Consider the following 58,959-nt stretch of genomic DNA (forward strand, 5'->3'; position numbering starts at 1 on the left):
CTTCTCTTCTCTTCTCTTCTCTTCTCTTCTCTTCTCTTCTCTTCTCTCTTCTCTTTTTCTCACTGCTTATTCTTCTCTGCCCTGAGAAGTGTGCTGTGCTCCCTACCTTTTGCTTCTTGTTCTTTACTCAGCTTTCATTGCATAAAAGGATGTTTCTTCCAACCCTTTAGCAACTTAGTTCCTTTAGAACTTATGGTGAGGAATTTGTCAATGGCTTTTTGGAAGTCCAAATGTATTATGTCTCCTGGGTCCTTATGGAGTCTCCCTCACCGAAGATACTCAAGAACCATCTGGATGCAATTCTGTACAATGTGCTCTAGGATGACCCTACTTGAGCAGGGAGGTTGGACCAGATGGCCCACTGTGGTCCTTTCCAACCTTACCCATTCTGTGATTTTGTGATTCCCTCTCCCATGCTTATTAAGACCCTCGCAGAAACCAGCACAGCAGTGATACAGGATTTCCCTTTACAGAAGCCATACAGACTCTTTCTCACCAAACTGTTATTCCCATACTCATCAGCCTTACTCTTTATTATAGACACCTATCTCTTACTTTGTTTGGAATTCAGACTCATCAGTTATTTTTTCTAGTGTAGGTGTTACACTAGCAATCCAACAGTGCTCAGGTGCACAGACATTAATGACAGACTGGTTATTCAGCTTGGCCAGCAGTTCACAGTTTCATATTTGAATTCCTTCAGGACTTTAAGACAAATGTCATGCAGTCTTAGTGACTTATTAACATTCAAAGTATCTGTCTGGTCTTACTTTCAGCTAAGCTGTTGCCTCTGACCAATCTGCAAATATGGCATCAGGAGTGAAAATCTCTACAGCAAACATAGCAGTCCTCTGCTGGAAGGTAGAGTAAGCAACTGTATGCCTGCCTGCATCTAACTGTATGTATGTGTTCCAGGTAGACATAGAAGAAAGGAGCTTTAAAGCTGTCTTAACTCCCTGGGATAAACATTTAAAGTCTGATGTCTTGGCAAATTCACATCCTGAGCTGATTTATTTTGTCACTTTCCCAGGAGCATGGCTGCTGGTATGTCTGTTGCTACATCTGCAAGGTGATATTATTGAGGGGAAGAGATAAGAAATCAAGACTGATCTGGAAGAACATGATACATGGAACCTGGACACAAGTGACACTAGGGGGTGATAATAAACTAAGGAAAAGTGCATTAATTGTATAGATTTATTTAGCTGCTTTGGAATTCAGTTCCATAGAAGTGATCTGTTACATCTAAGACCTTCAAGATTTCATTTTTCTGAACTTGGAAGCTTCCAGACCCTGAGCTTCAGCTTTCCTTGCCACTGTGGTCCAACGATCAATCTTCTCCACAGAAAAAAGGAGAGTAATGGCTAACTTAAGGAAGACCCTCATTCCTGCTAGCCTGGGCTCGCATTCTTACTATCCTGCCCTGTAAGAGCTGTAGGATCTGTTTACTGCTGTGAGCTCTGGAGATTTTTCAGTATGCCCAGCCCATCCAGGGAACTGCTGTCTGAGGGATGATCTGCAGACACGACAAAAGCTACAGGATACCCAGCTGTACTTCATCCCTAGGGGAGCTCAGATACATTTTAAGTCTTCCAAAGAGATTTTATGAGCCTTAGAGATCACATAAAAACAGACTTCATTCATGGGAGACTGAGAGTCCTCCCTCATCAGAGAGGTGGAGAGCGCCACTGTGGAGATATAACGTGTGGAGACGTTAGCAAGGATTGTTCTAGAGATTAAAGGATCCTGTCCAAAAAAAGAAGTTTTGACCTTGAGTCCTATCTTGTTCATTTGTAACTCTATCAATCCACAGCAACCATCAGTCCACCAACTACAACAGAATTGCTTCAACTTGCAGCATCTTTTGGTGTATGTGTATTCCAAATGAGATACCATCTAAGGAGTCTTTCTGCTGTATCTTTTGCAACCGGACTTGCCATTCTCGTATTGGCCTTTTTAGCCACCAACGCGCTTGCAAGAAACGTGGGTAGAGCCCTTCCTAAATCTTCGTTCGCGAAGCCTAGCCATGATTCCAAATGAGAGAAGTTCAGAATTGTTCCATAAAAATTATGTGTAGTATGAAAAGAAGCTTGATCTAGGAGGAGGGGGGGGAAAAAAACAAAAAAACCCAAACAAACAAAACCAAAACCAAACCAAACCAAAACAAACAAAAAAACACAACCAAGCAATAAAACACAAAACCAAATAATAAGACTTTGAATACACTGTTCATTTTTTAAAGGATTTTATTTTCTGGACAATTCTAAAGACATTTTTTCAAAATTTGAAGCGGTGGGGCAGGGAGGGGAGCAGGGCAGTATCCTCAGACTTTCTAAAACCACAGATGCCAGTAATTTCTGGAGGAACACAGAGCACCCAAAGTGACTGTGTATCATTACCCAACCACCTAGTTTCCTGAGACACTGCTGCTCTCTACCATTGTGGGCATTTAGGTCAGTACCAGCTCACTTTTGCTGAAAAACCTGACACCACGGATGAGCTAGCTGAGATCACAGGCTTGCACTACAGGAAGTCGATCTTCCTATGTGTACATATCTATATAATTTCACTTAAGTCATCACTATCAGCATCAGTGTTCTGCTCAGATGGAATTCAAAGTGTTTTTCTGTACAGCCCCTAACCCAGACTTGTGACCATGGCCAGTTGTCAGTGATAAACCAGGACGTTAAGTGGATCATTTTTTCCACTAGGAAAGATGCAGATCAAAGCCTCTTCCATAATGGCCGTGTAAACTCTTTAAAAACTAACTATTTCTTGGGATCCCTGCACTATACTCTGCTCTTCTTTCAGAGGAGGTAATGGCCGGGGTATTTGTGATCATCTGGCTGGAGCATGAGTGAGGTGCCTGTGTAATGTTGTCCAGTGGCTCTCTGCCACAGCTTGGAAAGCTGAATGCTCTCCAGCTAATGCATAATTTTATTTCAGTGATCTCATGTTTAAAGCATCATTTCCTCAGTCTTAGGCTCTCCCATGGGGTCAGTAAATTCCACATTCAAAGAAGATTTTAATTCCTTGGTGAGTGACAAGCTGGAATGTCAATTTGAGCTCTAATCCCTCTCTTGAGTGGTGAATGAAGCATCTTGTCATTAGTACATCAGACAGATGCTATCAGAGATATCATGGGAATAGCAAACACCAGCAATCTGAGCCAGCTGGAAAGCAATAAAGCTTGGGATGATACCCTTTTCAACCCATTGGCCTGCAAGGGTCTGCTGAGCCTTCCCCACTTCCCTCCTACTAGTATAGCATGAACCAGTACAAACATCTTTCTTTTCCTTTCTCTTCCAGATCTTTTCCTGCCTTCAGACCCACCATTCCCCAATTTCAATCGGGGAAAGAAATAATATTTAAGATTTGTTCCACTTTATTCATTCCTGGTTTACATCCTTCTGCTTTGAATTGCTTTCCCACTCCTTGACTTTCCACCAAAGCGTCCTGATATGTTTCTCTTCAGCACCCTTTGCATTTACCACTTGGTATCAACTCAGCAGAATAAGTACATTTGGGGAGGCAGTGAAACCAGGGCTCAGCAAGGGAAGGAGGTGGGTGAGAAAAATCCCAGATGGCCATTTCTCCTCAAGAAATTTTGTCTTACTGAGGATTAACTTCCATCATCTCATCAATTTTGCTGACTGCTTCCCGCTGTTATCTTGGGTTGAGCAATTTCTGGGAATTTAATGTTGTACTTTGGCATGCAATCTACAAATCACCCAGCAACAGCCATGAAACAACAGAAGGCCACCTGTCTCTTACAGTGCCATTGCTCACAGTGTGATGGAGAAAGGCTTAGTGACAGCAAGAAATGTGTGTCTCCTCAAATCTCTTGGGCACCTGGAAATAGAAATGTCCCCTGCCTTGCCTCCAGTGCTGACTCACTGCCTCTCCGTTGAAGCAGGCCTCCCTTTATGTCTCTCCACAGAGGGGTTCTACCTCCACTTAGTGTTGCTGACGTTTTGCTCCTCTTCAACTGAGGCACTCCTGCTAACCTTGTCTGGTGTTCAGCCAGGGCTGATTCCTGGCCCATTAAGTCAGGGAGATGGAGCAGAGGCGTGGGACACCTGTGACTTTCAGGAAACACTATCACTGCTAGGGTCTATTCCCACCCAAACACCCCATGTCTGCATGCCCTGCCTTACTATCTCTCCCTTTCACTTTTCTATATTCTTTTCTATATCACCTTTCACTTGCCTATGTGTTGTTTCAGCTCACTGTCCTCACAGAGAAGCTAGACTTATTCAACAGATCCCTGGCAAGAAAAGAAAATCTGAACAGTAGGATGAACATGGACTACTGAAGGTGGTCTTCAAAGGTCAGTCCCAGGTCTCCTTCTCATTGAGGTTCTTGAATGTTCTGCTTTTCCCACAGCTCACTGATTTTCAGCAACCAACATCACACTTTGCTCTCTTCTGTGCCCATCTCCCACATCTTTCCTTTCATAGCTGTGTTCTCCCTCTTCATTCCACCAGGTAACTCTTCACTCTTCGCCTGCTCCAGTTTTATCACACTCTTTGTGCTTCCTTCTTCTCTGTCCTACCAGAAAGACCCTAAAATTGTGCCATCTCTTCCTATTCAGTAGTCTCTGCAGCTCTGCCTGTAGTCACTTGCCATAGGTAGCTGCTTGCAGACATTTAATCTGCAAAAAGTGAGAAATGTGTGAGAGTAAGTTGTTATGCAGACAGATAATTAGGTCTGTGTCTCAGCAGTATTTTGCAGAGGTAAAAAAGACAGGACTATGTGCACTCTCTAGCCCTGTTGGCAGTCACTGAAAAACAAGCCTAGTCCTACTGGGAAACCCTTTGGCTATGAATAATGATTTCCAGATGACATAACTTGCTAAGATTGTTTGAGCAAAGCACCCTGCTGACAAGGCTGTGCAGCTTTAGCTTGGCTCAGGCTGCAAGCAGAATAAGTTCATGGTTGCTTGCAACAGCCTTGACACAGTCAGACACAACAGTGTTACTTGCAGTTACACAACAAAGAGACATCAGCAAAGGGTGGGCTGTAAATGAGCAGCAACAAATAATGTTGCTGCAGAGAGCTGTTACTTCCATTTTTCTGGCTTAGAGGGATTTTAATGGTGTGATTTTACAGTTACATTAGCAAAGAAGATTCTACCATTTCCCTTATTTAATTTTTTCTTACAGTATTTGTTATATTCCACTTTAAAGTGAGAACATTCTTCTGGTTATAACATCTGAAAATACAGGTGTGATATACATCCTGTATACATCAGGAACACACCTGAGCAGGAGGCAAGCTCTACTTTACTTTATCCTGTAGAGCCAGAATTTGATTTCACCTGTAGCAGATAACAGACATGAGTGAGCCTGTCTCTTTAATTTTCACCCAGGGTATCTCTGTGTCTCAGAAGGAAAAATTCTGAGTAAAGTTGGAGGTAAACTAGCTGGGTGAGGAAAACAGGGAAAAGTGGGGACAATAACAAGCTCTCATTCTATTCAAGCCATCTAATGGGATCAGCTTACCTTGCACCACTAACCTACTCTGAGCTGCTAGCTGCTGTCCTACTGACAGGGAGAGTTTTCACAGCTCACTGCTCTCCAAAGCAACATCACAGAGCACTACAAACTACAGTCTTTGCAAATATATACAACATGAAAACTATCCCTTCCCCCTGCATGTCTTTCTCCTTGCAAAAACCCACGCCTAAAAATTACCTTCAACTTTTTACTCAGAGAAGTCAGAGGAAGAAATAATGCTTTCTCTTTACTGAAGGACATGGGTTTTTTACATGTGGTTAGCCACCCATCTAAAGTATCTTAGCAACTTTCTTAATTTTCTAAAGATTCTGGAAAAAAAAGAAAGAACTTTAAAGAAATCTTCAACAACCTGTAAGCTCAACACCTGGAAGTAGAACTGAAGAACAGTTTATTAGTGCAGTTGGAATAATTTGCGATCCCCTTAGCAAATAACATTATCATAGCTTTGCTGACATTCTTGGCAAACTGTCAGCCCAGATGCAAAATTTCCACACCAGCTCTTCAGATAACAGTGGCAGGAAGGGAAGGGAAGGAAAAAAAGTGTATTGCCACAGGTGCCACCATCTGCTCCACGGTCTGAAAGGGAAACTTTGTTTTAGAACTTTATTAGCCCATTCACTTTCTGAAATTCAGCATTCTGTTACTCACTAAGCGTTGAAGTACTTCAGTGCCAAACGTAAGAAACCAGAAAATGAGTAAAATGTGCTAGAGGCTTCTGAAGCCATAAAGAGGAGGTAGGCACCAAACTCCCATCACCCTTCCCGTGTGAGCTCTGCACCAAAGCAGTCTTCATGGATCTACCTTTATTTTTTCTTATATTAAATTAAATGAAACAGATTGTTTTGTGTCTCTGTGACAAAATGAGCTACTTGAAATATGGCCCTCTAGGTACATCTTTCTAGGGTCTAAGCTACCACTCATGGCCTGAGGTGACACACCTTGAAATGTCATAAGTTAAAGGTATGGAGCCCAGTCTGGTTAAAACCTAGATATATAGACAGCTACAATCCTAAGTCACAAACTTAGTATGCCTGTGAATGTGCCAAAATAAGTTATAACAAGGCATTTAGATGAGTTGAGGCTGAATATATGGGTGTAGTCACCTCTATCACATCTTCCATCAATTCCCCAAATTCCATCAAGTTCAACTTCTGGTCAGGCTTCTAGCCCTGAAGCCTCGCTAATTCAGCACAGCAACCATTTAGCTCCTTCCCTAGGGCCTACTCTGAAGAAAGAAAATTAAAAAAAACCTCAAAGACCTAGCAGCAGAGTTTCTTGGAGATAGAAGTTGCAGCTGAGGAAGGAGAACTGCTCTCCACACTAGTACAGCTGGTGCTGTGCAGAGGGACACATTTTTAAAGCAAGTGCACAGTCTTTTATAATCTACCATAAAGCATAGATGCCCTCCTGCCTGCAGGCCAGAAGATAGTAGGCAGTTTTTCATACTCACTGAGCGCATGTTATTTTACAGGAATATTGGCACTGCTATGTATGCATGTGCTCTGTGGGTGGGTGGATGGTGGGAGGGCTTTTCTTTGTCCTTGCTGACTATAGTGTACACAATGAAAGACTGTTCCTGTTCAGAATCGAGGAGTCAAAAAAGCTGAGAAAAATTATTAAGCTAAACCAGTGACTATCTAGTTTAGACACCACAGTAGAAAAAAAGCCAATAATAAATGTTAACTTGACAGAGAGGAATACAGAAAAAGGATCAGAGTTGAAGAGGCATTTTATGGATTAAAAATTGTTGCCATAAAAATTAAACTGTAATCCATAAAAGAGGTCCCACTTAGCATGTAAAAAAGAGTAAGCAAATTAAGAACTAGAAGTTAAGTTGGTGTAATATTAAACCAATTAAAGATATCAGATGTTACCAAAATTCTTATGCCATTGAGCAGAAACCAAAACGTGGTGCCAAGCAATAGAACAAGAGTCAATGGGCAGAAACAGATGCACCTGGGAAGGTGGGGCAGTCACAGGGGAAATCCACCTACTGTTCCAGGGAGAAACTTGTCAACATTGCTCACTCTCCCTTCAGTCGTATATGCTCTTGTTCTTCAAGACTCTAACCTCCACCATGTTCTGTTGTTCTATTTCCAGAGCCTGAGATTTTCTTCTGGTACACCTCCTTCTCTTTAGTCCATACAATCTTCTTCACTCAGGCATCAAGGATTCCTTGCATGCAGGTCACAAGCCTTCCTAAGTATAACGCTTTCTCAGCGACCAAAATCCAACCCAGTCTGCAAAAGGTGGCATTAGGGTTCTTCCAGATTCTCCCTTCCATTTTGTCCACATACCACATGATTGCCCCAAATAGGGTCTCAGCTTTCCATATCCCCAGAGTTACCCTCAGCCCATGCCCTCCTACTCCTCTGCATGCTGGTTGCCCCAAATTTCCTTAGCCTCCTGTATCCTCTGACAACCCATGCGCAAGCAATTAAGGCTTTCTATGCGCTGACCAGCCAGTCAACAACCTAAATAATACAGGGAACTGATGAATCCATGCCATACTATTTTGCTCAGTGCAGTGCGTCTGTCTTCTCTGTGATGCTCAGATTTTCTAAAAATGTAGAATTAAACAGCACTGAGCATTTCACTGTTTTTTCAAATTAAGTTGATATTGGTCAAAGGGCTTTTAAAGTTAATAGGAAGAAACTGACAAGACAGCACAACATCCAGGGGAACAAAAGCATCTGTGTGGACACCCCTAATCAGGTCTTACATATGCCTACTATGTCCACTCTGGTGCTTCTCTGCAGCTGATTTACTTCATATCAAGGCTGCCAGGTTCAGTAGAACCCAACATTACAAACCTGGTTTTGGAGTGTCTAGCCTGCACACCTCTGTGTCAGTGCTCTCTAAACACAAAGGATAATCTCAAATCCAAGTTTTGAGAATGTGTGTGTGTGTGGTTTTTTAGCAAAGTAAATGTTAGCACTTGCAAAATTCTGAATTTTCTGTCTTAGATGCTATATTTCACAGAATTACAAAATCACAGAATAAGTAAGGTTGGAATGGATGGTGGTGGGTAATCTGATCCAACCTACCTCAAGGTGTGCTCAAGGAGGGTCATCCTAGAGCACACAGCACAGGATTGCGTCCAGACAGTTCTTGAATATCGCCAGTGGGGGAGACTCCACAGCCTCTCTGGGCAACCTGTTCTATGCATCAGTTTCTGCCCATTGCTTCTTGTCCTATTGCTTGGCACCACAGAGAAGAGCCTGGTTCCATCCTCTGGGCACCCTCTCTTCAGATATTTATAGACATTGATAAGGTCCCCTCTCAGTCATGTCCTCTCAAGCCTGAAAAGGCCCAGCTCCTCAGCCTTTCCTCATAACAGAGATCTCCCACTCCTTAATCATCTTTGTTGCCTTTCCCTGGACCTGCTTCAGGAGCTCCATGTCTCTCTTGTACTGAGGAGCCCAGAACTGGACATAGCACTCCAGATGCGGCGTCACTTGGGATGCAGTGGAGCAGGATCACCTCCCTCAACCTGCTGGCAATGTTCTTCCCAATGCATCCCAATTGTTTTTTCTACAAAACCAAATATATAATGAAATGCAATACCTGTCACACAGGAAGTGATTCTGAATTCTCCAAGGAAATGAATTTTGACAAAATATTCCTGAGTTTCAGTCTTCTCTTGTCTCAGTAGCAATTTGGCAAAGCTTAACCCTATTCCCTGATACATCTGTTTGTTCACATAAAAAACTAAGCTGGAAAGGTTTGCCAGCCAAGATACTACCTTATGAGAAACCAAGGCTCTTTTATTTGAAATCTCTGTGAGACGATAGTTGTAGAGAGTTCAATTTCATCATCTTTCTCTGTTCTCATAGCAACCCTGATAAATTTGGCATGAATCCACAGCTGGGAGCTGAATTTACGCTTTACAGATTTTCTGAACCACATACCCACAGTGCTTTCTTCTGGAAAGATTTGTGCCTTGTTATCTTTCCATTCCCCCAGAGCTGCACAGGCACACACAGATGTACCTGCACCAGTGAATGGAGGTGTCTGCAGTTCTCCCGTGTGAAACTGCTTCTCTACTAAAGGCCGAGTAAAGAACCGTGTCAGGACTGGCAGGAAGCATGGAAGTCACTGTCTGATCCTTCCCTCTGTCTATAGGTCACTGGGAATCTGCACAGATCCAGCACAAGGGCAGGATCAGGGAGGGCATCATGAAACTTCTCACCTCCCATGTGGAGGGACTATTTCTACTAGCATGACCCATAGCAAAATGCCCTGCAGACCTGAAGAGGCTTTCTCTGAACTGGCTGGACCCACTAAGAACAGGCTCATCTCTCCTGAAATCAATCAGCCAGAAGATTGGCGGAAACACTATAGAAACACTATGTGCAGTGCCCAAACCAGAGAACAGCACTAGTCACTGACCAAGGGCATGACCCAAGGAGCAAGGGAAGATTTTGCACTTTTACCTCAGAGGTCTGCATGAAATCTTTTTAAATGATAGGTTTTCTTCAATATCAGCTGAGTGTGGTGTAGAAAGAGCTATTTTCTCATGGGAGATACATGGTGCATTGCAGGAGCAAGCAGAAGGAGTGATGTGAAGAAGGGGTTCAAGATGGAGGGATGGCTGAAGCACTGCTGGGGATTTGAGACCTGAGGTGGGACCCACCTGGTGGGAAGCTCCAAAGCAGATACACTGCGGAGTATAGACACACAGGCAGATGCAGCCCCATCACAGACTACTTATGGCTGGCCTGGCATGTGTCCTCAGCTATGAAGGAGCCAGAGGGAATGTGTCTTCATGAGAGAGCTGCTAGGCATGGCTGGCAGCAGCAACTGCAAAAAGAAAAATATTATGGGGCAGTGGAAACAATTAAGAGGCTGTACCTTGAAGTGCAACATTCTGTGAAAGCTGAGGGCTCCCTGGGCTCCCATCTATTTCACTGACGGGAAATTGAGCCATGTTCAATACAATATTTTAGCCACATCTACTCCCTCAGCATCACAGATGCAGGCAAGACCTCACCACATGATTATTGGGAATCACACTGGAAAGGTCCAAAGGAGCTGAAACACAGGAATGTTCCCCTAGGCAGTGGGGATGGGCTGTGCCTTATCAATCCAGATACACACCTAAATCACAATTGAGAGAAACCTGATGATACAGGAAGGATTTATGTAGGTGAAGAGGTTATTTTGCCATCCAGGTTGGTTTAGATTCAACTCTGAATGAGGTTCAGAAGGTAGGGTAGCTGCCCAAAACCATGAGAGATGACAGGATTTGCATTAAACTGATCATGAAATGATGTGATGCACCTTCCTGAAAAAAAGGAAGGAGCAGCATCAGAAATTCAGCTGGTGCTGAGGCTCCTGATAAAAATATTGTGAGGGAGAAAGGAGTGAAGGGAGAAAGGAGTAGAGGACAGAAGTGAGGTGAAAGAGATGTTATTAAATGTCAGGCAGTCTTAATGTGGAGGAAGGGCAAAGAACATAGCAAGAGGCCATTGCAGCTGCATCTAGATGTCCATAGGTGTTTTAGAATCAAACAGGAAGCATACAAAGGGGGGAAACACAGGCATACATCTGAGGATGAGAGAAAAGAAACCCTGTAGAAAGGCTAATGGAGCAAAGTAGCTTACTGCTATCAAGTGACACAGAACTAGTAACTGTAAAAGTATTTATAAATGCATCAAAAAATGAAAGAAGAGCAAAAGAAAGGTGCTGGTTATTAGGACGAAGGAGAACTAATACCAAAAAGCCTGGTAAAGACTGAAGTGTCCAGAGCTGTTTGGTTCAAACTCTATAATAGTTAACTATATTCTGCATGAAATTAATTTCATAGTGGAAACAGAAGGACAGGTGTATGGGGGGAAGAAAAATTAAAATAGAATAACTAGATGTGGGCAGGTTTGAAATTTACCTTGGGGAGTTTAAGCACCTCTGTGATCCATGAGGTCTCTGTCTGCACAGGCAGACGTGATGCCCCCAGGGAATGGAGGAGGATCAACACAGAGGCCAGTTTTTCCATGTGTGCTGGTTTTGGCTGAGATATAGTTAATTTTCTTTACAGTGGCTAGTATGGAACTATGTTTTGGATTTCTGTTGAACACAGAGATATTAATATAGAGATATTTTTGTTATTGCTGAGCAGTTCTTGCACAGTATCAAGGCCTTTTTTGCTACTTATACTGCCACACTGGTGAGAGGGCTGGGAAAATGGAAAACTGGGAGGAGATACAGCCAGGTCAGGTGACCCCAACTGACCAGAATGATATTCCATATCATATGACATCATGCTCAGCATATAAAGAGGGGGGAAGAAGGAAGAAGGACGGATATTCCGATTTACGATATTTTTCTTCCCAAGTAACAATTACACATGATGGAGCACTGTTTTCCTGGAGGTGGCTAACACCTGTCTGCCCATGGAAAGCAGTAAATTCCTTGTTTTGCTTTGCTTGTGGTTTTTGCTTTATCTGTTAAACTGTCTCAACCCACAAGTATTCTCACTTTTACCCTTTCAATTCTCTTCCCCATCCCACTGGTGGGTGAGTGAGCGAGCAGCTGCATGGGGCTTAGTTGCTGGCTTGGGTTAAACCACAATACAGTGGAAAGAAGGCACTGGTAGTACTTTTAGGCTACTCATAATGCCTGAAAGATATGAGAACAGATTATTCAGAAGTCAGTTGACAGCCATGGAGTAGATAATAACAAGGTGGCAGCCAACAAGAAACTCCTGCCCAAGGAGAAGGAGGGTTCTGAAGAGTTGTGAACTCTCCCCCTACTAGACCAGTCTGGAAGTGGAAGGAGGTTGGAAGTCTTCACTCATATCTTCTTCCTATGCTCTGTGTATGTGTGATAGTAGTCTCCTGTTCCTTCTTTGTTCTTCTTTTTCTTCTGAATTTTCCTGCTCTTCTCAATCTCTTTGTGTCCTATTCTCCTTCTTCTCTGGTCCTTCATATTCTTCTAGTCTCTTCACTTCAGTCATGGTTCCTAACTTTTTGCAGCTCCCTTTCAGTTCACATACATTTCTTCCCATTGTCCTTCCCCTTCCTTTTTCTAGCTTGCTTTTTATGAATTCTGAAAAGGATATCTTGTTTCCAAGAAAACGTCCCAGCCTTCCAACACAGACTATATTTACCTAAAAGTTGAAAATCCTGGAGCTGAAAATGTCACAGCTAAACAACATTAAGGACAGCTTTAAGGAGAGAATTTCTCAAGCATGGGCAGACATTCAATGAATTTTAATCATGCTGACATTGATATAAAAAAAAGAAACTTTCAGATGCCATAAAATATGCCACATGAGATTCTAATGATTTTAAGGTATACAAGATTAATTTTCAATATATTTTTTACATTTATAGCTTTCAGGATTTGAAAAGCCATTTCTAAGCCTCTACTTAGAAGGTAAGTGCAAATAAGTAGTATTACTGAAGAAGAGTTTTATAAAAAGCTTTTATGTTTGTAAGAACATTTTAAGCAATATAGTCTGTATTATGTCCTGATTTTCTAGAAGAATTGATTTTGTTTATGGGCATTAATTTAAGCTAAAGATATTTATTCAGCCAGTTGATCATATCCTTTCTTCCTTCCTCAATATAAGGTTTATCTTGAGGATTGATATCTTCTCTTTTGCGATGCACAAACCCATGCGTCTGTCCAGGGTAAATTTTAACTTCATAATCAACTTTACAGTTTTGTTTAAGCTTCTGCTCCAGTGAGGTGACCTGTAACACAGAATGTTCCATTTTGACTGAGTACAAAGTTAACACGTTCTATCCTTACAGTCCTCAAATTGTCCTGTTTTTTTTTACTTTTCTGGAAGATAGACACGGTGTGTCCTTGACACTGTTTCCTATTCCAGTATTTTTGTACCTAAATGCATTTCTGTTTCTACACTTGCTTTGTTGAACTAAGCTCTTTCCTCCAGTAAAATTACAGCATATGACTGTATAAAATGTAAAAAAAGTATATATGTTGCTGTAATAATACCTGTAAAGGTAAAAACACATATTGTTGAGCTCATGAGAAAGTTAGCATGTAGTAATCACTGTACAAGTTATTATTGATAGGCCTCACACAAAAAAAAGAAAACTGGGGCAACAGTTTGAATTAATTTAAAATTGAGGGAGGAGAGGCATAGGTACAAAATCAGTAGTTCAAAGCAGCTGGCACTTTTCATAGGAAAATTAAAGCCAGCACCACTAACATCACTCAAAAAAGCATGTGTTCCTCTTTGATCCCCTTGGTAGATAATCATCTTTCTCCAGTCATTCTCCACCTACGCTCCAGAGAAAGGCTGTTGACAGAGTATCAGAAAGGAGAAGCTCTGCAAGACAGTGGGGAAAGGAAAAATCTAGTCACAGGATTTTTTAATTCTCCTGCAACCAGTGATTCTACTGATACAGGCAGGAACTTTCTGCTGATTTTAGGGACCATCAGTATCACTAAAGAGGGTCTGCTATCTTAAACTTGACAGAAGTCTTCCTTTGGATTCTTGCTCTTTTCCTAAGAACTGATGACAATCATCCATATTTTCGAACAGAAACAGAAAACGTGTTTAGTGACACTTTAAAACTTTTTGATTTGAGGATAAATAATATAAATTTGTGTAGATGTACTGTAAGAGTTAGTGAAAGGGGAAGAAAAGTGCAAATTAGGTTTCTACTTTCTCTTCATTAAATACCAAGTTACAAAACAAGCATGAAAGGCATAAAAAAGACAAATATCTGTGATGGGAAACTCACCTGCTCCAATGGGATGACGTCATCTTTTTCACCAAAAATGAAGAAGGTAGGATGCAGCAAATTAGATTTGTCATCAAAACGACTGATCACTCCTAGAGAAGAAAGAGAAGCATATACGATGAGTCATCCTACTTAAAGTGGCTAAAACACTACCAAATCTGTACAGTAAAACTACAAGACATTTTGATCAGTTACAGTTGCTCAATTTGTAATGGAATTAAACACACTTTGTTTAAAAATCCCTTTTGTTGGGGAATGTTTAGGACGTTATTCAAGATAAAAACATCAGTTCTGTGTGAAAAATCAGGGACGAATTGTTACACTTGCCCCATTTTTGTGGTTTTCTTTGGGCAACTGCTTCTGACCACTATCAGAGACAGGGTTCTGTGAAAGATGGACACTTAGGAGCTGCTCACCTCTAGCCCGGGAAGGCCATTTTTAAGATAATTGTAAATATTCAGCATTCCAGATACGTGGTTAGGACTTCAGTGTACATATCCTGATATGAATTCATAACAAATTGACACTGTATTTTTGACTGTTCAAATATATTTGAATTTAAGTAAAGTAAAACTAGGCAGCTACCACCCTGGCTACTTTTTCATTCCTGAGATTATTACAATAGAAAGGTAAAAAATTAACAAGTAGCATTGTTGAATTGACTCAACTGATCAGCAAATCTGTGTAGCAAAATAGTCCCCATAAGCTTTCTGGAAAAATACCTTCAACTTTCTTTCACCTCTAATTAATATAAATTGCTCTGGGTTATGTGGAAGTACAGAGGTTTATAATAGAAATATCAAAGGTAACATAAATGTATTGAGAACTAAAGTGTGAGAGTGCAAGGGTTAAAACAAGGGTTCCTATTTGTAACAAGGCACCACTACCTAAAAGATTTAAAAGATGTACCCAGAAACTCTTTTTTCATTGCCAGCCAAGAGGAACCTCAGCCACAGTGAGGCCTTAGCATTTGGTGTCTCTTGTACGCTATATTGCACAGAAGGGATCCTGGTCATACCACTCAAATACATAGATCTTGCTGGTTATGATTAGGTGCAAAAATATTAGTGTGCTAAATCAATTTGCTTAAGGGTTTTGTATAACAAAATCACTTTCTTCCATCCACTAGATGTCACACTGAATTTTGTTACAGTAATAGCCCTACAGAACTAGTTCCTGCACTGATCATATCTGCTCAGAGTGTAATAAGTATTTCAGGCTTACCATAGAGGGACACTCCTGTCTTTAAATGAGGATTTTTCAGCATCAGATGTTGCACAGCTGCTCCACCCCAGCAAAACCCAATGACCCCAATCTTCTTTGCACCACATTGGTCCCTTAGATACTTGAGGACGACATCAATTTCTCTGAAACATGGAAATGAAAGTGAATTAAGGCTCTAGCACTGTTCCCCTGGCCTTCACGGTGGCTGCTTCTCAGAGACTGGCTGGACATCAGTCTGCTTCTGGGAGGGAGCAACTAACTGTCTTTGCATCACTCCTGGTTTTTCTCTTTCCCTTACTTATCAAATTGTCTTTATCTCAACCCATGAGTTTTCTTAGTTTGTTTCTCCTATTCTCTCCTCTGTTGCTCTTGGGGGACTGAATGAATGGAATTACAGGTGCTTGGCAGCTGGCTGGGGCCAACCCACAACACTACTTTACTATTATTCATTTCTAAAATATAGGAGTAACTCCAGGGGAGAAGAGAAAGGAGAAAATCAGTCTTTCTACATCACTGTTACTAGGACATAGGGTGATTTTATAAACAGTAGTCCAATTAATTTCACAAATAGCAATAGTTTTCATATAGGCTAACACAAATAAAAGTTTGAGACACACAGCCAATCAAGAGCATCCCGTTACGGCAAATGTGACCTATAGTTAAACTATCTCCAACCAGGAAGACAAATAGTTTATAAAATTGTGGAAGCAAATTTAAAATTGTTGCTTCTAAATCACCAGAAACATTATGCAATCAAGCTATGTGTCAGATAAAAATGGGGAAAATATAGAAAAGCGGGAAATTAGTATGCTTTGAACTAGCTGTTCCCTAGTTACATAGTGTTCGGTGACTGCACTTGCACCCAATCTAAAATCCATGAAAGTTATGCCTACCTGCAGGAACTGAATCAAACTGAAGAGGAAGAAGTGAGCTGCATTTTCTAGCCTTTGCTGGTTCTTTTCATTTTAGTCACTCATTTCACTTCTACTCTCTGCACAGGTAAACAGTGGGTGCTTTTATTCTTGTTCAAACTTCTACTTTTCTCCAGAAAGCACCCCTCACATAACCACAAGCTTATCCCATGAGCTACATGAAATTTCTATTTGTGGACATCCAACTAAATTTGACCCACTAATAATCTAGGATCTAATGCTGCATCTTTACTGAGGAAAAAATCCCTATGAAATAAGGATGTCCACTCGCTGGACAAGGAACCATGGTTGTACTTGTCTATTTTGCCGGCATTTCGGGTTTTCACCCATTCATTGAAAGTCCCCCAGTCATTAGAAGGTTTCCAAGCTTCTTGTCCCACAAAAAAATCTGGGCAGATGGCTCTGTAAGAAAAATGAAAATATTTTATGCCCATGAAATAATAATGATGAAGGATTAAAGCAAAGCCCATGTGTACTACACAACAAATTAATTTTGTTGAATACACATAGTACTTAATCTACATGAAAGTATTATACTAGCAACCCTCAATATTTTCCTACATCTAATAAGGAGACTTAGTATAATTTGCAGATACATTTTGCCCTATTAAAATTCATTCATTAATTTGATAAATAGCTAACTGTAACTGAAAATCCTTAGTGGTTTCCTACCAAACCTTAAAAAAACCCAACCACATACATGGCATGTACATTTGGGCTAGAAGGAACACCAACCCAGTAATACAGGAAAGTGGATACTAAATATGTTTTTCAAATATTTGAGAACTTGTTTCTTTCTTTGGCACAAGCTGGTACACTTTACCCACACTGAAAGACCTTCAGCTTCTTTGCAATTTTTACCATAACAACAAAGTTACACAGAGGCTACATAAAGAGGGAGGAAATAGGCTGTTTCAGGTTCATGGAAGATGGAAGATGCAGAATAATATTTATCTCTATCTTATGTGCTTACCTACTAACTCGTTATGGTAGGACTACTGAACTGGTTTAGAATTTTTTCACTGTTTTAATGGGAAAGTTGCTAGAGAAAGGTGTAAGGAAAGCCTGTGAAATTATTAGTGTTTGTGTGGTTTATATGAAAACAGAAAATAGTGGCTCAACAAACTTTCTTATTAAAAAGACACTTTGAAAACAGTAGTATTTCTTACATGTATCCATTAGTTGTTAGCATATCAGCTATGTATCTGGTGTTTGGGAGTTGCCATCCAAATATATCGTGAATGACAATCACAGCTTTGTCTGTGCTGGCAGATGGTTTGCAAACATATGCCTTGATGTGCTCAACTTGTACCTCCTGCCCACGGCCTCCATAGTCAAACCTGTCTCCAATGTCACATGGACAGGGCCTTGATTCATTAGCCATGTGTGAGACTAAAGAACAAAAAATATTCAGTTGTGAATACCAAAGTATACCACATTGAAGAAGTTCAAAAGACAGTGGTATCATAAACTGTTCAATTTTTTAATCATTACAGTAATATACTGAACATGCTTAATACTGTTTGATCTAAAATGCAGTATTAGTCAATAAACCCACTGGGGTGTTTTTTATAAATAAGAATCTTGTTAGAGTTACTTATGAACTCTTCAGGAGGGACCAGGTACATAACTAGTAGTTCCATGCCCTACAGTAAGTAATGCAATAAAAATAAAGTTATGAGCAAGCAGTTAGGCAACCATTACGAATTATTTACTTAGTGATAAAAGTTCTTTTTACGGTTCTTTCACTCTTCATCATGTGTATTTCCTGCCAGGAATGTATAACTTCCTTTAGTATACTCTGCAAAAGCTTAATACAAGACTTAGCATTTTGAAGGAAAAAAAACCCAGCTACTGTGTAGAAAGATATAATTACACTCAGACTAAAAATTTTCCTCCAGAGAATTAAAATGTCCCATAGTTGACTTTTTCAATGTCAATAAATGCTTTTTCTAAAGAGCTTTAGCCTCAGATGTTGCAGACTTCTGAAAAAGGATACATAGGAGAAGTGCTAAGAAAAATATAGCAGCAAAAGTCAGAGTATAATATCGTATTTATTTAATATTAAATAAAGAACACATTCAAACTCCAAGATAGGGAAAAAAAGTCCTTAAGTGGAGCCAAAGCTTTTATCAAACAGGTAACAGAATGGTATGGTTAATTTTTTTCAAACTATTGCTTAAATGAAAATAAACAACTCACAAAGGTCAAAAAGTGCCAGCTGAATCTAACACGGATGTATGTAGCTCCTTGGACTCAAGTTAATGATTGCATGCCATCAACCTTAGGTTAACAAAGTGAGTGAACTGACCTGAATAACTTCATTGAATATGCACAGAGCATCTCCAAATGATTAAAGAACACTGAGAGAATTTATGTAAAGCTTTACGTAAACTCTCTACAGATAAATTGTTTGTACTAACAAAGAAAACTTTGTTAGTACAGAAACAAAGATATTCAAACTTGACTGTGCCAAATGAAATCACAGAGAGAAACAGGAAAAAGCAGATTGCTGAACCATTCCTGGATGAGTGGGACTTAAATAGTTGCAGCATTAAAGGGACAGTTTCAGAAAAACAAACAAACAGTCTGGTAGTCAGGAGAATTGTACAGATTTCCAGAGACCAAGATCTTCTGAATTTGCAGACTTTAAAATTCAGAATATCCCAAACAATATTACCAGAGCTAAATTGCAGATCCTGTGAGATTTCACTTGAGCATTTATTTGAAGACCAAACAATAACTAGTTTTCAGAGACTTGAATCTACAACCACAAAAATATAAAGATATTGCTGTGTGGCACTTTCATTTTCAACACGCTCTCCTGAGTCTTCCTGCTGAGAGGTCTTCCCCACCTCTGGAGGGAAAATAAAAGGTTTCTGAATCATCATCTAAAAAAAAAAAAGCAACACAAAAACAAAACCAAAAAACCCCCCAAACAAACCAACCAACCAACCAACCAAACAAACAAAAACAAAACAGGAAAAAAAGTAGCCTCCAGTTGCATTTAAATGAGCTCGCACTCCTTAAAAAAGCACGCAGATAAAATGAAAATCCCCCAAACATGCTGAGTCAGACCTCAGTACGCACTTGTTCTACATTTCTCAGAAGAAAAAGCAGTGAGAGCTTAAAAAAAAACAAGACAAACTCCACACATACCTACAGCACAGCAAGGGTGCGACACTGTAGAGGCAAGATGCTGGAGCTCAGCGTGGATGAATGGGATTCCAAAAGAAAGTGCTAACGCACAAAATCAAAGGGTGAGTGCAAAGATCCTGTTTCTTTAAGCCAGGGTTACATAAGGCTTTATCTTGGTGTCTCACGCAGTGACCAAGTCCACTCTTTTTAACGCCGTTTTCACCGCGAGTGTAGGCGGGGGTGTGCTGCCGCGAGGAGCGCTGCTGTAGCTGCGTACCAAGCCTTCTTTTTCACTTACACAAAATTGTATTAAGCATGACTTAGCTGAGCAATCCATCTAGAAAAAAACGTGTTTAGTTGGGTTTTTTTTTGGTTGGTTTGATTTGGTTTTTTGTTTGTTTGTTTTTTGGTTATTTTTAAGGGTGTTTCTTTGCTTTTAAAGGCTGGGGAATCATCGCTTTTAAACATTACATTGGCATTATCAGTTCTTTAGACTATTCGTATTTGGGTGAAAGACATATTTAAAGTCATCAGCAAGGTGAGCAAAGTAGAGACACCATTTCAAAGCTTATATAGCACAGGAAAAATATTTACTATTTTCAGAGTGAATTAAGCAGCATGTAAGAAAGTAACATATTTGTAGACTGCTGTACAATGTGTTTAAAATACTGATACACTCTTATCCTATCACAGGACATTTTATACTTTTTTTCTTTTGGAATTAAAGTGTCTGACTGTATCCCCCGCATTCTTCTGATTTTCCTTTTATAGGATTATTAGAATTATTCCTTAAAGAGCTTTAACTAAATATATTAGCAATCCAAAACTCACTGTTTTCTCAAAGACACGTCTAAAAAGTAGACTAAATGCACGTTAGTCCACCACACTTGTTTTACAATTTAGTCTTCATATAGAAGCTGTTTTCTCATATTCTAAATAACTTTGTTAATGATCTTTGTTTGTAATCCCTAAAATGAAGTCAAACAAATGAAAAAAAGCCTACCCAAGAATTACAGAGCAAAGTCATAAGGCTCAAAACCCAACGTTTTTGGTTTGAGTTTTTGGCTTTTCCCACTTGTGTACTACAGATTATAGGACACAAGTTGCTTAGATACTCCATGGCAACTTTAAAGAACAGTAGCCAAATAAATGAGACAAAAAATGGGAATTTGCATCATTCCTAGAAAAGAAAAATTACAGCAATGCTTGCAGAACCTTCTCTCCACTAGAGCTGTTTAAGCACATTTCCATTTCCTTAGTGGCTCTAGAAGTAATTCTTTATACATAAGACTATTACCCTTTACCTTAATATTAACATTAAACTTTAGAAATTAAACTTCTTTTAATTTCAATTCCTGTTGTTTCATGTTCCTTTATAGGCAATCCATGTTGTTTTTTCACTTGAAAGTCAAATCTTAATTCAACACATCCATGAGCTCTGGACATGCAGTTGGCTGCACTTCATATTGTGAAGCTCTTACTCAGTGACTTACAGTTTTATTACAAAGATTTGGTTGTACTTGTAGTAGCTCACAGCTGCCCTTTCACTTCAAACAAATGCTACATCTCAGTTCGTTTTGGTTTTGGTTTTTTTTTGCTTAGTCACGGTGTTAGTGTTACAGCACACATGCCATTCCAGCATTTATGAATGACTGCTCTTCTCTAAATAGATGTCCTGATTGTCCTCTTGCACATCAGCTTACCTTCTAACGCTCATGGAACACCAGTAATGTGGAGTTATCAAGGTTAGACACCGGGATAATTAAAGTACGATAAACTTCTAGACCTCTACATTCTTCTCTTGGAAAAAATGTGTTATGACAGCTGTATCACCCAGATAACAGCTGTATTAATATATTACATATAGATGGTATCATATGAAAAACAACAGTTAATCAGCAGTTGCAGACTAGAATTCTCTGAAGACCTCCCCATGGGAAAGATGGCAGGGAGGGGCAGGGGGAGGATATTAGCAGCATGTAAAGGAGTAAAACACATGCGGGAAAAAGCAAAAGAAATTAAAATCCCATGAAGAGAGATAAGGTTCATTAATACTGTTGACTATTTGTACATGAGACACACCACAATATATATTTCTCTGACAGTATATTTAATTTGAGAGACTGTCACTAGTAAAATTAGGACTTCCCTAAATTACATTTTCTCCCCATTAAATTCCATACAGTCTTCATCAGTAGCATTGATAAGGTGAAAAGAGACGTACAATCATTTTTGGTTTTCTTATAACTTTAGAGTTACCAGCACCTGGTGAAGACAGGAGGCACCTGGTTTCAAACTAACAATCAGAAGCCTTTCACCCCATGAGGCAAAATTAAGCAGTGTAAGTCACTGTCACTAGATACACTAAAGAGCAGCAGATCAAGCAGGTTCAAAGAGAGACTGGCAAATCCTCAGAGGCTTGGTCCACCAGTGGCCATTGGACACAATGCTCCAGTGGCAATATCCAGCTCAGGAATCCCCTGAAGGGCAGGTTGCCAGGATGTTTTGCAAGATAGGATATTCCCTACACAGTCACTTCTGGCCACAGATGGAGGCTGGGTGCTGAGGTGGGTGCAATCTTGAGCTGATGCAACACAAAGAATTTTGTCTCATATCATTGCTGGGAAAAGTAGGTAACAAGATACAATTATGCAAAACTATGCAACATTTCTCCTTTAGGCAGTAGCCATGGTTGGAAGCCCCACATTAAATGCCTTGTCCGCAGACTGCATTGTACATTTCAATTCCTAACCTGATCAGGAAAGTATCTGTAGAGTTTCACAGAGCCAAAGGTAATCTGAGAAAGTAGTACACCATCTGAATAACCTTAGCTACTAATTTTGTAACAAGATATGACCCCTTACATCACCTGTTAAATACGCATCTGCCACCAGGGTATAAGTCAAAAAACTCTCATTTCTCAAAATGAGCTTCACCAAACAATGTATTTGTGTCCCTAAATTTTCAACTTGTGATTTATGTAGAACTTAGACAAACAGTGGCGATAATACACAAAAAGATTAATTTACCATTAGTCTAACTTATTTCAAACATTAAGGTAAATCTCAAGGAACTGGAGGATATTTCAAAGTGTGTTAAAACATGTCACCAACTTTTGCGGTAAGGTTCTAGACAATTTGTTACAATATAAGGGCAGGTCTTACAATCTACAAAGATATGGACAGAACAGCAGTATTTCCTATACGTGAAATATGTGACAATGTTAGAGACACTATAAGTGAAAAAAAAGCCTCTTAAAAACACCTATGAATGTGGTTTGTTGTATCCTACATGGTTTATAGGTTCCTAGGACCAATGGAAAGCTGTCATACAACAAAACTCCCTGAGCAGATTACTGTAAAACAGCAGTGGGATTTTGATAAAACTTTTAAATTTGCATTTAGTAGCCATACTTTTACAAATAAAAAGACTTAAGAAAAAAAATAATCTAGATTTCATTCTTAGCCCTTCTATGTCTAGCTCTGTTTTCGTGCTTTTTTTCTGATCTTCAAACATTATTATGAAGCTGAATTTTGACTCCTAATTCAGAACGGAAATTTAAACATGCAGAAATCAAAAATGATGGTTATTAGCATACTCAGTGAAGAGGAATGAAGTCATATCTTTCAGCAAAAATGAAAAATGTAGGGTTCAGGAGATTGGATAGATCATCAGAATCTTTCATTACACTCTGTTCCTGGGTGAAGTTCTAGCTCTGCAGCACACAGAGGAGTAGTAAACAGGAAAAAGGAAGCTAAATTGGGAAGGTGACCAAAGAACAACATGTATGTCTGTCTAGACCTAAAATAAAGACATGGCTGCTATGACCCATTCTGAAAATAGGAACGAATATCCTCACCGTTATTTTCTTCGCATGATATTCTTCCAGCTCTGATGAAAATATCTCTCTTCATCAGCTAACAGCCTCATTTGAAGAAATAATGCTAGATCAAGTACTTAAGCTACACAACATGCACATGCACAATGTTTACCTCCTTGTATTTACCTACCACAGAGAGATACACCAGCCTTTAATTCCCAGTGTGGCATCATCAGGTGATGTACAGAAACACCACCCTAGCAAAAACCCATGATCCCTAATTTCTTTGCACCACACTGTTCCTTTAGATATTTCAGGACAGCATCCACTTCTCTAGAACATATAATTAAATGCAAATCAAGCAACCATAGTAAAACCAGTATTTGAAATATGAAAATAAAATATAGGGATGCATGTAAGTGTCCCCACATCATGCTGCAACTGTATTTTCTTTTACATACTTTATATAAATTATTATTTCAGGTAAACCTTAGGGGTTAGTAATCTGAAATCATCAGAGAGAGAAAAAAAAAAGAGAAGCCAATAGAATTCAATAAAAAAGCAATATAAATAATATATATCAAAGGAAACGTAAAGGGATAGAAAGTAGATGATTGATTACACACCTATGTAAGAGTTAAAAAAAAGCTTAACATTTTCTGAGAAGCTGGATAAATTTTTGCTTAATAAATGCTGATAAAAAAGTAATAAAAACCTCTCTGGAGAATACTATTTATTAGCTAGTCAAAATGCTGACAATAACTGAAGTTAATATCTGGGATATTTGTTCCAGGGAAGTCAATGTGAAAAACATGGTAGATGTTTTCAGATTTTACAATGTAGCCTGAAATACTTTTTGGCTAGATACTGAGTTCTGAAAATACTCATTTACCCCTGAAGCACCTGTCACCTTGCAGAGGCAGTAAAAAGAAAGTTTAGGTGGGAGAGAGGTGGCATTTAAGGCTTTTGTATCACCTCAAGGCTGTGTTTTCAGCCCTATTTCCTCCCCCCTTGGTCATGCAAGCTATGTGTGCCATCAATAAACCAGCTTCGCAAATAGCACATTATCTGCCAATGCACAAATGCATACAGAAGCAAATTAACTGCCAAAAAATTCTTTCCTCACTGCAGCTGACACTTGAAACGTGTGAATTGCCTGTAAGAAATGCTAGGCAGTGCCCAACCCTGCCTTCCTATTGCAGCAGAGAGGGGACAGATTCCAAACTAAAAGGGTTTCTACGACAACTGAGCCCTCTGAGACAGGAACTCTTCTGGAAATGATTCAGTTATGTCTCCCATAATCTTCTCACCAAATACCAAAACCCAGCAACCTTCAACATAGCTACTCCCAACAGCCCAAGACATTTGCTATCCCAGGAAGTTTAGTTTTGTCTCTAATTAGTCTGACCCCTTCTCTGTGTTTTCTTGCCAATAGCTTTCCTCTGTGTTATTAAGGTAGCAGAGCCTGCTAGTGACAGGTCTTTGCTGATAAATGCTTGGGCAGTGTTGCACATGGGAGGGGAAGATGTGATACTCCTCTTGGCTCCTATAATCTCATTCCCTGGGGAACCACTGGCTCTCATTGCTCTGGGATGATGCAGCCATCAGCTGCCTGAGAGCAGTTACACCATGGTGGGAAACTACTCTAGCAAAATCAAAAACTCTTTTCTTCTTTCCATACAACATCTTAAAGGATCAGCCTGTTACACTTGGAGAGACACCATATGAGAACTGTGTTTTCTCATGGCTTGTGTTACTGGGCACTTTTAAACCAAGCTTTTTGAAGCAAAGGAAGCAACTTGCAGTCTATGTTGCCAACACCGGATGACAAAACTCATCACTAAGCCACTACTAAGAGAGTTGTCCTTGAAGGAGGGCAATGAAGATAGTGAAGGGCTTTGACGGGAAGTTATATGAGGAGCGGCTGAGGTCACTTGGTCTGTTCAGTCTGGGGAAGAGACTGAGGAGAGACCTCGTTGCAATCTACAACTTCCTTGTGAGGAGAAGAGGAGGGGCAGGCACTGATCTCTTCTCTCTGGTGACCAGTGACAGGGCCTGAGGGAATGGCCTGAAGTTGTGTCAGGGGAGGTTTAAGCTGGATATTAGAAAAAGATTCTTCACACAGAGGGTGGTTGAGCACTGGAACAGGTTCCCCAGGGACGTGGTCACAGCACCAAACCTGTCTGAGTTCAAGAAGCATTTGGACCATACTCTCAGGTACATGCTGTGACTCTGGAGATGGTCCTGTGCAGAGATGGGGGTTGGACTCGATGATCCTTATGGGTCCCTTCCAACTCAGCATATTCTGTGAATCTGTGATTCTATTTGAAGCAAAATAAAAGGTCACTAATTCAATCCCACTTCTAAGGAGTCATTAAAAAAGGCCATCTTTGCTGGTAGGTTAGCTGCATCCAACCTCCAAAAAAAAACAAAACCAAAAAAAACCAAAACAACATAAAAAAGAATTAAAAAAAAACTGAAAAAAGGCAGTCTCTAACAGCAGCAGGCAATGTGATATCCAGCTCCCTGACATATTACTTTTTTTTCATGACATCTCAAGCTTTCAGCCAGTCACCAAACATAGACCACTCATCAGAAGGCTTCTAAACTTCTCTTCCTGAAAAAAGTCACACACGCACAGACACACACACGCACATACAAAACATAACATTGAATGAATTAATCAAACACTGAGATTTTTTTTGGCCCTTCATAGCACAGAAGGTTTCTATCCAGTCATAATTTTGATTTCTTTTTCCTAAGTAATGTTTTTAAATACCATTTTTACCTCTTCTACAGATACCTATGAGTGTCAGAAAGCATTGATAGGTATCTATATATTCTTTTTTTCAATGACTAAATCACAAAATACATTTTGTGATACAAATCTGGAAAATATTAATACTTTTATCCCTGCTATTTACCTAGTTTGAGTACATAATTTGAAACTGTACACAGTAAAACAACAGACTATCTTGTAAAAGATGAACTAACTAGGCCCTGATTACAAAAATTTTAGATTTTACATACAACATATACCATTTAACATAAATGCATCATTAAAAGGTTCCACGTAAATGAAGACAATTACATAAAATAGATGTTTACTACAGACCACTCACTTATGAGCTAGAAAAAAAAAACTAAAGACACCTGATAGACTCAGGTCAGCAAAAAACAAGTGAAGGGAAACTGTGTGGGAAGAAAGGGAGGAGTGTTTTACTGATTTGGTGACTGGAAAAAGGGAAGTGCAGGAAGAGTCCACTCAGTCCTCCAGAGTTCCTGCATCACGAGGGTGCCCAAACCCTGGCTCAGGATGACCTCAGCTGAAATGTGTTGTGTGACCGGCAGCACAGTTGTGGTGGCACATTCAGTAATGAATAGTAGAGTTTTTTCATGCAGAAGGAAACAAGCAGGGACTCCATCACATGATGGCAGAGACTGCCATCACTAGGTCACTACTAGATGCTGCTGTGTGTTCTCCCAAGACCAACCCACAGGGAAGCAGTGGGATCCCTGGGAAATGGGAATCATCTTTCACTTATTAAATGTCTTTGGCTCTCTTCCTCCTCAGACACACCTTGTGTATGATAATGATCATGGTGAAATGACTGGATGGGTTAGGCCTAAATCAGACCAAAACATGTTGCAAGCATTTATTATTTTTTTACCTTGTTTGATCATTTCTGTCATTTCCATGGGGAAACAAAAACAACAAGCCCAAACCAAAAACCAACAGTGACATCCACAGTGTAGTTGTGTTTGGAAATGTACAGGCAAAATTGTGCTGCCTTTGGACAAGCACCCATCAGAAACATACACACTGCTTTGAAAGTGAATCTTCCCAAGCCCACAAAGAACAGGTTCTTTCCCATTCAAACGGATCTAATAAGAAACTACAAACCATCAGTCTTCACATGGTCTCTGAAATACATCTCTTATATCTCCTCACCTCACACTGCACTAGGAAAAAATCCAGCTATTTTCCTCTCAGTAAACATCAGCGCACCAATTCAGAAGCATCGTGAAGCAATCACGCAAGACACATATGACTTCTCCTCATTCAGACACTACTACCTGAAAACACTCAGCTCTCCTCCTGTCTAGAGCAATGGATACACCAGTCTTCTCCCTTGACCACTGCAGTACTGGCAGTATAGGTGGAAGGAAAGAAGGTATTACAAAAAGAAGTGTGACATGGTATGAATCACTGAGAAAAACTACAAGTAAGGTAACATGGATAAAGACCAATTTATCAGACACTGAGTACTTTTGACAGAGCAGACTCTCAATGTAATAAAGCAGCATAGTGTTGTACCAGTGATTTGCAAGTATCCTGCACAGCATGAAAGGTCTGTGTCCATTCTCAAGTTGAGAATGTTTGCATTTGGTCACAAGACAAACATACTTCCAAACATGGAGCAGAATAGGGGGTATTAAGTCCTCAGGAAAGACAGTAGCAAGCAGCATACTATAGAACAATTAATTGTTCCATTGTGTCAGAAAATCCAAATGTTCACAAAGGTAGCATTCTTATCCTCAGAGACACAGAGCTCCTTTCAGTTCCACAGACAGATCTCAGCCACATGGCAACTGTTTGCTGATATTTGATTTCCTTCATTCTCCATTGAGTGAGGGCATTAAAGGCACTATCTCTCCAAACTAGACCGCTACAGAATCACATGGAGGTTTGCTTTTTGAAACTGCAGGCCAGCTCAAACCCTATATTAAGGTTTATAAAGTATAAAGCAAATGGAATACCTTGTAGCATATCCAGTTTTTGCAAGATGTTGCTTCATTTTGGAATTTAACTGTTGTAGGGAATCAGAAATGAATGTGAAACATTTGGGGGAGGGGAGGAGGAGATTGCATTTAATACCCTGTGTGTATTTCTGCTGCTGATAATTTTTTAAAATCCCATAATATAATTCAGCTTGAATAACTGTTTATTTTGAAAAGACTAAAATAGAATAAACACTTCTGTTTCAGAACATACTATTTTTAAAAGCCACATTGTTAGGAAAATTATCAGAACCACATTATACTGCATCATGTATTCTACACATACTACGTGTGCAGTCACTTCTTCTCTAAACAACAGAGAGTGAGGGAAGCATGCTGTACTCTGCAACATTCCACAGCAATATTCCTTTTTGGTTTAGTATTATGGAAATATATTGTTCAAACTGCCCTTGTAATAGTTTCCTCTCATGTATGAGAATAACAGTTAGGCTAGAAACCATAAAGAGTGGGATTTCTTGGAGAATAAAAGATTTCTTTCATATATAACTAATATAATATTAGTTATTATCATATCAGCCATGTATCTGGTTTTGGGGAGTTGCTGTTCAAGCATATCATGAATCACAATAAGGGCTTTGCTGGTGCTGGCAGGTGGTTTGCAAACATATGCCTTGATGTGCTCAACTTGTACTTCCTGCCCACAACCCTCATAGTAAACCTGTCTCCAATACCACGTGGGCCATCATTAGTCATCTAGGAATATGCAGGAAAGCAAAAATGAAAACCAGTTGTTATCTGCTGTAACAACTGTGATTATGAATCATTATCTTCATGCAATCCCCCCAGTCCCCTCCAGACACCTAACACCCACTTGGTAGTGCAAGGTTGGAAGAGAAACTGCAGGTGTTTATTGTAATTAGGCTGTTGACACATTGATTCCAAAAGTATTCATGAATTTCAGGTTAGTCAGCACAACTCATGAGTGTGGAAAGGCCAGAAGAAGAGGTTATGTCAGTCCACCATTCCTAGCTTTGTGCCTGGAGCAATCCAGCATGTGATAACTACATTTCCATGTGAGTCCCCTGACACAGTGTTACATAACCATTCCTCTCATGTGGTCTTACAGTTCCTCCTCATAGGCAGACACCTCATAACCTCTTGCTGTTTCTCCCAGGGGACCACACTGTCAGCATGGTGCTTTTCTGACTACTGTTCCCCTAAATTTTTCTTTCTCTATGTCCCCTTTCCCTTCATCCTTAGGGAATCCAAAGCCATGCTGTCTACATGCACTTTGCTGGTCCCTTGTAGCCACTGTTATGTATAATACTTTTCCAGGGAGCCCATCATTAATTAGCATCTCTAAAAGTTCTAATAAACCAACTCAAAGAAGGTAAATCAGCAGAAGGTTTCCCTGCAAGTTAAATACTATGTAATCTGAACTGAGAGTGGTTAGAAGAATAGAGAGATATACCACTGTTGTGCATGTAACACACACTCATACAACACAGATACATAACTTCTCCAGAGGTATATATTTTAAATGACAAACTGGAAACTATTCCATTTCTTCTCAAGTGAAGGAGGTTTTCTGAAGAGCTTATGACCTAAGAGGTCTTCTCACAAGAGTCCCTCAAGTTCAGTATAATTTCTTGTTCCTTTCAACAGGAGACAGGCCACCGTACCACCTTTTTAAACCAAACAAATATTTGGTGTCCCTTTCTCTTTCCCCTCCACAGACAGTAGATGGTCAAATACAGAGCATTTTTTCTATGCTAGTCTGAGAAGCCATTTAACCTCATTCTGCTCCCACTCTTAACTGATCAAAATGGAACTGTTTGCTTATTAACATGAACTAGTCTCTTTTCCCATTTAAGTGTATGCACTGGAACAATATTCCTTGGTCTGGCTTGTTCCCTCACTAAAGTGAAATGCAAAACAATGGCAATAAAAATCGAATGCACTCTTCAATGCTTAACTGGTTTTTTTTAGGAATATATTTTAACCATTTATCCCTTTCTAGGCATTCTAACTAATTCAAATAGATGTCAAATAAAACCTTTAATGCACTTCCAACACTCTCTCCTCTCTTCAATTGCCCTGCTACATTGTAACACAGTAAATGGTATTAAAAACAGTTTCAAGACTTCATCTATCACAGAAACCCTCTCTATAAAATAAAACCAAATGGCAAAACAATTTGGGTAAGACCCAGTTTAGGCAGTCTGATGTGTGGACTCCTAACACTGCCACCACAGCACAAAAGCATGTGTGCTGCTCTCTCACCCACAGTGGTGAGCCTTGGGCAACAGGATCAACACAGAAATAGGTCGCAAGATTCAAAACAGCTGTAGTTTGGAACAGTTCTGTGCCTTCTCCTTCATCCATTTATTTACTTTTCCTGCTGCTCATCAGCCCTTGTCCAGTTTCTTCATGTCTTCAAGGTGGCAACTCCCCATTTTCTCTTCCAGAAAGCTCTGATCCTCAATCATAGAAGTGCCAGACACAAAACTGGAAAAAACAGTCTCCACGATACTCCATACTGTAGTAGAGGCTTCTCCTACCTCTAGTGAGCACTGGTGATGCTTGGATGGCAGAAGTTCAGATTAGTAGTTGCTGTTTACTAGTTGTTGAATACTACTTGGTCAGTGTTAAATATTTGGACTTCCCCTCTCAACTGAGCTTTAGTTTGCTGAGTCATTTTAAAGTGATTTTGCACTATTTGGCCAATCAATTTTAACAGAGAATTGCAAGAAAATTAACTCAGCATTTTGGAATTAATACTGTTTGCCATGGTTAAAATTCATTTAAACAGCTTAATATAACTCTATTTATACTTGTTTATATAAGAAAAAAGATCTTACAATGAGCAAGCATAAACAGAATACCTCTGGGGTAAAATTTACATCATACTTCTTCCAACTCATTGGCTTGTCAAGTTCTAATGATATCTTAAGGCAATTCGATTTTGCTGTGTACAGGAGATAAATTGATAAATATTCAGTAGAGCCAAATAAAATGCAAGGTGTGGCAATGTTGTATGAAAACCAGTGTTTTCTTTGAATAACTATGGACTCCTGAGGAGGAGGTGACATTCTACCTTTTATCACAACCCAGCAGGCTGGTGCCTTGCTGCTCGCAGAGACAGCATTGAAGAGCTTTGCTTGCTACAGCTTCCCACTTACTAGGAAGCCAGGTTTCCTTTGACACTGGTGTACCTTTACTGCAGGATTTGACAGGGACCATTCAGAGTGTTGATTACTGTAATTAGAGCCAAAATCCCCAAAAGTCTTCATGACAATCAAGGAGAGGGGCCCCGTCTTGTGGACATTTCCTGGAGTGAGTATGGTCTGGCTGTGAAGCTGTTGACCACAGTGCCGTTTATGCAGTGCTGAAAGAGTAGCTGTGATAGCCAGCTGCACCAGCATCTCATCTAAACTAATTATGTCTGGGCTGAGAAGTCAGGGGTTATGTTAAAAATCTGCCTCATTTCCCTCTCTCAAGGCAAACCATCCTCCCATTTCTGCAGGTGTGAAGAATCCTGCCTCAATGCAGGTTTTAGAAACCTGAAGGGAAGTTTTACGTACTTTCTGCAAACCCCTTGCCCACACACTGAAGAGAGGGAATGAGTGTGTTGGGGGGGTCATCCGAGATGAGGTCAGGGTCAACCAACCAAGCTCAGGAACAATTTATCAGGGGCTCCAGAAGCAATGGCACACATGGCCACATGCTGTGAGCAGCAGGAGAGCCTGGATGCCCAGAAAGGCTGCAGACACCCTGTGCCAGCCCTAATGACCAAGGGATGAGTACATTTGGAGAAAAGTACAGGCAGGCTTTCACATCTCTTCTATAAAAGTTGTTTACACAACCTGCAGCTGCATCCCACGCATACTATCCCACACCTACAACCTGGCTCCTTACCTTCACCTAAGGAGGCTCCCAACTGAACACTTTTTTAAGAACTTGTATAGTGTTTGGGAAAACAGACAGGAAAAAGCTGTTGTACATGCAGTGTGTGTTTCTAGTCCACTTCAAACAGGTTTTAACACCAATTACACAACTGGCATTTTTCACTGCAGGACAAGCTACAGTAGACACTTGCTTTCAAAGCTCCCTTGAATTCCTATTTTCATGATTCTTTGCTTGCCCCTTGTCTCATGTATGACATCATGTATGATGTTGCTTTCACAAGCCCACGATACTTGGATAATTTTTCTGAGGCAGAGGAGTGGTGCCAAGGGCCTGAAGCTCTCCTTGGCCTATGTGGGAATGTTGTGGGATTGGGACCTGGGATGTCTGGCTGCACAAGACACAGCTAATGACCTGGTACAGCCATTTGGGGACATGGGCTAACAGCGACTTGTACAGAAAACACCTGGTCAGATCGGCATGGGGATTTTGGAGATTAGAGGATGTTTGAGGTCGAAGGCATGCCTGGAAGTCACCTTGTCCAATCTCCCATCATGGGTCAGGACAAGATCGCACCACTCAAAGCTTCACTCACCCTAAAGGGTTTTTAAACTCCCCAAAGAAGGAGATTCCGCCACTTCTATTGGCAGGTTACTCCAGAGCATAGTAGTGAAACATCTTCCCCTCCTCAGAGCTCCGCGTTTCCCCCAACTCCTGCTGCTTCCTCGCCTTTCCCTATGCCCTTCTGACACGACCGCCTTCACCACCACCATTGAGGGCAAAGGTAGGGGCAGCCCCCCAGCCCAGCCTCGCCCCACTCCCCCTTCCCAGCGTCTTTCTCGTGAAGCCGGGCCCGCGGCTGCCGGGATCAAGGGTGGGAAGAGCTCTCTGCAGCAGTCGGTACCCGCCCGCAGATGACTCTCTCCTGCTGGACACAAAGCGGCCCTGCGCTCCCGGTACACACGGGAGCTGGGGGTGCGGCCCCGGCCTCCTGAGGGACAGGCGAGGGCTGCAGGTGAGAATGGTGGTGGTCGTAGGTCAGTAGCACTTCGGCATTTCTCCCCCAGCGCTGCCTGAAACCTGGTCTAGAGTTGCAAAGCATATCCAGGGAAGTATTAAAAAAAAGTACCTAAACCAAAACCAAAACACATACTTTTCATTTATTCTTCTTGGTGTCAGAGGAAACTCATTTCAGCAGGTCACTGCGTGGAGCAGGACGCTGAGCTGCAGAACATGGGGCTGCTGCTGACAGCTTTGCAGATGCACATCACCCCAGCAAGAAGGCCAGGCACCAAGATACCCGTGTGCTCCCAAACGGCATCTCCCTTGGCTCTGACACAACACTTGTGTTTTCCATTTCAAGTTTCACTCTCTCTGGCTATGGAACATCCTTTGTCACCATGTCCATAGCCATGCCTCCATCAACACGGCTGCCCAGAAGGTGAAAACAGACACACTGACTGGGCATACAGACACTGCCTGGCACAGCTGAGAGCTGAGCAACAAGCAGTGTGTACAGTGCTTCATGGCTTCTCTCCTCACAGCAGTACTGTTTAACATACTCAGTCTGCTGAGGTATGTAGACAACCACCATGTCATGACCATATAGTTACACTGATAGGATAGCAGCATGTGAAACTGCCAGACATGCCCAATACCAAAGGGAAAATAATGTAGATGGCTAGCTTTAATTTATGGCAACATGAACAAGGCAACAGGGTGAGAAGCTGTTGTAGACAATAAAAGGGACATAAGTTCCTTAGAGAATCTCTGAGTAAACACTAGTTGCCAAGTAATTACTAAGGCAATTTAAAAAAAAAAAAAAGTACAGCAGGTCAACAAAACTGAAGCCAGTGGGGTAAGAGTTAATGGGGATGCTTATTTTTGTTTATGCATTATGTAGTTGGAAGGATGTAAGGGTGATAAAGAACAAGGGATATAATATGAAGCAAACAATATAACCAGGACTGAGCGGGGATACCTGTTTGTCAGCCCTGTGCCTGATAACCACAGTTTGAACCAGGACAACAAATCCACTGTTTCCACAGTGTTGATAGAATAGAACACAGAATAGAACATGCTTTCAACATGAGTTGAAAGGGATCCATCAGGATTAGGTACTAGTTGTATTTTTCCTTGATGTTCATGAAGAAATACTAGAAGCACCCTTCTTAATATTGCCAAGATAGTACTTGGAGAGTGCCACCTAACAACATCATTCCTTCCTAACTCTTTAATATAGCCAAGTGTTTGTTTCACACGTGGGAAATTCTGCCCAAGATAGCAGTATATCTGAGACAAACGCTTTGCAGATAATAAAAGAAAATGTCTGTATGCAAAACCAGGGTGCTTGCATGTTAACACCTATGACCACCAATCATCATACCAAAACAAAGCCTGAAATTACTCAAGTAAGTTGAAATTACTCAAGTCATATTCACTATCAAAGACAAGTGGATAAACAGTATCATTACTATCATGGTCATAATGCAAAATAATTAAGCAAATAGGAAGCAAGGTAAATTGAAACAATTTTTAATACCTAATCATTCTTTAGTCCAACTTGGTTTCACAATCTTCTGTAAATATTGTAAAAAATAATTTAAAATTATAAATTAAAATGTACCTATTTTAGTTTGTGACAACTTTCAACATATTTTTTCCTTGACTGTTTTCTTCTCTCAATTAAATCACTCACTGATCTTGAAGCCTATCAATCCCTTCTGCTATTGTCAAACAAACATTTTGATCCAATCAATCATATCCTTTCTAGCTTCTTCAATATAAGGTTTATCATCAGGTTTCATATCTTCTGGCTTCAGTTGTGCAAAACCATGAACTTGTCCAGGATAAACTTTAATTTTATATGAAACTTTACAATACTGTTTCAACTTCTCCTCCAATAAGAAGACCTGTAAAAGAAAGTGGTTTTCCATTACATTGTGGGGGGTTTTTTTAAGTTTGCCAAACTTGTTGTTTTTCATAGAAAAAAACCCTCTTTGGGATGTAAGACTGAAACGTTTTTTTGAAAGGATTGGTGAGTCTAAGAACCTCAACAGTTACAGCAAAGATGGTTTGGTAAATCTCATTGTCATAAAGGAACTGGTGCATTTCTATTCAGATTCTTAGGCTTCTCATCTATACTTTAAGCTCTGATCTTGAGAGAACATATTCCATAAACCTCAGTGACCATCAGACCAAAACATTTTGATAGGCTTAGTAACAGAGTTTAAGAAAACACAGAGGGTTTTTTTTTTAGTTTACTTTACAAAAAGACACTGTTCCTGCACAATCTTTTGGTGATAAGTACATGAAAAGTACTAATCACATGTTTATGTACACATATACATCTGCAGACACATTCTTGTGCTTATTTCCACTAAAAAGTTAGAAAACAGGAGAATGAACATTATTTTGCCTCAAAAACTTAATTCTACCCATTGTGCAGATTAGAGAGATTTCTGTAATTTATTTCATGTTCTTTCCTTTTTTTTTTTATCCTTGTCACTGAAGAAAAAGAATTTACTCACAGAAGAGGGCACCAGTTTCCTACACATATATTTATCCAGCCTCTCAGATATGCTTACGGTAGGGCTTATATCAGAACATAGATGGCAGCCAAGAGTCAAAAGAGAGTCCACAAATTGTTATCATCTCAGTTAAAATCCACACCCAGTCTTCCCATACAGTTCATTTTTTTCTTCTTATGCCAAAAGCAATTAGTCATTGGCCCCCATCATCAGAAAGTTCAGTTACCAAGCTGAAATTACTTTTTTTTTTCTCCGAGTGGCTTAACTACCTGATTTCTCACCCACAGCAGTAGTATCTCAAGGTTTTGAGATGCTTGGTTAATACCAGTTGGATCTCCCTGTCCAGTTTCACACTTTGCTTATCTAGCCATTTAGAGACTGATGAGTGGTCTTTACTGCATTTCTCACCTCAAAAAAGAAGCTTTGAATAACCTAAGCAAGATATATGGGAAGCTGAAATATAAACAAAACAATCTAGACTGTCTAATTTTTTGTATCTGGAAATGGTTTCCAACAAGGATTTTTGTGGGGGATAAATGAACTATCAGAAAAGTAGTATTTCCAGTACAAAAGCTTACCTGATCCAAAGAGATGGTGTGGTCTTTCTCACCAAAAATGAAAAATGTCGGATTTAGTAAATTGTATCTTTCTTCAGAGTCTCTAATTATTCCTATAATATTTTGAGGAACGGTCTGTTAGTGAGGTTGTCTTGCAAGATAAATGGCAAATTTAAGTTTACTCATTAGGTACATTACTTAGATCAATACAGTTTATATTTGGATGGAGAAAAAGCATTTGGAAAATATATTTTGTTGCTCTCAAAGCACTAAAATAAGATTAGGAAATTATTGTGCAAAAGAAAGCAATTTTTTTCTTGTCTACAGTATTAAAATTTTTATACAAATATATCATATTGGTGAAATAACCATAATTAAAATCTGCAACTCACCTTTGAGTTTTTACAGAAATTGCTACAAAGCAATAACTACAGTTACAAACTATGCATAGTCATGAGAACCCAAGTAAGTTTTCATGTGTTCTACACTACCATAGAGGGACACCCCAGCGGTTAATTGAGGATTTTTCAGCATCAAGTGATGTACTGCCATTCCACCCCAGGAAAACCCAACGATACCAATCTTCTTTGCACCGCATTGTTCCTTTAGATACTTCAAGACAACATCAGCTTCCCTAAGACATATAAACAAAAGTAAACTAAGGACTCTATTGCAGAAGCAATATTTGACAATTTAAGAAGAAAATTACAAGAGATACATGATTTTGTTTTCTGTGTCTGCACCCCCAAACATTTAATACAGGGATTACTTTAAAAACCACATTTCAGCCTAGAACAGTGTCTTCTATTGTTAAATGAGAGTTAAGATCTCTGGTCCTAGTTTAGGGAAGTACAGCTGTAGGTACTTAAATACTTACCTGAATTGTCACCTGCTCCTGTGTTTTCAAAATTAGCAAATTTTTAATTGAACCACTTTGTCTAGGAGAGGACAACTAAAGACAAGACATATCTGCAAGTAGAACAACATCTTGCATTATGGACTGTAGGAATAGATAAGCTTCACTGTACCATCTCTACAGAGTCCACCTATTTAGATAAAGATTTATCCTGACTATGTCATTCCTGTTGCATGAATTAATACTAAAATATCCTACCAAGCCCACATGCAAGAATGTTATACTGAAGTAGCAATTACTCAAAAGTACACTGTCAGTATCTATAATGTTTATAAAAACAAGTTTTACATGAAGTATAATGAAAAAAAATGAAAATTATTTTCAACGTAGACAAAAGCAAGTCTAATTTTTAAATTTCTGACTTCTTAGGCCTCAACAGTTTAATCTTCCTCAGTATCTACAGAGTTTGAAATAAAGTTTAGATGCAAACTGCATAAACTAATAACTATATTTTCAAACAGTAGGTATATCATCACAGGTTTGGTTAGGGTGACCAAAAAAAAACCATTATGAGAGTGACAAGAAGAGGAGATTGTGCCCTAGGCCTGTGGCCAGGCTTTCTCAGATTTGGCTTGTATGGAAGGGTACTAAGAAAGTCATGGGTGTCTTGGATTCCAAGTTCTCTGGCAGAGCAATGGATCCAAACCGCAGGGGACCCTCAAAAGTGAATACTCAAAAGACAGCACAGGCATGACCTCAGATCTCCATTTTTTACAGCAGTGCCCACATATCTGCTCACTCTTTGGAGTAGAGTTTCTTTATAGTTGTTAGTCATTTGCCTTTTCAAAAGCATCTGTAACAGCTTCTGCAACTATATGGTCAAAAACATCAGTGAGAGATGTTGAAGTTAGGCTGTCCCTGCTGAGATGTCTGGAATGGGTCAGAAAAATATTTGTGGCTTACAAGGTGGTAGGTGAGTAAAAGGATGTCACTGCCTCACTACCATCTTCTGAAGTTTTGAGCTGTGGGATAGATGCTGAAGAAAGCAATGCCTCCCTGTAACTGAGAGAAGCCTTGTTACAGGCACTGCTAGACTGTACAGACAGTGGTCCCTCTATTTCACACAGAGAAAAACAGTATAGTTGATCAGATGCATCTTGGGTTTTGGGCAACCTCGCAAAATTTTATGTAGCGCTGTTCAGGAGAATATCATCTGTACCTATCATAAATCTACAAGGCAGAAAGCAACATGGGCAAGTGACAGCCGGCAGATAACATCAGCAATTATAGAAGTGCTTTTCTCATTATCTTGAGGAACTGGGGGCAGAATCAGCACTTGTGGATGAGAGTGCTGGGTATTTCATAGCTCGTGAAACACTGGGAGGCTGTGTGGCCAGTATAACATAGTTAGAAAGGGCCCAGGAAAACAAGGTGGGGACAACAAGCAGAGTGATGTGCAGAGCAGATGATTCTTTTTAAATCCCAGCCAAGACTGTGCCTAGACTCACAGAAGGATCACCCAGAATTAGCAATTGTATTTGTGCAGCCAGCTTGCCCTGCTGTGAGGTGCCATTCTAACATTTCATACAAATTCCCCTTGTTTGCTGGATGCTTTTTATAGTTCAAGTACAAATATGTATCTTACTTGTCTACTTTCATAGGATCATGATCTTTCATCCAGTCAGCAAAGTCAGCCCAGTGATCAGTAGATTTCCAGGGTTCTGTTCCCTTGAAAAAGTCTGGGCAGATGGCTCTGTGTCAGACATAGAATGAAGTCAATTTTCATATCCAGTTGGGGAGAATCTGTGAATGTCTAAACGTCTCCTAATGTCTTTCACTACAGAGTGCACTTCTGCATGGCTACTATCTGAATTATGTTTTACTCATATTTTTCTGACAATCAGCAGAGCTAAAAGTATATGTCTTTGTGTGGAAAAAAACCACCAAACCACAAATAAATGCTCATTGTTTCCTTAGACACATTTAATGCAAAAGTAAAGGAACTAAGCCACCCTCCTCATTCTATATAAACATATATATACCTCTTTACTATTAAAAGATAAAGCAAATGTTCAAAAGGTTTGGTTCTGAAAAGTTTATACAACTGAAAATAGATACAAACGTTTATCTTTTGATCACCTACACTGCTACATAAGCACAAACACCGGCATTTCATGACTCCTTGTGGCTTTGTGCTAGGGTAGCCACTGCTAATGGGTCAGTTTTAGTAGGTTTGGTGGCTTTGTGGAAATGTTTTGTCCCTCTCCTTTTTTATTCACTCAGCCTGAAAAGGCATGGTTGCCCTATGCATATGCGAAACATCATATGCCATGCCTAGCTTTGGACCTGGTGATCTATTAATGCATTTAAGAGGAAGATAGGAAAGAAAGTTGCTTACATATATCCATGACCTGCAATCAAATCGACTATGTATCTAATATCTGGGAACCGCCATCCAAATACATCATGAACCACAATCACAGCTTTGTCCGTGAAAAAAGATGGTCTACAAACATATGCCTTAAGGTACTCAATTTGTACTTCATGTCCAAGGCACCCATAGTGAGATCTGTCTCCAGTATCATATAGAAAAGGATCAGCCATTTGAAAACCTGGAAAAAAAAAAAAAGACAGGAAGAAAGTAAAACTAATTTGTTAAAACAAATAATTAAGGGCAAATAAAGGCAAACACGATCTGCAGAAAGTAGTTCAGTAGCTTCTGTAAATAACATTGACATCCTTGTCTGAAAGGAGAAAGTAGAAAAAAGCAAAAGTAATGTTCCAGTGCAGAATGGCTCCTAGTCCATAATGTATTATTAAGCTAAGAATGAAGAGAAATACCAAAATCAAAGCTATAAAGTAACTTAAAAGTAAACCGTGCATGTAGGTCTTGATACTCATGCCACATTTGTTCTGCTCCCATGTGGCTCTGTCAGCACTGGTGGGATGCTGTACAGCTTCAGTTGTCACTCTCTCCCCAGGCATGGGGCTGTTGTGGGGACTCCATGTGTGTTTCTCTGAATTATTTGTAAGGACCACAGCACTCAACTGCTACATTAAAGTATAGTGCTCAGTGCTTCTCTCGGTGCTGGTGCCTGCTAGCTAACCTGTGCTTCTGTAGCAGCATCACAGCTGGTCCGGGAGCAGATGTATTGGATGCAGTTATGGAAGAACTGCAGTATGGATTTATGAGCTAGATTCCCATGTGTTGGGCCTCTATGCCCTTGAAAGGAATTGCAAGAGAACAAACATACATGCAAAGCTCATTCAGAATGTGTGAGAGCATTTGGTTTTTTCCCTTCTCCAAAAGTAGCAATTATGGACAATGAGCCAGTAGATGTGCTAGACAGATTAAAGTCAAAGCTGTTCTGACTCTCTGTGTCAGGGGCTTGGAATGGACTCTGTGTAAAAAGTAGATTGTGATCCTGTAATTAAAACTGGTGTTACAATGCCTCTATACAAGGTATCCAATTAAGTCTGCAGGGGCAATGTTAATAGTAGCATTTCCTAGTCATGTACTGACTTTGAAACTGTCCTTGGGGGTGCAGTACACATGCTTATACATTATGACTATCTCTACTTCATCACTTCTACATCAGCCTATTATATGATTTGGGATTGTAACATGTACTTCATAAAACTATCTACTCTTCATGGAAGTACAGCAAATTCTGTTAAAAATGTATGCCTTCCTCAGCTCTCCATTAACTACAATAGCAGAGGGCTAGATTTCACAGACTAATGGGAAATTTTGCCAAGGCACTACAGACACATTTGGAACCATGGTGCAGACAGACTGAAGAACAGAGAACTGATGCCAAAGAGGCTTACTGCTTTCTTATGCCTTACACAGCACTTCCCAGTTTGCATGATTCACACAAGCTCAATAACAGCATCCAGATTTTATGTTCATTTAGACTGCTTTATACCCAAGACAATTAGCCTTCTCAATGTATAGTGCAGAGACTCTGGTCTTCCCCATCCTCTCCCAACCCTGGGGCTGCTGTCACCAGATCTGGCAGGGCCAGCACTGAGTCTGAGCAAATACACTTGGCTGTAACCATAACCCCTGGCTGATAGTGTGGTGTAGAGATACAGGAACCGGGCAGACGTGGCTTTCCTGCTAGAATTAAGCTGCTTCAGGTATAGCCATTAGGTGGATCATCTCTCATCATGAATAATCCCCTGCGCTGATATCTGAGAACCGATTACATGTGTTAATTGTTCTCCCACCTTTCTCAACATCTGAATGTCAAGGCTGGTGCTAAAAAGCATGAAGCAGCCTGATCTTCAGGACTAAAACCTCCATTCTTTTGGCATCATGTGAAAGGGGAAGTTGTAACATATATGGGGGAGTATCTCCCAGTTTAAGCCTGCCATAATGCTTGAAATGCCTGAAAATGCTTGAGAGAGAGGTCTGGTCATGCAAAAATACTTCCTACCTCTCTTTTTATAACCTAAGATGAATGAGCTTGTTGAAGTGCAAGAGGCTGCCTGGAGAAACCACAGGCACACCCAAAGATAGCTAACACTACTGGCTTCTGAGATGGCAGCCACAACCTTACTCCACTGAGGTCTTTTGTTCAGAAGGGCTCAACCTGTGGTGTCTCCTTCAAGGAAGTAGTGTTTAGGAGGCATTAAGCTATGAAGCAGTTGTGAAACAGCCTATTCCCTATCTATTGGTTGCTTCTCAGAAACCATTTCTTTGGCCTATACTGACTGAGGCCCAGCCAGCTGGCTCTCCTCCAGACACCAGGCTGCAGAGAACGTTAGTAAATAGTCAACCACACCTGAACTGCTTAGAAGTTTGATGGGATCCTGTTCAGTCAGAAGCTTTATTTGCTCCCGCCTGCTTTGTCCCACGCAATGTGGTGTGGCAAAGCAACAAGCCAGGATGTTTCCTACCTATCCTGTCTCACCTCATTCCCTCTTCCCCTCAATTTCAGCCACTACACTTTTCCTTTTCCTGCTTTCCCCATGGCACGGTTCCAAACAGGCAGCCTCTTGCCTTTATGCCCCACGCCTCATCACTGAACTCCAGCACAGAGGAGATGCAGGGCCTGGCAGGAACAGGGGGAAAACTGACTGATGTTACAGAGAAAAAAGACAGATTGATGAATCTGACGTCATCCTTAAGGGTCTTTTTGTAGCTTTTCCTTCTCACCAATGGTCCTGCTCTTCCTTGGGTGTCTTGATACCATTCAGCTTTTGTGCAAATAACATAAAAACCAAAGGAAGTTATTCACACAAGGCAAAGGTGGGCTCCTTTGGGTGGTAGGACAGACACAAACTACTATGTTTCTAGGCAGCAACAAATTACATGGGTAAATTCTACTCAGTCTTAATTTTCAATATGAAAAAACAAATCCCTACTTGGCAAATGAGGTTAAAAATCTTTTAAAAAACAATCAGGTTAAACAGAGGCAAAGATATTTCTCAGGATAATCTCCACTTCTCAGAAGATGAGTATGAGCACATGATCTCAAAGCGCTGTGCTGTTTGGCAGAACCTTGGACTGATGCCAAAATGTGACATCTCTGCCCTTTTCCTGAGTCAAGAGATAACATTCTAATCTACAGCAGTATTTTATTTCAATGCTAAGTGCTCAATGGACCAAAAAAAGAAAAGAATGGAAATTCATTACCATAAGGGCAAAAAAGATTATTATAGTCCTTTGATGTGAACTTGCTACTGATGAACATAGATCACCTGTGTCCTCAGAACTATCGCTGTGCCACAGCTTGTATCAAGGACTCAAAATTAAATCCAGTCTTTCCCAAAGTTGACAGCCTTTATCTTTACCTTATCCACCCCTTGCTACTAGCCTTTGTGCAATTTTTTTACTAAAACCAAAGTAATAGTATCTCCAAAAGAGTGGGTTTTGCTGAATTTTTCATGCCTTTTCAAAGAGCTATATCTTATTGCTTAACAATTTCAGATTTTCCCATTCAGCACAGGTAAAAGTAATTATCCTTTTCTTCTTCCAACTCAGTCTGTATGGACCAGTTTGCCATCACATACCTGGAGTACAGGATCCTGTTTTAGCCCAGCTTGCTTCTTCTGCTCAGTGAGACACCACCTAGATTTCTCTAAACACAAAAAGAAGAAAACCAGCTCTGCTGACAGTTTTGCTCCTAGTGCTGCCCATCCAGTTTCCAGGTGCACTTCAACTCTTCTGCAGACTTTGGGATTGGGAAGTGAGGAGGAGAGACTTAGCATAAGAGTCATCCTGAACGGAAGGGGTGGAGACAGATCATGCAGAGAGGCAGGGTGCAACAGGCTTCACATCAGTTGCCTTTACTCTATCTTTTATTTATTTATTTTTTAAGGAGTTTAGACAGAAAGATGAACTCAAACACTGCACTGCACTATTATGTGTGTGGTGCAGCCTTTTCAGACACTGCAGACACTTTAGACCTCAACATTTATAACTGAGGCACTCGGCACCACTGATACATTTGCTGATGCATTTTCTTGAAGAATATTCATGTAATTTTATTGTCAATAATAAATGCCCTTAATGGGATTTGAGGTGAATTAAGATGAATCTGTTCCGGCAAACTTGCATCATAAAAAACTTAAGTCTCCCTAGCACACAGATTAAACATATTACAACCACACCCACAAGTATTCCCAACAAGTTGAAAAGTGTTCCAAGTTATTTTTGATTAGACTTGCTTTCAACAAGCGAAAAAGATTTGAGTCTGTAGTGGCTCGTTGAAATTTTCCATTCCTATTTCCATAATGGCACTGTATGCAAAGAACATCAGCTTAGCCCTCAGGCTGAAGTATACTATAGCTTTCATTTTCTCTGTGTGTGTACACGGTTTGAGTGTGTGTGCATGTTGGGGGTTGGGAATGAGAGAGACAAAAGAACTCAAAGAAAATGACAATATAATTTCAAGTCAAAGATCAATAAGGAAATTTTGATTCTTACTGTATACGTCAAACAAGTCCCACACTCATCTGGTAGACGTGACTCAGCAGTACTCTATGTGGTAGTGACCACTGTAATCTATGATAATCTGCAAAAGAGGTGAAGGATGGATTCAGTTCACCAAACTTCAGGCATTTACACTGATGATGTCTACATGTCAGCAAGGTGTCTACACTCCCGCAGTCATCATCAAGATTTAGGGTATGATTCACACTCTATGAGTGCCTTCTTTCAAATGAAATAGATAGTCTCCTGGACGCCACCAGCTGTGCTGATCATGGAGTTTAGTGGCAGTAGACCCACCTAGAGCAGGTGTAGATTCCTGTGCTGAGTGCATAATCACCCAGGCACAATAAGTCCCACCTCTGTGTGCTATGGAAGCTACACACAACATAAAATTTAAATTTGTCATGACCAGGAAAAGGGTGTTTGTCCTGTCATACCTGTCAGTAGCTTTGCACATCAGGATTGTACAAGAAACTATTAAAAAGATTGCTTATGTTGCAAGGGAGGGAGGGGGAAACTTCAGAGAAAAGATCAAGTTTATACTTTGATATTAATGGCATCTTGCTTGAGTTTGTCTAACCGCATCTGGCTGGGTATGCTGTACTCAGATCCACGAGACTAAACTATTGTTTTCCTACCTCATCCCCACAGAACTTGGATCTGTCCAAGCTGCAGCCCCTTGTGGAACAGATTGGGCCAGCAGAAACATACATCTGATCCCACATGCATCTCACAACTGTAAACCCTGTCTTGGTGCCCAGCCTTGGGGGTGGTTAGGGTGAAAGGAGAGCAAAGGACTCACTCTGCTGTAATGCAAGCCTTTGCCTGCGCATTATGATTATGTTTGACCTGCAAACCCTCTATCATTTAGATCTCCCATACATGAAGAGATGGGTTTTGTCCCTGAAAGATACAATCACCTCTGTAATAGACTCAGGATTATGGTGGTCATTGCATCCATGCATTTCCTACAGTCTCAAGGAACTTACACATTTAATTTTTTATGCCTGCTGTGAACATCTCTATCTTTAGGATTAAAAAAAAAAAAAAGAAAGGAAGAAGACAGAGAAGGGTTGGAATGAGCACAACATATTCATTTGTTCAAACACACAGTGGTGAAATTTCTCCTTGACCTGAAATACACAGTTTTTGGTTGGTTTTGTTTCTTTTTTTCCTGAAGTTTTGCACCCACACTTTTCCAATTGCTCTTCCTGGTTTTATAGAAATGTGTGTGGAATAAAACCCCAAAGCAAATCCTCACAGCTTTGGCTGCAATTTTAGCTTTATGCTAACACAAGAAACAAGACCCTAGGACGTGCAAGCCTGCTGTCCCAAGGCAAAAGTTGTCCCTCCCAGACAACTACTGACAGATAAAAACCCAAAAAGGCAAGTACTCTGGTGGCATCTAGTGCAGAAGCGAGAGAGTCGGATGGAGAAACCAATGAACAGGCTTAAACATGCTTACAGTCACCTGGTACAGTATTTAGAGTGCTGCTGGTAATAACAGACTCACCAGAAAGTTGAAATCATTACAAAATTTACACTTATGTTGTGAAAAACCTGTTCAAAGCATCTAGAATGAGTGACGCTCTGCTTGTAGCCTAGAAGCTGCAGGTGAGGAAGAGGGACAGCAGGGCTCCCCTCTCCTCTTGTGCAGTACCTGCCAGCAACAGCAGCCTTGTTAAGGGGTTACCTCTGCTGAAGGTACCTTGTGAGGGACTGGTGGAGAGGCTCTCAGGAAGGGCTAGAGGACAGTTGTGATGAGATGGGGTCAGAACAGTGCAGCTCTACAAGGCCAGCTGTAATGCCATAGCGGGCTCTGAACCATCCTCTGCTTTGAAGCCAGAGGATTCCTTTGGGATTTGGGCCTCTTCAAGAGGGGAGCATAGCTATTCCCTCTCACACAACTTCACTGAAAAGAGAGCTGCCTTAGTGGGCTTGTAATTTGGAGCTTGGTTTGGTGCTTTTTTTTTCTGTATGTTATTCCTTTTCCTGCATCCAGTAAAAGGCTGCATACCTGAAGTTATCTACTGAGTCATCACTTGGGAGGGAAGAAATATATTATAACAAATCCCACTTAACATTTCATGTTTCTGGCTTGGGTCTCTAGTCAATGTTGAATGAAGACCCTTGGAAATCAGGCCAGCTCTTCTTATTGCAAGTCAAGGCTTGGCAGGAAGTTTACATGTACAGTGAAAACTACTCTCACACTTATGATTTTGTTCTTTGCCATCTACCTAGCATGGTACTCTAGAGTTTGTGGCTGCCTTTGCCTGGAGCATTACAAAAATCTCCAAGGAATCCTCTGATCTGGTTAGTAGTGAGCTGTATCCCTGCTCTTTCCCATGCTTTCACATGTGTCTAAGCAGAAAGGCTCCAAAGTCTGTCCTCTGTGGGAGTGACCTTATCTGCTTCATCTGATGCCTCACTGGCAGGCATGCCCATGTTCCCCGCACTGATCAGAGCACCCGCTGCTCCTCACAGGGCACCAGGATCCAGGCCAGGGCGATTGCTGCTTCTTCACTGTAAAATCTTTGCATCTGTCACCATGCTTCCACTCCCTTGTGATTTTATTAGCTGCTGAAAAACAAGAGACTCAGTCTGTCATCATCCCTTCCATTTGGCCATCTCCCCCTTGCATCCTTCCCTTCTCCTGGCTTTCCGTTTTACTCCATTTCTGGAAGTTATTTGAAGCCACTGGTATCAACTGGTTTCTGGTTATCCCTTCTAATATCTCTCTGAGTGTCCTGGGGTTTTCTGGAGGGAGTCAGGTCTCAGAGCTTACAAGTACTTATCTACCTAAAATCAAAAGTATGGCTTTGACCATAGGGGCAGGAGGATGATCTGCAAATTATAGTTTTCAATAGGTATGTTTGCTTGTTGGCAACATAGAACTGGTTGACCCAATAGCTTCTGGTTTTCTCATGCCTGGATTGGATTAATTTTTATCTAAAAATAAATTGTGCTATTCTCAAATTTCCTATTTTTGCTGAAAGAGCCTGTGGGATTTCAGAGGGTGTGCTTTGTGAACTTTATTGAAAAAGGGTGGAGTATAACTTTAATTATGCCAAAGCAATAACAGGAAAACTATTCTAATATTGTGGGTGACATGCAAAGAGGCATATTAAAATTACCTAACACTGCCTAGGTGTTTCTAGGTTATTCAGTAGCTCGTCACTTTAATAAGAAATAATTTTAATGGAATTTCAGTACAAGCAAATGATTCCAAATAATAATGAATATTAATAGCTATATATAGGGAAATAACAATGGCTCCAAAATAGGTATCCCAGATCAAAGGCAGTATCAGTTTTTCCCTGAACACTATATATGCAGACACGAGTAAGACAATAGAATTAAGAGTATTATTGCATGGACTAGGAGCTGTTTTCCTTCACTAAAAAACTGAACACCTGTTTTGTGTATGATTTAAGAATATGTCTATTGGTTTTTCTTACGAAATATTTTGTCTTCTTCTCTAAAAAAAGAAATCCAGAAATTACTAAAATGTACTTCTTTTTTTTTTCAGTTATCCACCATTCAGATTATTATTTTCAAGGATGAATTCATTCCATAGATTCAGTCATTGAAACTGTATCTTGTATGCGGATTTTCCCCATAAAATATTGATTTCAAAAGATATATATATTTGGTCTGTTTTCTCCAGGGCATAAATCTTTTTTTCTTCTTCTTTTTTTTTTTCTCTGTTTCTTTATTTGGTATATGTTGTCTCATACAAAACTCATCTAATGCTCATTTTATATTTCAGGAACTTTCTGGGATGAATCAACTAGAAGGAGGTAATTTTGTTTGCTTGTAATTTGGGCCGTGTTTGCACTAAGATGTAAGCACTATTTCTGTCTTCAGTACATATAGGTTGCCCTGGGCAAAAGGCTGCACCCTGTGCCCACAGAATTTATCCCACTTTTCAGAAGAGGCAGCTTCCATGAGTAGAAATCCGACTTCTCCTCCATAAACTCCCAGTGTGTGCTTGAACACTTTGATTTGGCTGAGATTTTCCAAGATATCCTTTTTAAAGCCAAGAGGACCCCAAATTTTCCACTTACATATGATTCCCCAACAGGTTATACATCTTCTAGATGAACATTTAGGAGTTTTTTTCCCTAACTGGAAAAAAGGGAACTGTTTACTACTATCAGTGATTATTGAACAAATCTGGCAAAAATTACTATACTAAATCGGTGGTTTAAACTCCAAAACTTTATACAGAGTGTCAGGAAGAAAAAATTTTTACCCATGTTTGCTCAACTTTAAAAGTCCTATTTTGCAAATATGCCTATGCATTAGTAATCTTGGACTGTATCCAGGCAGCTTTGGACTGTATCCCACAAAGTAATACAGACGCCCAAGTGCAACATCAAAGCAATAAGTTTAAGGAAAGTATATATAAGAGCTTCTAATTATATAACAAGATAATTACCATACATAAATCAATTCCGAGCAATCAAGGGACTTTATTAAATATGTTTGCAGAGAGCACCTGTCTTACCCTTTTTCTAAAACTAAATAATGAACTTTGGCATAGCAGAAAAAATATTTACATTTTACTGTAACCCTGCAGTTGAGTCTGTTCTGGGAGTGAGTGTACATATCCTACAATCCATGCCAGTTGAAATAAATGAGTTTCCAAGAGTCCTTGAGCTGGAGTAAACACATAATAGAGCACATCAGAAGACCAAAGGGGTCCAGACAGAGAAGAGGCCAGTCGCCCAAGTGAATCCTGCCCAGCACTGCCCAGGGCAGGCACAGGCAGGCACACAGGCAACGTGCATTCCGTGTGGAAGGGAATGCTTGAGCCAGGCAGGCCAACAAGACTGCAGTCACTGCCCACTCTGCTGGATTCAGAGAGGATGTCTGCTGCATGTGGCATCGAACATCATGGTGTGGAAGAGATTATCTCCCCCTGCCCCCCCAGATATTTCCCCCTGTCCCCCCAGTTCAAACTTTCGCAAGTGCTGTGCGAAATAGCTGGGCCAAGAGTGAACTCCAAAGCTTGCTCTTCCACAGCTCATTTGTGAACTAGCAAGTTTCAGACTGGAGCTTTAAGCAAGGAAAAAGCATGAGCTTAAGCAGGAAACTCGAAGGGCTGGCCAGACTTACTTTAAAGGGCTGATATTAGCACTTCCAGAGATGACAATTTCCAGCATTGCTGCGTCCTTCTGGTCTGAAACAAATGGACTGCAGTTTCCTGATAGACCCACAATGGGATCTCAGAGAGCTGAGAAGTTGTAGGCCATGAGACTAAATGCTTAGGGCCATCTTATTCAATCCTTCACATGGTTCGTCTCTAAGGTGCTCTGATTTCCCTTTACTTCCCAGGAAGCTGTAGAGATGATAGCCTGTCTGTACCTGACACAGCAGCTACCATAAGGCAGGTCCCTTCCAGAGACCTGTCTTGAGCTGCAGCTCAGGCCTCAAGACAAGTTCATCTGTTCATTACAGCTTGTTCTCCTGGTTTAGGAGGAAAAAACTGCCCAAACCTGAAACCCCATGCTAGAATCAAATTCCCAGTCACCTGACTCTTCAGAGACCAGCAGTCTGGACCACAGCTTATAAGCTTCCCCAGATCTCCTGACTTGATCTCAGCCTGGGGAGTTGAGATCCTTTTTCCGTTGAGTGAAATCACCACTTGCTTCTACCAAGCCAGACCCCAGTGAGTTTCTTTTCTTCACGTATAAATCTTTTCATAAGCCCAGATACAAATGATGAAAAAGTTCTCCAGGGTGTGTATCATCTTCTGGCATATTATCTGGATAGAGAGGGAGAGAAAAAAGGGAAATTAGCCATCTTTTCTGCATAAGGAATTCATAGTGTGTCTCTACCATCACACACTCTTTCTCATGAGAGAATAATAGACTGACATTAATGGGAAGCATTTGTCTGAATGTTCATACAAAAGACAAAATTCAGATATAAAGGAGATAGGAATAATGTTGTGGGAGGAAGTCTTGGATAGGCTGGTTCTGAAAGAAGGACCTTGGAGTTTCTATCCAAGACGTATGTCCTCAGTGCAGTCTTGAAGATTTAACATAAATATGCTGGGTCAGAGATCCATGCCCAAGCTACTGCTCCACCAGGCTCATTCGTGCAGAAACTGCCACTCCCACATGGCTATTGCTTACCCTCTGTCTTCTCTGGGAGACCCTGCCTTTGTGCAGCCACTTCTGTTTTCATGTGAGCCAGAACTAGAAACCTGATTCCTCTTGTTCCAAGGCTGTTAGCTATTCCAACACTTCCTCTCTGGTTTTAAGCAGAAATTGCTGCCTGCTGCAGATCTCTTCCCCTGAAATTTCTAAAAAAGTGTCAGGAAAAGTGAATTGTAATCACATGGATTTTTCTGATGATATGTATTTATTCTAAAAAAAACCCCACATCTAGCTAATCTCAGTTCCTCAGAATTAAAACCCATGGTTCAGCAGAGCAAAACCATTTCTGTATATTACGCAGATATCGTGATAAGTTCTTTCCTGTGAGAAAAGATATAAATGCCAATATTTTCAAACTTAAATCTCTTAAATTCCCAGGGACAACTACATATCATGAATTGAGAGCAAACAGTTAAGCATGGCATGACTCAGAAGAACAGTAATGAAACTGCACATTCCTCAGTGAACTTGTGAATTATGCAAATTGAAAGTCAGAAACTAAGCAGGCTCCTGCCCTGGCATAGTAATTAAGGCTCTTGTTTACCTCTCAAGATGCTGTTAAAATATATGTTTGTTAAGAGGCCTGTTATATGTTTCCTGCTTTGATGGCATGTAAAAAGGTTTTGTGAAGTTGGGGAAACAACTGGCTTCCCTAAATTCAAACTAGATCCTGTGTGTTTCACCTGAGTACGCTTCAGAGTAATTTTTTGTGTATTTATGTTCGTTTTTCAGGCAGCTCAACTACTGGCAGTCCTGGAAACCTCCCAGAGAATCTGCAAATTTCTTTCAAAGGCTTTTAGGAATTCTTTATATTCTTGAGGTATGGTATGTTCTCAAGGAACTCTTCTTTCTGTGTTTTCCCAATAGCAGCTGAAAATCAATGATTATAAACCCCTCGTCACACTTGTAACTTTCTTTTCCCTTGTACTAAATGTCTCTCCATTAAATGGCTCTCTCTTTATCTTAAATGCAAATTTTACGCAGAAGAAAATATATTTTTTCTGATTTTTGCTATGAAACCAAGAAATATATAGGGTTTTACAGTTTGTTTTCTCCATCTCAAACACGACTGAGAGGCTGAAGAAGCCAAGTTCAAGCCAAGCTCAGAAGAGCCAAGCCAGTACAGGTGCCAGTCCTAAAAAGGACAACATTTTTCCAAAGCTCCACCCACTTTATTCCCTGGATTCCAGGAGGAACTTTCATTTGTCCATGAGCACACCTCTAAATACGTATGACAATTTTCTAAGTACAATGTATCCAGGTGGCTGAGCATTTATAACTTTTGGTTTCCAACTTTCATTAAAATATGGTTATATTAAACAACTGAAAATGAGTAGGCAAAGAATCTCATTGACTGTCCATGATTATATGTGATACTAAAGTGCAGGACATTAGCAAATACCTCTGAGAAATCGACAGACACCAATATAGCAACTGGAATATAGCAGGTAGGGAAATTGCAAAAAAAAAAAATGGAAAAGTCACTGAACCATAATTACATTTTAGCAAATGGTTTGTTGCTCTGCATATTATAAATATGGGTTTTCAAAACTGGAAAGAGGTCTTTATTGTTTTTCTTCTCTGTGTCTTTTGGAGACAGTTTAAATTCAACCTTTTTTTTGGTTGTGACAGCTTATCCGAAATTGATCCTATATCCAAAATCTACAAGTCAATTCCAAGTATACTGCAGGTCCAAGAACATTTCAGATACAAACATACATACATGGATATATCAGCATATTTAAGATAAGCATACATTTTCAACCCCAAATATTGGACTGCAGTGAGAAAATCTACAGCAGAAAACTAAGCACAAGTTCCTTCTGTACAGATTGCCAATTCACCTACATTCACAAATCCCCATTGATCAGATGAACTAGAGAGCTCTGGTCACCTCTTTTGGCCTCTTGGAATTCCCCCTGTTATTGCAAGGTAAAGGCTGCTGGTGAGAACACATCAATTCACACATGTACACTGCTCAGTAGAGCTGTGCTGACGTGCTACCAGGCTAGCTCCCATCCTTCATGGCCAGGCTCACACAACAGGCTCCTCATGTGAGACCATTTGGTGTGTCAGTGCTGAAACACTCCCACACCCATCCCTACCCCTTGCCTCCTTTCTGGTGGGGAGCTAAAGCCTGTGTCTTTCCTCTTGGCTTCAGACTGCTTGATAATGCTAACAGGACATTTTAGCTGTTAGCATTTTGCCCAGAATTTCCCAGATTTAGAGCAAAAATTCACTGAATGTCATTGGGGTGACAGTGACCTCTTCCTGGATCCTCTTCAATAAGGCAAGGGGCATATTCTTCCCCACATCACCCTGAACAGAGAGACAAGGGCCAGTCCCTGTGCAGGAGTTGGGACTGCTCCCCGGTGGGGCTCAAGGAGTGCAGCACTTCCTGCAGCTGACTGGGGACAGAAACCAACAGCCACAGGCACATCACCCCAGTGCTTCTGGTGGAAACCCAAAGTCCCCACATTTTTCTGCCCAACCACCTCCAGTCCCAGCTGAGCATAGTGGATGATTGACCTCAGCACAAGGGATTCTGGCAGTCATGGTATATGATCTGGGGATTATTCTAGTGAAGATACGGCAGCCTGAGGTAAGACAGAAGATTGGCAGCCCCTTGTGACTCAGTCATTCAGCTACCACCAGTACTGGCAAGGTGCAGGGCAGCTGTGCAGGATGCTGCTTCAGATGCTGAAGGCTTCAGGCACCTGGAAATGTACTGGGGTTCCTCAGATAAAAGTCTTTCTTCATAAGGTAGCAGCATTCGAGGCAAACAGTATCCCAACATCAGCAGCTGCTCATTTCATGGCCCATCAAACTGGCTGATGACCCCAAACGGGTGCAAACCACCATGGTCCCTGCCTGGCTGGCCACTGCAGGTCGCAGAGATGCTCCATCTCCTCTCCCACTTTCTCAGCGTCACCTCCTGGGCCTGGAGCAGAGGTGCCCTCTGGTGGCCCACATGGAGCTCTGTCACCTCTCTGGATCAGTCCATGCTCCTGCTCCTGGTCTCCGGGTCTCTGTTGCCATGAGGCTCTTTCACTGCACATTCCATAATCTTCCTGTAGGCTGAGATTAGGGTGGCTGATGTGTAGTTCCCTGGATTCTCTTTTTTTGCCTTGAAGATAATTGTGACACATCCCTTTCCCCTGTTTTCAAGGATCTCTCCCTATTATAATTTTTTTTTACTTCATAGACTCTAGAATGGTTTGGGTTGGAAGACCATCTAGTTCCAGCCCCCCTGCCATGGGCAGGGACACATATTGCTAGACTAGATTGTTCAGAGCCCCATCCAGCCCGGCCCTGAACACCTCTAGGGATGGAGCATCCGCAACTTCTATGGGCAACCTCTTCTAGTGTCTCTCCTAGCCCCTCTCAGTCACCTGTACACACACCCCTCCTGACTTGCCATACTCATCTTGGCCATGCTATTCACCACAATCCTTTCCTCCATGCATCTGTTCAGCTCCTAGTTGTTCTTCCTGAACTCTTGCATGGTAGGATCCATGTCAAGAGAAGAAACTCTACTTGTCAGGCTTCAGTTTACCTCCATTAGGAGTGAGTTCGAGGGAGAAAGAGAATTCTACACGAGCCTTTGCTTTCCTTGAAGCTACTGTGAGATTCAGGCCTCCTGGAAAACTCCCCACCCTTTACTGTATAAAATTCTTCTCTGCTGTTCTATAGAAGCAGGATCAGGAAATTGGCTCAGGGGGACCAGGAGTGTGTAAGGAAAGCAGAGATAATGCATCCCCTCAAGAACCTATAAATAATTTGAAGACTACTTTTTTCCTTCCTGTAGAAGAGCAGTAGGAGAAGAGGAAAAAAGAGAAGTGAAACCAAACTTGGGAATCCACAGAAAAACAAAAGACAGCAACCAAATTTGCCAACCCTGAATATGAAAGTCCTGACTGGAAAATTTGGTCCAAGCAATCTCTGCTCTCAGGGTTCAGATGGTAATGAACCAGAAAATACAGGCTCTCCGAAGACTCTTCCATCTTAAACAGTGATAAACTAGACGCTAACTTTTAAAATAGGAACTTTCCCAGATTTCTCCATTGAAAAGGACAGATTCCAAACAAGCTTGTTCTCAGAATCTCATGAACGGGCATGCTGAGCTGAGCTGCTTAAATAGTCTTCAGACACTCTGAGGACAAGGCTATGAAAAAGAAATACCATGTACTGCCAATTCTGTGTGTATCACCATGTTTGTGACATGGGTCTTTCTTTAGCACCTTTAGCCAGGCTGAGGCCCTGGCCCATCTTACATCATGACTGTATTAAACAATTAGTGTAACAAAATTTTTAATTGATCCACAAAGAACAGTGAAGAAAATATAGCTTTTGAGTAGTAAATGAGTGACATTCCGTGTCAGTCATCCAACTGAAAATCTACTTCAGTGAGCCAAGCATTTTGCTTAGACATCAAAAGCATTTAAGTGGTTTCTTCAGTGTATTCTCTGACCCTGCATTGAAGGCAGTACACACAGCAAATAATTATTGCCACAGTGAAACAAGCAAAAGCTGGGGGTTATGCCCAGATTCACATTGTGCAAGCTACAGTGAAATAGAAGTTAGTAGAGAAATCAGACAACCTCATAAAACAGAGGTCATTGACTCTGAACAACCTGTAATAACTCTGACCTTTAGATCATAGCTCACTTTCCCCTATTTCCTGTTGCTGCAAATATTTGAGAAAAAGTAATGACAAATCATTAGAACTCTAAGTCCTTCTGTACTTCTTTCCTAGTCAGTGCAGCAGAAGCAGAGGCAGTAACACAGGTGTTGTTACATAAAGTACCTGTAGTGACTATGTGGATCACTCTCCCCCAGAAACACATTCTGTTTTTTGGCAACACTCATGGTTTTAAATGAAGTAGAACTGAACCTTGCCCTGAGGAGCTCAATTTAATTTGGTTGGCAGTCATAACCTTCAATAACATCTGGAAGGTCAAGATAAAGGTTTCTGGTAAAAAAAGATTGTTCCTGTTAATACTGAGGATAATCCCTAATTGCTGTCATGTGTAAGGATATTTTCATGGATTTTTAAAGACACAAGAGCCAACATGTCCTCAGAAGCACTTACAAGCAGTCACTTGACAATAGTAACGTTTCACACCGCACCCTCTATTACCAAGGAAAACAAGGCTCTAGAAGTATGGAAAAAATATATCATTCTAATCTAATGACACAAATATCTAACAGTCTAAAAGGTTCACTTGGAGATGATGAAAGTCTTCTAGGTAAAGAACCATATGCTTCGAATGATATTACAGTTTTAGGAATGAGATATTCCAGAAGACAAATACAGCCTTTTTTTGTTGTTGTTGCTTTGAATGCAGAAGTCCTCCACCAAGTAACTGCAGCCACAGAGCTCTGAATCCCCAGTAGATTAATAACGGTTATTGGCTCCATTGTCAGCGTGACAGTGGGATCCAAACCAAGTTGGTAGGGTCTATGATTTAAACAGAAAATCCACTGTAACTAATACATATGAAAAGATCCTGCTGCATTTAAGAAATGCAATTTGGTGATGCGCATTCTGCAGATCTTGAGAAGAGCCATGAAGTTCTGCAAATACTTCTTTACTGCATGGAAATGATATGTGTTGATCATCCAAGTATTACCAAGCTTCTTGAAATCTAGACATGTACAAATAGCCTTGATTGTCTTCTCAGTCAGACTTATAAAACAGTAATTTCTCTGATAGTATCAGACCTCACCTCTCACTTAAAATGCTAGTGGGCACAGTTTCTTTCTTGGTTGAAATATTAATAATCCTTAGAACAAACCCCAGTGCATAGCCAAGCATCTCCTCACAAAGAGTTTCTAAAATAAGCGGATCTAGAGCCTATATCGTGTTTGTGTCTGATGGTGCTGAGCCATTAGGTGCATCCCTAAATTTATATTCAGTGCAGTAATGCTACACATTTTATAGCCCACAGTAAGTGCACAAAACATGAATCACAAGTCACATTTTCATTCAGGAAGTTTGATTCCTCTGGTAACTATTATTCGTAGCCCAGGTTTGGTTAAGAAGCAAACACCATCTGAAAGGAAATATATTGGTCAGTACTTCATATTCTGAGGCTTCAGAGTCAGTATTTAGAGTCAGTGCAGCAGCCTGGGCCATCCTCCTGGTGCAGGGGTAAATGTTATTGCATACACAGTACATGTGAGACTACTTCTCTCCATCTTCATGCCAGGAGCCTGCTGCCACAGCAGCTGCCTGCTGGTTAAGGAGGTTCATGAGCTGTCATGGCAAAACAGCCAGTGGTCAGGAAGCATGTCCTCTAAAGGCCCTGCAGTGCACAGGGAAGACCCAGGCTAACAGTGGCTTTAACCACGTTTTTGCAGTCTGTAGACCTCTGTGCTTTCTAATTGTGCCAGACTAATTTTCTATGGGCTGTACTTTGTGCTACATGAATGCCTGCTCTAACAGTTTTTCTCCTGCCATGGAAGCTCTAGGCCTCCCTGGCAGTGGTGCATCATTTAGGAACCAGATAAATGTTCACTCCAAATATTGCCTGATTGTTCAAGATAAGCTGACATCCATTTGGTTTTCCTTAAGATAATCCATTATGTTTTCCACATTTCTCTGCAACTTGCTGTTCATAACCAGCTGAACCCATTTTGCAGTGAGAGTGAGGTGAACAGCTGAGGGAAAAAACTAGGACAACACTGAAAAAAACCTCAAACAACCAATTAAGAAACTAAATGTGTTTTGAAATGTTCATCTAAATAAAAACTGAAAAGCAGTATCTTTTGTTGTTTGGCTTTTTCAATACTTCGAACTTTCAAAATAACTCTAAAAATATAAGGGAATCACTTTTATGAAGCTATTTTAAAATATGAAGAAAGATGGAAATGTCATAGTACAAAAGGTGGGTAGCTTTAATTTTGCAATATATATTTTGTATTCTTTTAAGAGAACTTTTGAATAAAAATGCATTATGTCAGCATATAAACGTTACAAAACCAAAACATTTTATCAAAATAAAACCACATTCAAAAGAATCTTGTCTTTTTTCCACTCTTCCTATCCACGGTAAATATGCCTTTTCTTTTGCCATAACTTTCTGTGATTTGGGTTTACATCTATTACTGTCTTCGGTTTCCACCTGTAAAATTACCATATTTCCACCATTATCCATATAATAACTTAAAAGGAGCAGAGATTTTTTTCCCCAGTATATTTTTTCAGTGCCTTTTGTCATGAATTCTTGACTTTGTTGAGAGTCTGAAGCTGATAACAACCTTCCAACATGTTTCTCTGTACCAAAAATAACGGCCAATTAAGCCATGGCTATTTCTTACGCAAATAACACCTAACATGTTACTAAATAGATGAGGATTAATAATATGTTCACCAAAACCACCAAGAAGGTTGAGACAGATTTCATTTAATTTAACTTGAGTAAAATACTTTTTTTTTTTCTGTTTAAATTATAATGGCCTGCCCTCGACTCATGTTTGCTGGTAAGCTATTTTGTAGCCCATATGAAACACTGAGTAAGAAAAAAATGTTGGGATTAATTCTCTCTAAATGCTGAGAAGATGGTGGATATGTAATGATTTTTAAGTAATTTAAATGGCTGAATAGACGGGAATGAAATTATTGACTGGCAACATACAGCGGCTCCTTTCAAAAGCTTTCATCTAATTTAAAGAAGCCCAACATGAGAGACTGAAACTAGAGAATTACATACATTAATCTTGCCATGGCCTTTTGAATGTGAATTACAATTTAGAGTCTTCTATATGACATTTAATTTATATTTATTGCAGCAGAGTAACAATAAAGTAACTAATAATGGTTACATTTCTAGGAAATAAAGAATGGGAATTACAAATGTACATGGAAATTAAAGTGCCCCATTTCTTTGCTTTTTCATCTATTTTTTCCATCAATTTTTCCTTGTTCAGACAAAATTAATTTTACAGCATTTCTCATATCCTCAGTATTATACTGGCACTTCTTTAATAGGTCAAGATAATTTGTTGACATAAAAATGAGCTTATTTTTAAAATAAAAGGATTTTTTTTTAAGTTATAGGTGGGCATTTTTCCACCTTGCCTTTCTGAGAGGGAGGACACAGAAGAGCTGGGTATGGTAGCATAGCTTACATGTGTTTTATTGCAGGAATTTACTCCAATTATACAGCTACTGGAGAGCCACATAAAACCTTCACTTTTTCCTTAATTTTTTTTGCTTGCACAGGCCAGCATCATATACCCCACTAGCTTGAAGGAGATAATCCTGAAGGTACTAATGTGGTTACAGTTTAGGAAAATAGAGTTATACAATTGCAGCTTGGGCATGTGCCGTCTCTGCACTCTAAGTCCAGACTTGAACTACCATCCACTCTGCTGCTGACCCGATGGCCAAAGGCTTAATGCAAAGGATTTAACGACTGGCTGGATACAAAGGGTCATATGGTAAAGAGAGCTGAAAGTTGCTATGACTTGTTAATCAACTAGAGGGGTTAAAACAGCTGCCACAATGGAAACCTGAACCAATACATGCATACATTTCATCAGTATAGAATTCCTCTTTATCCTGAATAAAATTAGATTGTTTTCTTCCTTAACAGTGTTCCTGCCAGCTCACCAGAGACTGACCTACAACTTTCTGTGCACATGGAAGAGTACAAAGTTTTAATGCATGCTGCCTCAGCTATTTAGGCCAGCAAGACCTGAAAACATAAATGATTAAGCTAAGAGAGATTTTGTGCTTTACTGAGCTGTTTATTAGTTCTCTTGGAAAGTTCTGGCTATGAAAGGCGAGATGGAATTTGAAGAAGAACACAGGTAACCACTTGCCCCTGAGGAGGAGGAGGATAAGGAGAACTGTTTCTAGGGCTGCTTACACACTCCTGATCCCTGGAACACTGACTGTCC

The 58,959-nt window shown here is 40.4% G+C and overlaps 2 protein-coding genes across 2 annotated transcripts; both read right to left on the bottom strand.

The window, feature by feature from the left end:
* Positions 1-12,715: 12,715 nt before the first annotated feature.
* Positions 12,716-19,731, bottom strand: CMBL (carboxymethylenebutenolidase homolog). Its single transcript, XM_027681237.1, has 6 exons — positions 19,552-19,731; positions 17,562-17,784; positions 16,687-16,794; positions 15,461-15,603; positions 14,237-14,328; positions 12,716-13,216 (listed from the first exon to the last, which is right to left on the bottom strand). The coding sequence occupies exons 2-6, from the start codon at positions 17,774-17,776 to the stop codon at positions 13,037-13,039; spliced, it is 738 nt and encodes a 245-aa protein (XP_027537038.1). The 5' UTR covers positions 17,777-17,784; positions 19,552-19,731; the 3' UTR covers positions 12,716-13,036.
* Positions 19,732-34,644: 14,913 nt separating this feature from the next.
* On the bottom strand, positions 34,645-39,546 carry LOC113966479 (carboxymethylenebutenolidase homolog). Its single transcript, XM_027681248.1, has 5 exons — positions 39,341-39,546; positions 38,588-38,695; positions 36,578-36,720; positions 36,108-36,199; positions 34,645-34,911 (listed from the first exon to the last, which is right to left on the bottom strand). Exons 1-5 carry the CDS (start codon positions 39,544-39,546, stop codon positions 34,732-34,734), a joined length of 729 nt encoding a protein of 242 aa, XP_027537049.1. The 3' UTR covers positions 34,645-34,731.
* Positions 39,547-58,959: the final 19,413 nt, after the last annotated feature.

The sequence above is a fragment of the Neopelma chrysocephalum genome, unplaced genomic scaffold, assembly GCF_003984885.1.
Source record: "Neopelma chrysocephalum unplaced genomic scaffold, ASM398488v2 Primary Assembly neopelma1_22b, whole genome shotgun sequence".
NCBI classification, from domain to species: Eukaryota; Metazoa; Chordata; class Aves; order Passeriformes; family Pipridae; genus Neopelma; species Neopelma chrysocephalum.

Excerpts from the sequence above, each read along its gene's own strand:
- LOC113966479 (XM_027681248.1), bottom strand. The coding sequence starts at position 39,546 with ATGGCTGATCCTTTTCTATATGATACTGGAGACAGATCTCACTATGGG. Across the intron at positions 38,696-39,340 it reads ATTGCAGGTCATGGATATAT|AGCCATCTGCCCAGACTTTT; the intron begins GTAAGCAACTTT and ends TGTCTGACACAG. Across the intron at positions 34,912-36,107 it reads ACACCATCTCTTTGGATCAG|GTCTTCTTATTGGAGGAGAA; the intron begins GTAAGCTTTTGT and ends TTTCTTTTACAG.
- CMBL (XM_027681237.1), bottom strand. The coding sequence starts at position 17,776 with ATGGCTAATGAATCAAGGCCCTGTCCATGTGACATTGGAGACAGGTTT. Across the intron at positions 16,795-17,561 it reads CTAACAACTAATGGATACAT|AGCCATCTGCCCAGATTTTT; the intron begins GTAAGAAATACT and ends TTTTTCTTACAG. Across the intron at positions 14,329-15,460 it reads GACAGGAGTGTCCCTCTATG|GAGTGATCAGTCGTTTTGAT; the intron begins GTAAGCCTGAAA and ends TTTCTTCTCTAG.